The following is a 72,089-nucleotide window of genomic DNA, read 5'->3' as shown; positions in this document are numbered from 1 at the left end:
AATGAACATGAAAACATGAGATTTCTTCATAGTTGGAACACAAATCTCAAAGGAAAAAGTTCTATGTTGTCTTATTCCTTTAAAATCTCAATCCATCATTTTATAAGAATTTGGTTTTGTTATCTTTGAAATACATGCACTAGATATATCTATACCACATGAGGAAATCATCACTGAAATTTCTTAAGAATCTCTTTGTATTTATTTTGTTGTTAAAACTGTAACATTATCATATTAGAAAATCTTTCTTAAGCCTAACAAAGTGCTTTCCTGTCAATCAACTGGTGTGCCTTTTTTTCTGGTATTTATTTCAGTGTATGTATCCATGTGTCTATGTCTCTAACCATGTCTTAACAAGATATGTATCACTCCATTTATACAATTTGTATATTGTTTTTCTCCACCATTTACTTTTTTAGTATAATAACTATTGAATGTCCTTAAACATAATTTATATATATGATTTTGATTTCATAATAATGATCTTTTTGACAGTAATAAAATCAGTCAATTTTTGGACATTTATAATATTGTTGTATGCAACTCTGATATGATAAAATAAGCATGTACAGAACATTTACTAGGAGAAAAAAATATTAAGTATTTTACATATATTTTATTAACTAAGTGGAGCAGTGTATGATATAAATGTTATAATTTCTGTTTTTAAAGATCAAAAAGTTTTCAGGAATAAATATGAGACAAGGAAATAACAGAAACGAAGTTTTTGTACATAGGGAGGGATGGAGGGGTTGAGGGGAGAGCAGGGGAATGGGAAAAAAATAAGAACCAAGATATATCATATAAAGGTACAAATTCCCATTGATGAATGTCATCATATTGTATACCTAAAATGTACCACTAAAAATGAAAAAAAGGATTGTAAAAAATCAAAAAGCTTTCAAAAAACAAAGAAATTACTTGGGCTGAGGATTTAGCTCAGTGGTTTCGCCACCTGCTGCGCAAGCTCAAGGACCCGAGTTCGATCCCCGGTACCAAAACAAAAAAGAAAGAAATTACTCAAGATCAAACTATTGTGAAATCAGAGATTGAGATTTCAAAATTAAAATTCATGTTCTTAACCATTGGTATAAAATCCCCACGTGGATATTTCCTTTTTATTGTACTTTAACTTTTTGTCTGCTTTTTAATTGATATGCTACTCTTTTGTGTTTTCATTTACTAAGAACACAAAATATTGGATACTTCTTTTTACATGGATTTGCTATACTAATTTCATGTGATACTAAATCCACAGTTCATTGGCTACCTTTCCAATTTGTTAATATTTTGATTATTTTCATAACTACAGTGTAATAACAGCAAAGCTATAATGTCCTCTTGCTCGTCTCTCAAAATACATTTTGGGTACTTAGATGAATTTAAGGCTCATTTTGTTAAACTTCAAATACTTCAGTTTGAGAATTAGATTGGCCCTTGTCATTAATTTGAGTTACTTAACTTCCATTTCTTGAGTAAGCAAACCTATGTCAGCTGTGCTACTCTGTACCAAGCATTGACCTGTGAGCTAGCTCTCCAGAAATAATATTGCAGAAAAAAATTCCCAGCAACTATACCTCTTAACATTCTTGCTGGAAGATATCAAAAATAGACTAGTAAATAACTAAAATCTGTACTTTGTCAGGAGGTAAAAAAAATGATATTTAAAAATAATGACAGATTTCACTTCTCTGCTCTAATGATTATATTCCTTTGTAGTGTCTTTTTCCATTTCCTAGATTATACATTCTAAAAAAAGAGATTGCTATACTATTGTCCAAGGACCAAAGGCTGTCTTTGACACATATTTGTTTCTTCAGGTTTTGTTGGAGCAAAGCACACATGAAATTTGCCATCATAACTATTTTAGGTGTACAGTGCTGTGGCATTAAATACATTCACATTGTAACAAAGCATCTTCATTGTATATCACTAGAACTTTTTCCACTTCCCAAATGGAAACTCCGAGTTAAATAGTTGTAACAGAGAGCACTTGGCTGAAAAGCCTGAAATATTTACTATTTGCCTCTACAGAAAAAAAATTTGCCTACACCTGCTGGGGAATATTATCTGCAACTAATTTCAGCATGCACTGGCATTACCTGCAGGATTCAAAATACTTATTTCTGCTACCTTCTACCTCCTGTAGTTCATGATTCGATAGGAATCAGAGGAACTCAAGAATGTGGACTTACCGTGTTTTTCAGAGGAAGCCAATGCTCCCAGTTCATGGACCTGACCTTGAGAAGCTCTGTTGTGGAATTCTAAGAGAATATTGATAAATAGTGCTGGTGGATGTCCTTATCTTGTTGTCGGGCTTATAGGAGATGTCTGTAGTTGAACCAATAAAGAATTTGGTTCTTGATTGAAGATATTATAAACTGTGAAGGAAGCGTTCTAGGGCTGAGGAAGTAGCTCAGTGGTAGAGCACTTGCCTGGCATGTGTACAAGGCTCTTGGTTCAATTCTCAGTACTGCAAAACTAATTCTGTTTTACTCACCTTTTTGCTTTGTTTTGTTTTGAATAAATCCAGAAAAGACATTTAATTTTATCAATAATTTTTAAACATCTACAAATTAATTTCTGGAATAAAACTCATCTTTGTATGATATATCACCTTTTACATACACACACTTGTGAGTGTGTGTTCGTGTGTGTGTGTGTGTGTGTGTGTGAATTGAGATGACCATAACATTCCACAAGGTTTGAACAAGCTTGAAACAGATTTCTTCTTGATTATAGGTTTCTGATTTCTCTGTTCTGAGAGCATTTACTTTGGAAAACTTGTGGTTGTAACATTTTTCCTGCCTCTTTGATAATTTACCTTTTTCCTAACTTCTTGCCAGTTTGACAGTCCAGGAATATCTTTCTCAAAGACCTAGGAACCATCCATTTGAAATGTAACCATCGAAAACAACAATGCCCCTGTCTCCCAGTCTCTAAGGGAGGATAGGGATCTAACTTTGACGAGTACCAATTAACAAATGTAGGTAGCCTAATTACAGTCAGGAGCACTTTTCCCTCACACGCTTTTCAACCTCTAGTACATTTTGACAAGCTTGTAGGGATGTGCAAAATTCTCTAGCTTTTCCTTTCGCTGGAGGAAGTTCAATCTCTCTCAATGTAACAGCCTTTGTCTTCCTTGACTGTTTAACTTTACTCAGTGCAATTTTTCTTTGATAATGCAGAAACATACATACATATATATATATATATATGTATGTATGTATATATGCATATAGAGAGAGAAAGAGAAAAAGGATTTTTTAAAAAGTTGAATAAAAAAATGGAAATAGAGCTTTTGCAAATCATGTGGGGAAGAAGAGCTTGTAGGAGGAGGGAGAGAGGAGAAGGCAAGCAGGACCATTGTCTGACTGGTGTATTCTTCACTCAACCCAAAAAGAATTACAAAGCAAAGGGTTAAGAGAGAAATGAGCAAAAGAATTATTGCAGATCAAAAGCAGAAAGCTCCCAGTGGGAGCAGACCCCAGCTGGTTACCTTGGGACCCTCTGGCTATGAGATTTTATATACAAAACTGAGTACATCTCATACCACTCTGAGATGTGGCCAAGTTGAGGACAGCCTATGGGGTTGCAAGCAGGAAAGTTTGACTCAGAAGTGGGCCTATAGGAATTCAGCAAATGATGATTGAACAGTTATATATGATGCTTCTTTGTGGAACTTCATTGATGTTTTGGTTTTACCAAGAACACAGAGTAAATGTGCTAAACCCATGGGCAGAAGTCCTCATACCACAAAGGAAACTCATTCATTCTTGAATGCTAGACCATGTCCGTTAGCTTCAAATGGGACACATAATATAGACTTCCTTAATGAGAGTTTCCTTCAAATGTATTTAGACTACTTAAAGACATTTGTTTCTTTTTCTTTTTTAATTAGGACATAATTGTAGTGTGTAATGATTATATTTATCATGGGGCGTTTGGGCATGTACATATCACTTTGTAATTCTTATTTTGTTGTTCCCTTCTTGAAACAGGAAAATGATGGACAAGCTGGAGAGATGAACCAGGAGCCCTCTGTACATACACAGTTAGGCTTAGGTTTTGTTGCTTAAGATTTAGGTATCGTTTCCCCGGAAAGAGGCACAGAAGGCTAACATAAAGTGAGGCCCCAGGATGGGGACACAATGGTCATGTGTCACATGTTAAACTGGGGCAATTCTCCTGTCCAGGAATGTGATAAAAAGAGGGTGATGGAAAACCAGTACCACCAAGCCTATATTTATACCCCTCTGAGGAATGCCTTTGTTATGCTTGTGCTGTTAATTTTAGAAAAGCCATAATGGTGTTTACAAAAATACACTTGCTAAATACCCTGAACTTGAACTTCCAGAATGGTGACCTGAAGAAATGCTTTCCTCCTTACTAAGTTAATTACCTCATAAAATGTACAGAACTAGTAAAATGTGATTACAACACTCCATCCATATCATGTTGACCTGAGTGGCTGTTGGGATGAAGCAACCATGATATGATGTTTTCTTTTTTTTTTTGATATGATGTTTTCTTGTATTATAGAAATTGATCTAAAACTAGCTAACCTCAAAGACAACCGCTTGTCTGCTAATTAAACAAAACTGTTTTGCATGAAAATTCATTATCTCAAAAATATTATTTCATATAAGGATTCTTATTCTTTGTACACTTATACATACATTGTAACAGCTTTTAAACTTAAAACCTTCCATTACTGGGTCCCTATTTTTATATATTAAACAAAAATGGATTGGTAAACAGAGTCACCTTTTTAGCTTCTTGGCGCTTTTGATGCAATGACCATTTTAAATTGCATTGACTTTTGTATTATGACATAGCATCTGTACTTTTGTACATTTGATATATTATCAAAAAGATATGATTCATTTTACTTATACAAATGCATATAACATTATATTTTCAACTTTTTAAAAACTTATAACTCCCAATTGTTTGGAACACAGATGTTAACTGGTACAACTAAATACAAGAAAACCATACATAATGGACTTTTAGCTAGACACTTGTACTCACTAAAGAATCTGAGTAAATGGTGGTCTCTTTGTTGAAATGCAGATATTAAAAGCATTTACTGGGTCCAAATAAAGATTTTTCTTGGCAACATAATTATGAGGAGATGCAGAGGATGTTAGGAAAAAGAATGTTTTTACTATGTGAATTGATGCTTTTTAATTCTACCTAAAAGCATTTAGCACCACTTGGAGTGGAGAAGCACCCAAATAATTGGAATCCAGTAAGGATGATAAGAAGAGAGGAAAAGAGGTTTGACTGGCACCTTTCTCTGCCAGAAAAGGGGAAAAATAAGGCCACCAACCCATACTTGAATTAAGTACAGGGTCACTAGAAAAGCAATAGCAACTTAGAGCTGGGGCGAGGTGACTATGGTATATGAAAAATGACCCTTAAGAGAATTAAAAGAACATGTCCAAGAGTGGCACGTTTTACTCTTATTTGAAATAGCCACTTGTAGATTTGGAGAGAGCAAGGAAATAAGAATTGGCGTAATACTTTCTACCACAGAGAAAATTTAGTCAGATAATTAACCTGAGTTTCTTCATGTGGAAGCAGGAAGATAATGATATTGAAAAGGAACCACAAGGGACGTATTTGTTTCCATCTAGCCAGTGTGTATCTTCTCTTTTATAATAAGAATAGCTCAGAGGGTTTTTTGGGGGTACTGCTGGTCAACACTCAATCTTTGCAGATGAGGCAGGGAATAGGAATGAGGCCAGGAAGTTATGAATTTTGTGAAGCCCCGGGTGCCGCAGGTGGCAAGCTCAAGACCCAGGGAGTGAATGTTTAAGCTCTAGTCTGAGTTCAAAGGTCTGATAACCAGGATGGACTATGGTTCAGGTTGAAGTCAAAAGCCAGTTGGCCTGAAACCCAGGAAGGGTTTATGTTTCAATCTGAATCTGAAGCCTAGAAAAAAAAATCAAATCTTAGCTCTGATATGTAGGCACTAAGAGTTCCCTCTTACTTAGCCTTCTGGTTTGATTCAAATTTTAGTTGATTGCACAAGGCCCACTGTCATTAGGGAGGACAATCTGGTTTATTCAGAATGCTGATTCAAATGTCAGTCTCATCTGGAGTCATTCTCATACATACACCCAGAGTAACATCTAAGTGCCTGGACACCTCATGGCTTAGTCAGGGTCACACATAAACCATTACAAAGCATTTTCACTGCAGCCTCAGGGAGACAAATTACTTTGGGTAATTCAGGCTGCATGCAAGACAACAAGACAAAAATTTGTCTGCAACTTACTGGTTCTGTAAGTGGGAAAAAATAGAGAACTCACATTTCAATCAAGTGAGTCTTTTCTAAGTATTGAAAAGCTCTTGTGTCTTTTCATCTCTTAATTATTTAAAGTTTATCCATCCTATTTTATTGAACTGGGTAAATGAGCTAAATCTTTATAAATTTGTCCCACATGAAAAAAAATACATGTCTAAGGATTTTATTAGTCACTATTGTATAATTTTTAAGACTTATTTTTAGCCACTTCTCTATTTAAAAAATATCAATTAAATATCAGCCATGTTATTCATAAATTCATATTTCTGAATACAAAATGGCACTTAAAAATATTTGAAACTATTGAAAACAAGACCAACATGCATGTATTATTTATTGTCCAAGACCACTAAGGTTAAAGAGGGGGAAGAATTCATTCTTAATTCATCCCACCTGAAGCCATTTTAAATCCTCTTCTCCATCTTGACCACTGCCCATACCCACCATGGTGATATTTCCTCCTCACAAGCCTTTGTCTTCCTCATTCCTATGCCTCAACCACACAGAAGGTCATCACTCTCCTCTGTTGTCCCTCTGCTTTTGACATGGTTTGTGGAAAAAGCATGTGCCCCACCTCTGTGTTTGTGAATGAGATGTCGCCCCACTGCTTTCTTGTTTCTTTATGAATGGGCACATGATCCAACACTGGCCAGCAGAGTGAGGAATACCTTCTGCAAAATGTTTTCCTGCTCTTTGAAATTACACAGAAATGTGCCATCTCTCTCCTATTTGGTAGGTATTGTCTTATCTTGATGCTTCTGGAACATGTACTGTCTCAGTCCCATGCTAAAACCAATGCCAAATCACACAGCATGGCAGAACAAGAGTCCTTGGGAAGCAGCACTGGATCCCTGAAGCACGTGCTTGGAGTCCACCCTGATTTTAGGCTCCTTGTGAGAATTGTCAAGCTCCACGAAGCATCTGAAAGTGTAAGAAGAGTGTCCTCTTCTTCCAAGCCAATGAGTTAGCCTACCACATTTTTACAGAGACAAAGGATTCCCTGGTAAGTTGCAAAGTATGCTTTAATTTGTCATGCAACAGTGAAAGTGTTATGGCTTGCATTTAAATGCTTCCCGAAAGCCTCATATGCACTTGTAAGTGGGGCTTTTTGGAGCTGGCTGGATCCAGGGTGTGTGACACTAGGATTAAGGGTATGTGCTACTAAATTAGTCCAATGATTGGAATTAGCATAATTCTGGGTGTGGCTGAATGGATTTACCTAAAACAGAAGCCCCAAGCTGGGTGTAGGTGGCAGGACTCAAAATGTTGCTTACTGCTTCACTGCTTCCTGCCTACTCTTCCATGAACTGTTTCTCCTCTGGGATGCCCCTCTGCCATGCCACCCTGCCTTGGAGCCAGCTACTATGGACTGAAACCTCTATGAACTGTGAGCTGAAATAAACCTTCCCCCCTTTAACTTTGAGCATCAGAATTTTGTCTCTGCAATGAGAAAAGAAACCAAGACAAGGAGATTTTTATCTTTGTTGTTCTATATATCAAATAAGCTGGATCTTCACTTGAGAGGGAGACACTGTTTCTATTTTACAAGGCCATTTTCTCCTATATATTGCTGAAAAGATAGACTAGAAGACAGGCAGGAAGTGCCTCTGCTCCCAAGATGGAGAAACACAAATGATCCACCAATGACTGTTTCCCCACTGAAATACAATTTTAAAAATCCCACTGTTTTTAGGCTTATGTGGGTTGATGTTTTCTGTCACTGGTCACTATATAGAGGGAGGCCACATGAATCACCATCATGGGAGAGAGTATACATAGGAGTGTCTGCTTCAGATCCATTGAATCAAGTGAATGAGGCCTTGTTCCTTACGCCTTCAAGATGGGTATTTTCTCATCCTATGAAGTTATTCATAAGTGGATCTTACCTCTTAACCTTACATTTTCTAGTGGTTGAAGTGCTGTATTTCTCTTCTCAAACCAAATTTTGGGGTAATATATGAGAAGAGAATGAAGAAAGATGTTGAAAGGAAGCTTGATTTCCTTCATTCCTCCAAGGGGTCTTTTTAATCTTCAGCTAGAGGGGTAGAGATAGAAATGAAAGGATTGGAGGACAGCATGGTAAATTCTGTGTTTTCAACTGAATTACTGAAATGAATGTTTGTCTTTTAATGTGTTTAAATCAATAGTGATTGTGTATATAGATGAAGTTGCTCTTTCAAACTGAGTTTTAGAGCTGAGCTTCTTATATTTCTCTAGGAAATTAACCAGGGCTTTCAAGAGTCTAATTCCTGTGTAAAAGGTAAGTTGTTACAAAGGTTGTCAAGTGATTATAGCTATGAATCAATGTCAAATGATTATGCTGGGAAAATATTTTATGGAAATTAAAGATGCATTATTTAAAATAATTCTGCTTTTCCTTGGTTAAGAAGAAAGGACCTTGCAAGTTTTGTTACTGAGAATGGGTAATAAATAAAAAAAGTTGTTAAATATGATGAACACATTAATTTTTAATAAAGCTCACATGTAAGTTTGATGAAAATAATGTGAGTATTTGAATAACAAAGTGCTAGACATATATGCGTGATGTTTTACATTTCCTTCTCTAGAAAGGAAAAGAGCTTGTGCTCAGCTAGGTAAAAAATTGAAATAGTTTCTCTGGTGTGAGAAACTGAAAGTGTAAATAAGGATCAAAATGTATAATAAATAATGTGAAATAGGAAGAAAAGGTCCAAAGGGGAAGGGGAAGGGGAAGGGGGATGGTAGGGAAAAGGAAAGAAGGGAAAGAAATAAATATGAGAAAAGGAAAAAATGGAAACAAAGTCTTTGTAGATAGGGAGGGATGGAGGGGTTGAAAGGAGGGCAGGGGAATGGGAAAAAAAAAGAACCAAGATACATCATGTAAAGGTACAAATTCCCAATGATGAATGTCAGCATATTGTATACCTAAAATGTACCAATAAAATTAATGAATGAAAAAAATTGAAATGGAGAAAATAAGTAATATCCAGGCTATTGTTCTCAAGTTGCTCCCACATTTGCCAGCTATTTCCTAGTCAAAATCAAAAGGGGAAAGAACAATCCTTTTGACTTGTTAATATCATTTCACTCAATTAACACTTTTTAAAAATCATCACATTCTTTTCTTCTTTGCCACAAGTGAAATCCTATTCTTGTGGAATTTATGTTCCATAGATCATCATTTAACCACTAAATTGTAAATCAAATTTAGTCTTTGGATGTAATCACTTAAAAGAAAAGTGAGACCACTGACTCCATATGTGAAACATGGTAGCAATAATTGAAAGGTAACACATTGACGCCTGCTTTCTTTCTCTACCTCTTTGACTACCTGACATTCAAAAACAATTGAGAATATATACATGAAATCATCTGATAAGTTGCTTATTTGTATCTGAAATTTATAATCGTTACTTGACTCCCAGATTCATGCAAAGGCAAACTTTTGAAATCTTGATCTTTGCCCTAGTTGTGAGTAAATTACTCTCCTCAGCATTGGCCCAGCTGTGATCGTCTTTGTTTAAATCTCTTGCCGAGGATGGTGAAAAAAAATGAATAAATCTGGGTAGATATGCAAAATCTAGCAGAGAGTTTAGGCTGAGAATTTTATAAAGGTATTATTCTGCTACTGGGGAAGATCAAGAAGCAGTGTCCAATGGCGTAGCCAGACAAGAAAACTGAAGAACATGCTCTGGTTTCTGGAGATGTTGTTTTCCTTGGCCTTAGGGGTACATTGTAGATGCCTTTTGGGAGTATTTTATATTTTGTCATTTTCCTCAAAAATCTGATTTTAAAAAAAGCTACTAGCAGAGGTTATCAGTTGGATTTAGGGCAAGAGGCCAGGGTCTCAGCTCTATGAGAATATAGTTCTGTAGAAACCTATTTGCCTGCATGAAACCATTTAATTTATCTAAAACAGAAATAGAAAATATCAGAAATGAAAGAGCTATGCTAAGACATGAGTGTCTAGATCATCCAGCATCAGGAATCAGAGCCAGGAGGCCCCCAGCATTGCAAGTAGACAGAGCTGTATGGAATCAAATCTCAGCCCTGTCCACACTGATAGACTGACAACTACATAAACAGATGGTCCATTTCTTCTTTTACTCGCTGGCTGAGGGTCTTGGTGAAGTTATATTAAATTAGAGGCTGGACAAAAAAAAAAAGGGAAAAATTTTGCCAGCAAAGAAGCTCTGAAGTGGGAGTTTTACACTGGATAAAAACCAGCAGAATAACAATTGACTGCCAAAACTCTTTGATTGTATAACATTTGCCATAGTCACCTAGAAAAAATTGTCTAGCCTACATAGAAGATAAAACAAACTCCATGTCAGTGCCTGAAGTCTCTCCTGGGATTACATTTGCTTCATGTTCAAAGGTCAAGCTAAGTCAAATGACTAAATCCAAGGTCATTGGAGTAGGGAAGTGAATACTCCATCTCAAAGGAAAAGCAAGAACTGAATATTTATTGAACAATGATCCCATCCAAAACTGGTAGAGCTCATCCAGAACCAATGAAAACACTTAATTCTTAAATATTCTTATTTTGTTTGTGATGTGTGATATTTATTTGTATTTAACTCAGACCTGCTTTGTGTATCTTATGCCATACTCCTTTGCTTGGCAGTTTGATGTTTCTCTACTTTCAGCCGTTTGGGGTGGATTTTACTGCACCTTACAGATGAACTGATGTGTAGTCTTATCTTACTTATGAGGAACATAGCTGTCCATGGGTGTTCTGGGAAAAGGGTAGTGAAAATACTGCTAGGACTTTAACTCTAACCCTGCTGATGAGTGACATAGTAAAGTGTGTGTGTGTGTGTGTGTGTGTGTGTGTGTGTGTGTGTGTGGTATTGGGAGTTGAACCTTACACTGAGCTATAACCCCAGGCCTTTTTATTTATTTATTTTTATTATTTTTGAAACAGGACATTGCTAAGTTGCTAAGCTGCCCAGGCTGAACACAAAGTTGTGAGTTTCCTGCCTCAACCTCCCAGAGTGCTGAGATTACAAGTGTGAAACACCATGCATGCTTATTTTCTTTCCAATTAAAAAAAAAGAATGAATAAATTAGGGAATACATCATTTGAACCATGAATTTCCTCTGACCAGGCTTATCTAGGACACAACACTTTTCATCATCAGAATAAAAAGGCTACACCCATCTGAAAAAAAGATAAATCAGTATTTCAAATCTTTTGAAGATTGTCAAAGTTTTAAAACTGTATTGCACAAATGTTGGTAGTGACTTAAAAATATTTTTTCAAATGTTTTCTCTAAAATGATAAAAAAGATCATAAAAACATACTCTTCATTTGATCACAACATGCATATTCTTCCTTTGTCTTTTATTTATAAATATCTCTGTACTTATAAGTAAAAGACTTTGCCTGTTGAAAAGATGTGGTGACAACTGTCTGCCAACTACACTTGCACTACAAAGAAGAGGCCATGAGTGCTTTCCCACACAAGTTTAAGGAAGCATTCAGCAAAGGCAGTTATCTAAAACCTCTAATGAAGAGATAGATCACTGATAAGTAAAGCTCAAATGATGGGTGCCCTTGCAGGGCCCATCCTAAAAGTTATCAGGATGCTAATTGAGAAGGATCAGTCATTCAGTTTCCTCTTACCCAAGGGTGTTGGCTGCTGAGCAGAAATCTAAAACAGAGATTCAAAATCAATATTTTATTGGGACTAGAACACTAAAATCTTTTGCTATCCAGTCACAAACTAAAGCACAAATGTTTTGGAAATGGTTTGACTGTTATCTGTTTAACAGAAGAATAAATCTTTAAAATGATGGACTCTGGCTCCTCTATATTTGTATCCCAATCCTGTTTCTGTCACTAACAAAAGGCTGTAAAGCTTTACAATTCATTTTCCTGTCTGTGAGGCTGGGACTGCTAATATCTACTCTTCAGAGTTGTTTGAGAGTAGAGCAGATGCATATAAAATATTTCATATAGGTCTTGGCACATTAGAAATGCTCAATCTATTATAAGCATTATTGGTATGTGAACATTTCCCCATTAATTTGGTAATAAATCTCTCTCTCCAAACTCTGATCCATTAGCACTACAATTGTAAGATCAGGCACGTGGGAATTTTGATGGGCAAGGCTTGTGAAAACGCATCATTAAGCATTTTTATGGTATGTTTGAATTGTAACAGAGCCAATTCTACCCCTGAGCAGAGACAACCTTGTTCTCCCCTTGAAGAAGATTTTGCCATACACATTTATTTCTGCTCCACCCTGTCTGCTGGGCTCTGCTTCTTTGACAGAATTTGTAACTGAAGTCGCATAGGCTTCTGTTCAGAACACTGAATAGGAGCTGCTTAGGTTGCAAGCTCATTGTTATACCTAAAGTTTCTGACAGCTACTTGAAATAGCATTTTGTAAGGCATGGTCATGGGAACAGCTGCATCAGAAGAATACCCCTTACATCTACCTGTGATCTCTCTCAGCTTCCCAACAAAGAGAAATAGGAAGCAAAGTTAGCATGTGCATATTCTTTTTAATAAAACTGGATTCATGTGAAGTATAAGAGAGAAGTGTCATCATATGTAGTGAGGCACAATGCAAAGCCCTTCACTGGCTACAACAGTAACTCTTGAACACTACTATTCCCAAGGAATAAGAACACTCTCTTACCCCCAATATTTGTTGTCTATTTTGCTTTTCTTTAACTAACAGGCACTTATAAAAGTTTTATAATGTTATGTTTATGTTGAAATTCCAAGCATTTTCCAAAAGCCTTGAGATCTAGATCAGTCAACTTTCTCATCACTAAGACACAGTATCTTATACTCACAACTTAAAGGAGGAGGGGTTTACTTTGGTTCACATTTGGGGAGGATTCAGTTCATGGTCAGCTGGCTCCCAGGCAAGAATATCATGGCAAAGGAAAGCTGTTCACTCCATGGTAGCCAGGAAACAGAAAGAGAGAGAGAGAGAGAGAGAGAGAGAGAGAGAGAGAGAGAGAGAGAGAGAGAGAGAGAGAGAGAATGAGCCCGAGACAAAAATATACCCTTCCTCAGTAACCTACCTCCAATGTGGCCCCTTCTAACAGCACAGTCAGCTATGATATCATCAGTGGATTACTCTACCAATTAGAGTAGAGTCCCCATGATTCAATCAAATCCAAAAAGCCTCATTTCTGAACTTATGAGATTCTGGCAGTGGAGGGGACATTTTGGATATAAATTTTTAAAAGATAAATTTATTAAGAATCATTTTTCCAGTATTGTCTTAGTTACTTTTCTCATTACTGAGACAAAATATACAACACCCAGTTAGAGGAGGGAAGGTTTATTTTGGCTCACAGTTTTTAGAGGTTTCAGTCCATAGTCAGCTGGCTCCAAAAAAGGGGTCACGGCAGAGGGGCAACACAGAAGAGAAATAGTTCATGGCAAAGCAGGGAAGGCAGCAAAGCAGTGAAGTAACAGCAAGCAGCAGCAGAAGCAGTAGCAGCCCCAAGCAGCCAGACAGAAACATCTCCCTTTTAACCCTTCCAGACTACCTGCCTTTTAGATGTTGCCATCCACAGCCAGGGTGGGCCTTCCTATTATCCATACTCAGAACAATGCTTAACCAATCAGTGGCCTAATTTAGTAATCACACACTCTTAACCCCAGCATCATCTACTTAATCCCAACATCACATACCCTAGAACAAACCACTTCCACAAAGCCCCATTATGGCCACATGAGGCTTTAGGGAGACATCTAGATACAAGCCACAATGCGTATCATTGTCACCCTTTGGGGAAACACTATTGCACAGGGTGTGTTCCTAAAAAGATGCCAGTAGTATAGCCCCTACCTTCTTCCTCAGCTCCATGTCTCTATATACTCCCTTCTTCCTGCCTCCCTAACTTTTGTGCTGCCCTTTCCTCAGACAGCCTAACATCTTTTGCAAATATGTTCAATTGTGTCCTTACTTCTTTGGATAGAGTTGTCAATTTATGAACAGTCAACATAATGGTTACATGATTCCTCTTTATCATCTAGGGTTCTCCTCAAGCTTTAGATACTCTATGAAGCTTTTTATGATCTTTCCATATAGTTTTGTGCCCCCATGATGTGCCCTAGAAAAAATCATATGACACATATTTGTGGACTTTATTGCCCTCATTTGGCCCTGTAGCTTTCTGAGATCATACTCTGTACTCTCAGCCCCAGGCTTAACAGTGAGAACAAAGCTAATGCTAATGGAAGATTCTATAAATTATTGAATCACTTAGTGAATGAAATTAACAAAATCATATAGAATACAAATACATTTCTCCTACTTTATTCATTGGAGAGAGTAGTTGAGGATATGGGCTTTGGAGAAACTGATCAAAATACCTGCCTTTCCATGCTAGACCTAAATTTTAGACAAGTGATACATTTAAAGATCTCATTTTCCCAACTTTAAGACTTGATTAAATTTCTGTACTCATGAAAATATTGTATAGATAACACAAGCTCACCCTTAGAAATGGTTTGGGGACATGGCTCCCAAACTTTGCTGGGATGTCCCCTCATGCTGTGGCAAACTCAGGAGGGAAATTTTGAGTTGTTAAGGAAAATATACATCATACAAGGTCCGAATCACCCCGCTGCAGACAGGCAGGTCTGCCCACGCCCTACCGAGGTCCCAAGTCCCACAGAAGACGCCAAATCACCCTACAGAAGATGCCGAATCACCCCGCTGCAGACAGGCAGCCACCTGGTTCCACACTACAAAGACGCAGAGGACACCAGACCACCAGACCAAGGTACTGAGTCCCACTGCTCCCGGCCCAGAGGTAGGGGCTTCTGAGCCTCCATCCTACTGCTCCTGGTCCAGAGGAAGGGGCTTCCCAGCCACCATCCCTCCGGCTGCTCCCAGCCCACAGGAAAGGGCTTTTGGGCCACCACCCCTACCTCTGCTCCCGGCCCCTGTCCCACCTCTCCCAGCTCAGAGGAGGTAATCCGTGCAGGCGCAAACAGTCCCCCACCCCAGTCGAAATGAGAAAACATCATACAAGCTCGTTTCTTTACAGTCTCAACATGAGAATGTACTACATTGCTTTAGATGCTGTCACACTTTTGTAAAGCTGGGGTTTGGCAAAAGTGGTAATAAAAACTACACATTATGTGCAAAAATCCATGAGAAACAGGAAGTAAGGTGAGCAGTGCTCCAGCTGGTTTGAAATTTTAAGAAATTGTTATGCCTAGTATTTGCACACAATACGTTAGTTATTGAGACTATTTCCCAATGAAACAAACAATTTCCCAATATTCATGTGTCAGTTTTCAAATTGCTACTAAGCTGTTAACATATAAGTAGTTACTTGGGTATTTCTTTTGTCCATGAGATACGTGAAAATGTTACTACAATTACAAGAGCTCCATAAACTGTGAAAGTTGGAGAACATCTGCCTAGGGTGGTGGCTGTTGCGATAATCCCATGAATATTAGCTATTTTGTAAGGACAATTTATAATGAGGCATTAATTTGAGTTGTGTGCTTTTTGTACTTATTCCTCTTATCTCATTCACTTCCCAAATGTGTATCACTGTATCTGTTGTTTTTTACTACAAGAAAATTTTATGTGATAGAACAAGAAGCATTATGCAGAAGACTTCATAGACTTCTGACCCAGAAGACCTAAGGTCACATCAATTATTCCAGAGAATTGGGAAGAGAGGTGAGCTTTGCGGTAAAAGAAGGGGAGCAGTTTACCCAAAGGTGTTTTAAGATTCCTCAAACAGTAATTTGCAGCCTTCACTGCCTTCTGGCTGTGCGCCAAAAAAGTTGGTACAATAGCCATTTTTCTAAACCTATTGAAAACCCAGGAGTGTTTCTTAGGTTAAATGAAGCTCAAGAACTCATGGCCCACAGAGCAGATATAAGTGACTGAGGGTATCCCTGAAAAGGTCATGTCCTCTGCCTACATGTACACTCCACTCATTTCATACAGAGATCTCTGCAAATCTTTAATAAACAATAAATACCATTTACTGAGTTCAACTTTTACCCCAAATATTTGGATAATTTATTCACAAGTATTGTCTCATTAAACACAAACCAAACTATAGGTTAGAGTACCATTATTATGTGTTGCAGTTCATGAGCCTGTCATGGTGCAAAAGATGAGCGATTACTCATTGTCAATGTCCAATTCAAACTACAAGAAGGCCCAGAGGTAGTGCCCTTAACTGAAACCCTTCAGTGTGAGAGAGTCTCCTAAAGATGGTCCTGAACTGAAACTTCTGTGGCTTTTTACTGATAGAACCAGGAAACAAGGATAAAGGAAAAAAGAAGGACATCTGTGCAGGAGTTCATGTTGGAGACAAGGGAAGAACTAGGTAAGGTCAGGGTGGTCTATTATATGACTGACATTAGGGCCAGTCTAAGTAATAAATGGGAATATGGGGAGGACGGAGGCAATGTGCTTTGACTTGTGGCCCTGTAGGATAAATTTTATCTCTAACCATGCATTGTGGGAGGTTTTGGGTGTGTGGCTCCCCCAATTCCCAGTCTCTTCATATCCATCTCATGCATACCTCTGCCCAAAGTCCCCACAATTATGCTCATTTTATAAACAAGAAACTGTAGCTGAGCTAATATAGGTAACTTGCCTTAGGTCATGCAGCTAGTTAGTGCCACACAGCACATCTGTGATAGAAAAATATGGTGAATGTTTAAACTTTTTTTAAAAAAAGTATTACAGTAAAAGACCCATTGCCATTAGTTTTCCTCAAAATACTCCTTGCTTTGAGTGCACTTATTCCATCCTTCTTGCTCTACTTTTATGTATTTTGTTGCTCTATAGCATCTGCTTTGATGTCCTGAACTGATTCAAAATGTTGAACTTTCATGGTCATTTTGAATTTGGGCAAGAGCCAGAAGTCACATGATGTCAGATCCATGAATAATGTTTTTATGAGCCTGCCTTTGCTTCTGATGGCTCTCGGAAGTGCCATTCACTGTATTTTTTATCCTATTTTGTAAAGACACAAAAGAAGACTTTCAGAGCTGCTTCAGAAAGTGGAAAGAATGATGGACTAAGTGTGTTTCAAATAAGAGGGAATATTTTGAAGGGAATTAGTGGCAATATGTCTTTTCCTGTAGTAAAGTTTTAAAATTTCATCATTCATAGTATATTTTGGTCACATCTCATATACATTTTAAGCCCAGGGTTACAATTAATATTGGTAGAGAATATTCTCACAGCAAATTCAAATGAATTTAAACTTAAATGGCAAAAGTATTTCCTGCATTTCTCTGGGATGTTTTCCCTTTGGATAAGATACCACCACAGAAACCAGATGAATACCTGTCTTGTCAGTGGGCAGCCAGCAGCATGAGGCATCCCTGCAGGAAAATGAGAACTCCCTTTGCCCCTGAGTTCCATCTGAAGCCCCAGAAAGAATGTCATTGTCCTAGTTTTGTCATATACTTAAGCCTGAAACAACCTCAGTGTTACCAGAGAAGAGAAATACACCCATTAATTAGATCTGTATCACTGCTCATTTCTGAAACAGTTTGAATTCAGTCCTACTTAACCCACATAGATTGACAGTGAGGAAAGAGAACTTCTCAAAGAGTACTTGTCTAAATGATATTAATTATAAAAGAGAGAAGGAATGCTGACAGGTGAAGCATAACAATCACTCAGTAGAAAGTACCTACGGTTTTGTTTTTTTACCAAGAGAAAACCTTAAGATATTACACTCATGTTAGAGGTTAATAGAGTACAATTACATTTCTGGAATCATCTGGATTTGGCACAAGTGCTGCTATGGATTTGTCATTGTTTCTGACACTTTAGGATGTGCATACCTTTTTATTTTTATAAGATGAGAAAAGGAGCTAAGAATTTGTCAAACAAAACATCCTTAACTGGCATTCAGGCTCTGCCCAGGGGAGCAAAACCACACCATCGTCTTCAGTTCCACCCAATTACCAGGAGAGCAAGTCCTTAGGCAACAGGTGGGTGTTTATCTGCTTGAGGTCTGGGTGCTCTTTGGGTGGGCTGCTTTGATCCTCTCATAGCAACTGCTCTGCAGGGAAACTAACTCCACCATGATTCAGTTGCCATGCAACTGCATGGTATTTCTCCATAGTGCTGCCTTTCCTATGATTACAGAGTGAGGAGCTTTTATAGTCATAATAATACCTTATACTGGTGCCAGGCCTTTTACATAAGAAGATCCCAATAGGGAGAATAGAGTTGCTCTTTATGTAAGTCTTTCACCAAGCACTAAAAATACCCATGCTTCTAATTTTGCTATGTAGCAGCCATCCTCTCCTAGTTAAAATATACAATGGATATTTTAGCAGGAGGTGATGTGAAGGATTACTCATCAGCTTTAAAATGTGAGAGATATTTAGGTAGACATGATAGAAACATCAGCATTGGAAATATTTTGGGTGCCATATCAGGGATGGTCCCATTCTGATAAGTATGTTGAGGATGTCTCTGATATGAATACCTGAAGGTTTGATTGTTTCTGCTTTTTGTACAGAATGAGGCAGGCAGTTGAAAAAGGAATGAATTAGCCTCTAATGAGTACTGGGCTGTCCCAGGTCGTAAATAGGTACTGAGGAAGAGGCAGCCAGTGCCATTTCAATGGAGTATAATTTAGCATTTGTTGCAGAAAATTATTCTGCTTTTCTAATGTCCTACTTTTTACTGAGTGAGTAGGTACTCAACTGGCAGGAAGCAGCACATTATTATAAATCCCTTAATCATAAGTTTTCAGAAATTCAGATGTTATTATTACAAAAGTAATATTCTGTCTGAAAGTAAATAAGTTGTTGGATTCTCTGACAAACACATTCATTAACCTTTTAAATGAAACTGCCATAGTACAATGGAAAAAGTCAAAACAAAACTAGTTTGGTCTTAATTTTAATTAGCCAGCTAAATATATTTTTAAAAAGAATTTGGAAATAAAATCCTAATTTGTAGTAACAATTTATAATGTTTAAAATGATGTCTTATAAAATCTCTTCTTGTCTTTTGGGAACCATTCCTTTGTTCCTTCTTTCTTCTCAAGTTTTATAGATCTGTTAATACTCGAATTACTGTATTCTTATCAGATTCTCATTGTTGAGTCTTGGCTGTCCCTGAACATTTGCAGCATTCTTGTTCTTGTTTCTTTTAATAGAGTTCTTAAAATTTATATGCACAAGTCTTCCCTGGTTAAGGCAACTTTTTGAGTCTTTCTTTTAGCTCAGTTTGGCTATGAGTCTAAATTCTGACTGGTAAGATTTCAGCAGTATGATTCATGTGTCCTTTGGGTTATACTTTCTCCCTTCTCTCCTGAAACTTCGCAAATGGACAATTTCTGTCTATGATGAGGACAATGAGCTATGCCCCTTAAGAGTTTTTGATAGTCATGTATATTGCCATATGAAGAAACCCAGTCTTTATTTAAAGAAGAGCAAGTCAAGATGCAGGAAAGGGAAGGAGGGGGAGGTGAAAAAGAAATGGGAGGGAGAGGGAGAGGGAGAGAGAGAGAGAGGTTCTTCTTTTGACATCAAGCTCTGAATCAAGGACTAGGTGCCTTTGTGGCTTTGAGGTTCATCCATACCCAGCTCTATTGCATTGCTTTTCAGACCCTCTGTGATAAAGGAGTCTACTGTAGCATTTTTCCCATAATTCCTCTTTTCTTTTTGAGTTAACTTGAATCTGGTTTCTATCATCAGCAAGAATTCTGAATCATAAACTAAATACAGCAGAAATAGGCTTCATATTTCTATGGAGTTGCCCCTTGGCCCCATGCCACAGTGAAATCTTCTCAGACTTTCAATGTGACATGAAATGAAAACGAGTGAGGAGAATTTACTGAACATCAAAAAGCAAATTATTTCATTGTTCTCTGTGTTTACCTCTACAGGAAGACATAAATAGCCTTAGGCTATATTTTATATACATATTCTGAAGAACAAAACATTCCAATGAATCAAGTATTTCATGTGGTTGTTTAAATTATTAGTTGCATACAGTTTTTACTTATAAACTTCAGTAGTAGGACCTGAGCATAAAGAGAATGCTGTTACTTTTCAAGGGCTTAAGATATAACCTATGAAAATGTACATACATTTCTTAGAGTAAAAATATGTTCATATGTCACTAATTAAAATGGTTGGAAAACAGGTTGAAGATATCATAATTAGCTATAAGTAACTTTTAGATGATATCATATATATTTCTTTTGAAAGTGTAAGTGCTTAAGATTATTCAGCATTTCACAGATATCCTGAAATTAAAATAGGCTATGTGCATTTAATGTGCTGCTTTTTGTTTTGGCCTTATAGTAGTAAACTGACATTTGTACGTTTTCTCATAAAATGGATGAAAATTGATAATTATAGATAATGCTGAATATTTATATGAGTGTTCATTCAAAATAAACCTGGCACTAAAAGCAATTATAACCACACTAAACATTTATTCTCCATCTACTAATGACATAGTTATACTACTTTCTCCATGCTAGTTCTATACTAAAATAAAAGTTTGAATACCTATGACAAACTAATTTTTTAAAGCCCATCAATATTCTCATCAATATTTAAACTGGGAACATTTGCAATTATAAAGTGCATTGACTTTGAGCACTTATGTGTGTTGATCTATCATCTATCTCCATATTTAGATTTTTCCATATTGCACTTAAAAGTTTACTGAACTTGAATTGTTTCAAAGGTGAACATTGATATTTTTCTAGTTTTGTGACTCTGGTTTTGAATCAGGTCATAGGGAGTTGAAAATAGTTCAAGACACTTTGTCAACAAACAGGAATTCAGGAGAAGCAGAGTTACCTGAAATTTATTTCACATCAAATTAATTATGTACACTTTGCAGTGAACTGTACACTATATATGTACCTACTGCTACATGCCTACTCCTAGAAATACACCTGAGTGCAAAACATTACTTCCTAGATGAAGAGCTCGAAGTTTGGTTGCACATCCTCCAGCTCTAGCCATCTCCAGCTGTCTCCTGGGGAAAAAGCACCAAACAGAGCTAGAACACTAGGTTCTGTCCACAGATTTGTCACTGGAGGTCTTCACAAGTCACAGCTTTTTCTGGCCTCTTTTCTTTATTTGTAAAGTTATTTTAAAATCAATTTTATATATCTGCTTTATGTTTGTGATTTAATGTCATGTGGTTTTATTGTAATAGTAATCTAATAATTGTGATGAGGTGGTGTTTTGTTTGTTTAGATAAGGTAATTTATAGCTCTTATTTTATTATCATGAATAGAAGCACAGGTTTATTAAAATGACTTGTCCAAACATTGCATATCAGTGAAAGTTTAACAGAAGTCTGCAGGTGAAAATAAGCTATAATCTAAATTGTAAAATGAATGGAATGAGAAGCTGCTCTCTTTCTGTTACTCAGTTTGCACTCAGTTCAAAACCTTTTCACTAGATGCCCAGGTACAACTCATTCACAAAAATTGGTTTGAATTCATGTTTATTTTGTTCCTCTACCATTTAAGGTATTTAAAGTTGTTCTTGTTAGTCATGGTTTGAAATGTACTAGTTAGGAGAAGGAGGAAAAGAAGAGGAGGAGGAGGAGGGGGAAAGGTGGGAAGAGGAGGAAGAGGAGGAGGAGGAGGAAGAAGACAAGAGGGAAGGAAGGGAGAGAGGGGGGAGGGAGGGAGGAAAAGGTCTGTTTTCTCTATTGTATACGTACTTCAGCATGTGGTGTTTATTGACCATCTACCTGTTGTAGTTCCTAGACTAGGCAGTCACCAGATATGTAAGTCTTGAGACATTTTTCCACTTCCAAAATCAGTTTTTTACATGTCCTTATTTCCAATGATTTTGTGTGATTGTCCTGATTCTTTGTACTTCCTTCTGTTTTCACTGGTGGTCTCTGAAACTCTGAGTCAAATGCTACCTAAGCTTGGAAAGCAGTTGACTGGCTTTCCTCCTTGGCATTTTTCTAAAGCTGATATATTTCATTCCCAAGTAGTAGCTTCTCTCTATATTTTGATTGCTTGAAATTCTGTTGCATACTCACTTATCTTAGGCACAAGAGGAAGAAAAAAAGTAAAATATGAAAACATTGTCAAAAATAGTTTTTATTACTACCAGTTAATAATCTGGGTTACCCGTATGTGATTTCTATCATTTGATCAATACTGCGGGGTAGGTACTTACATAGCATTGACCAGAATAATTAAGGGATGATAAAGACAAATTTTGTTTTGACTGCCAGAGATCTATTTATAAGTAGAACAATAATTAAAATAATTGATAATTTAAAAGGTGGAACTCACTTCTATATGAACCCAAATTATTTGGAATGGGTTTTGAACAACCCTGTGGCAAAGACATGGCTTAAGTGAGGAAAAAAAAGAAAATTCCAAAAACTATTGTGGTCTCCATTGGGTAATGATTTGTGGAAGGGCCTTGTCCTAGGGCTCACAAGTCACCCACGTAAAACAGCCCTGGGGCTGCCTGCCCACATGAGTCCACAACACCCTGCATGGTCCCCTTTACAATAGTCTAAAATACCTTCAATCGCAACACAATGTGATCATTGGTTAGAAATAAAGCTGAACCACTGAGAAGTGAAATTATTTTTTAAGATTGCACAACTAATGACCCAGGGCTGAGTGGTAAAATCCACGTGAATCCAGCTTTAGTGCCAATTGGGCAGAACGAAAGTGACAGGGAGGGGAGGCATTCAGGAAGAAGGTTGGAGGGAGCACAATTAAATCAAAACTCTAAGAACTCTTTCAAATTTAAATCATAACCAAGCTAGGATCAGAACATTCGGACATACTTGAATTTTTAAAATTTTTATTGATTGTGGATTTGAGAGCCTGTTGATACCACATACCTTACTTAAGCGATCAACTTCCCCTGGTCTTCATCTACCTTAACCCTCTCTCAAATGACTCCATTTTGATTCATTAAATAAGCTAAGGAAATAGGCTATGAGCAGACTAGATTGTAACCTCCAGCTTTCATTGGTTTCTTCCACTATTCTTTCTAATTACTGATGGCTATTTTCAAATACTCCTTAACTCTGTGTGAGCTTAAATAAGACAATAATGTCCTCGTTCAGGCAAGAAAGGCTCCAGCACTTGAGGCAATGGCAGCTAACAGAGGGAGGAAGACCTGCCTCAGGATCAAGCAGAGCAGTCGCTGAAAACCAACCTGCCCCCACCTGAAGGTCATAATCATCTGAACACTTTTCAAATATTTTCATTAGAAAGGTTGTGTTTCCACCTGCAACTGGCTCTCTTTTTATAATTTCTCCCAAGCCCTATATGACCAATATACTCAAACCTACTTGTGAATTTTTATCCCTTTATTGCAGCTACTGCCAACTCAGTAATGCACCGGCAACATTTCCATTCCACAAATCCTCCTGACCCACTCTCCTCATTTTTAAAAAAATAAATGGAAAACCATAGATTCTAAAGGGAATTTTGTGAAGACACAATTTCATATTTCTCCCAAAATTCACATATAAAATTGTCATAAAAATAGTATTCTCTTACTGGAAAAAAATGAAACAACACATTAGAAAAATGGCACCACCCAGATATAAATGAAACTATGCTATTTTTCTGTGCTAAATTTTTCCTCTGCATGTGATAGTTATATGACTTTAGATAATTCACTTTAACTCTGGTGGCTTCAATGTTCTAATTTGCAAAATTAAAACAATTAGAGTGCCTAGCTCATGCAACTGGTGTGGCAACTAAATGTTGAAGTTTATATAAATAGAACATGTGGTAAACATTGTTTATGTGATTATGTGCTTCCTGTTTTTACTATTATGAATATTATGTATATGCATAATCACTGCATGTGTGTGTGTGTGTGTGTGTGTGTGTGTGTGTGTGTGTAAAGTTGATAATATCAAATGGTGGTAAGTACTTGCAAAGAAATCTGGCTGGTTGATGTGATTAGGAGTGAGTGAGCTGGTTTTATTTTTCAGACTGAGGTATCAGGAAGAAAGTTTGGAAGGAGGGTAGGGGCCAGGCATGAGATCTGGACCATTCAGACATTTAGAACTCAAACAGAGGAGAGAGTCAGCAAAGGAGACCAAGGAAAGGTCTTTGAAATAGGAGGAACAGTTCAGAATATAAAGTCATGAAAGATGAGATAAAGCAGCATTCCAAGTGGATGATGAAGGAAGAGGAATGGCTACTGGGTTGAGTGACATGAACCAATTAGCGACTTGGAAAAGCCATATTTAGTGTGGGTAACTCCTCAGATAGTACTCCCTGTTACTATTATTACATTGATTATGAAGATCAGCTAGCATTTACTGCTACTTCTTGACTGCTAGGCACAGATTTTTTTTTAACATGGATTTTACATAGAATGATTAATTTAATTTTCACAATAAATTTATGAGTTTGCATAAATTTTTATTGTCATTTTTCAAATCACTAAACTGAGGCGAGGAGAGGAGATACATTTTACCTGTTGTCATCCAGTTAGCAAAAAGGTAAGCACCTCACAAGCCTGGCAGCTCCTTCTCAGAGCAAACACTCTTTGCCCTCCTTCCAGCATCCACATCCACATAAAGGAATGTAGATCTGAATGATAATTTTAATAGCTGCAGAACAGGTTTTCAATCCCCTACTTTAGGATGAGTAGGAAGCCCTTCAGGGTTTTTCTACTGTAAAACATGAAGAGTGTCAAACAGAGTTTTGCACATTTAGTGTGGCCCTAAAGTAGAATTGATATTTCAAAGACTGAGCATTTTTAAAAAATTGAAATTCTATTAGATTCCTGCACATTTAGTTGAATACATTTACACAACTATCCAGTTCCTCTCATGTATGACAGCAGGGCCTATTAGGAGAAGCTAAAATGCATCAGTGATTTTACTTGTGCTTTATTATTGCTAAAGTTAAACATCTTTTCCTGTATTTATTTGCATTTCAATTTGTGATTTCATGAATGACCCATTCCTGTTGTTTATCCTTGCTCAATAATCTGGTGAATACTTTTTGCTTTCTTATGAGATTCTTTTTCTTTTCTCTTTCAGTAATGTAGGAAAATGTAATTGCTTAGCTCTCACTTGTATTACAATGCAAGTATTTCTACTGTTTGGAATTAAATGCTAACTATATCATCTTTTCAATTTAGATATCTTGCATTTTATGTGTTCAATTTCTTGGTTTTCACTTAATTACTTCTCCATGTGATGCTATCTTTACATAGACCATTTCTCCTTCAAGATCATAATTTTCTTTCAGAAAATTAAACTGGTGATTTTACACATAAATGTCCAAAAAGTCTAGCCAGAGATTCATTATTCAATAAGGTAGCCATTGTTCACAAGTGGATTTCTATTTAAATTCATTAAAATAAAACAAAATTCAAAATTTAGTTCCTCAGTTGAACTACCCAGAATGAAAGTGCTGAATAGCCATGTATAACTAGTGGCTATTAATTTCCATCTTATGGATACACACTCTTTCCATTATCATAGGAAAAATTTTTGAACAGTGCTTCTCAAATATTGATAAGCACTCTGACCACCCAGGTATATTTTAAATAGTACATCCTGACTTAGATGATGTTAGAGGCTACACATTTGTGTCCTTCCAAAATTCCTATGTTGAAACCCCAATCCCCAGTGTGATGATGGTATTTGGGGAAGGACTATTTAGGAAGTAATTAGGCCATGAAGATGGAACCCTCATAACGGGATTAGTCTCTTTAGGAGAAGGAAAATGAGAGATTATCCTTGCTCTCTCTCATCGCTGTCATCTAAAGAACCATGAACTAACACTAAACCTGACCATTTAGCATCCTGATCTTGGGTCTTCATCCTTCATACTGTGAGAAATAAATTTCTGTGCTTTAAGTCACTCAGTGATATCTTGCTACAGCAGCTCAAACTAAGACAGTCTGCAAAGGGCCCTGAACTTCTGCATATTGAAAACCCCCTGGATAAAAGTCTTTATGTGCATACATATATATGCATTTTTCTGTATATTTAATTTCACTACTTATTGATTTGTGTATTTATCTTGTGCTAAATACACATATATGCTTTTCTTGGACTTTTTGACCTTTTCTATTGATTTACAGTTATGTTCTGTGTTATAGTGCAGTGAAATCAATGTAGCTTTGCAGGATATCTTAATATTTAGTTAAGAGCCTATGTGCCAACAGCTCTTTAAATTCCATCAATGTCAATTTTGTTTAGATTGGAGTTATATTAGCTATAGTGAACTTAATAAAGAATAATTATTTGTAAAATTGAGTCTTTGTATTTCAGAAAAAGGAATTCCTCTGCCCAAAATCTTTTATTTCTGTTATCAACTAAATGTTTGCATTCCCCCAAAGCTCATATGCTGAACCCCAGTCCCCAAAAGTGAGAGTATTTGTGGGTGGGGCCTTGGACAGGTAATTAGTTTTATATGAGGTCAATGAACTGAGGCCTCTGTTGATTGGATTGATTGGATTCGTATTTTTATAGGAAGCAGGAGACAAACCAGATCTGCCTCTCTCTGCCTGTCACTCTCTCTCTCTCTCTGCTCTGTGTCTCTGTCTCTGTCCCTCTCTGTCTCTTTCTCTTCCTTTTCCCTCCTCCCTCTCTCAGCCATAATCAGAAAGCACACCCTGAAAGCCAGAAAGAGTGCCCTCAACAGGAACCAAATCTATCAGCACTTTAATCTTGGACTTCTCAGAATCCAGAATAGGGTAAGCTACTGGGTTTGTGGTCTTTTGTTACAGACCTCTGAGCTGAGACATTATCTCAAAAAACTTTCATTTTTTTTCCCTAAATAAGATCCTTGTGTTGTACTTTCAGGTGATCTTCTTATAGAATTTTTGTCATTTATAGTCAGTTTCAAACTGGTTACTTTGGATTTTTCAGGTAGAAAAGCTATGGAATACCTTTGAAAAGATTTTCCTCCACAAGTGTTTGGGTTTGAGATGGACTATTTCTATTTTTAAATCTTTATTATTAAACAAGTATTTAATTTTAAAGAAGTATTTTATGTTTATAATGTAGGTACTTTGAATTTTCTACTCATGCAGGACATTCCATGCATTGAGACCAGAAATAACACATTAATTCAACAAACCCCTAGCATTGAGTAGATGCAATCCCTATGCTGGGGTCCTGGGAATGGAAAGGAAGGGATTCCATTTCTAAAGAATCTCACATGCACACATAGAAAATATAATATGCAGGTTTAGTATGAACAAAGCCTCATGATTTTATTTTTAGTGAGTCATTGGATATTTTATAATATAGAGAACCAAAAACCCGCTTTTGATGGTGTTACATTAGAACAGGATACCAGAATCTGAAAGATCTAGTATTTAGAACTTGATTAGATATCCCCATTCAAAGAAAAGATAGAATTAGTTATAGTAATGGTGTCTGATTCAATAGACATGTAGATCCCTTTTTAGTAATATGTGTGCTACTTTTCAAAGATAAATATACTTACACTATTTTTGAAATATTCACTGTCAAACATATGTTGAACAAAACAAATAAGGGAGGTCTGGGTTTGATCATAAGTTTCTTGAAATGAGAATATTCCATTTCTTGCTAGTATCTTCCCTTGACACTATAAATGTAGCTTTGTGTACATTATTAGGCTCTAAATCTTACTTTTGCATCACTGAGAATTCTGGATCCTAGAACATCCATATTGCATCCTCTGCTCCATGATTTCTAGGTCATATGTGTCACTTCCACTGACATCTATGTTGTTATAGGCAAAACTCATGAAGAACATATGATTCTCCTTCTCCCAAGTCTTTCATTTTATGCTGCTACCAGAATGCTTGGAAATCCTGGCTGTATTGGAAGAAGATTAACTTTTTGCTAGTGGAATTAGTTCATTGTAAGAGAAAGGTCACCTCCCTAAGTGAAATATGGAATGAATAATGGAAAGTTTATAAATCATAGAAAAACCCAGAAAGGTTTTGTTATAAGTATAAGAATGTAGAGAGTACTCTCCTGATGAATTCTAATAAATTCTTTAAAACTAGTAACTGGTCTTCTTTATGTTAATTCTTATGTTTCCCATTTCAATCACTTTTATACAAAAATAACTCCCTACCATGTGGCCAAATTTTAAAATAAGAAACATTTTCAATGCTCTGGATCTCTTTCTGTATTTGAGTTCACTGAAGGAACCTATTTGTTCCCTGAAACATGCACTCCCTGCATCTGAATGACAGAAAAAGACACACTTCACCCTGATTTAAGAACTTTAAAAGATATATCAATCAACAGAGATATCTATGTATTTTATGACAATATACAAGAAATAAACCACCATATATCTCTTATTTGAGTACTTGGGATCTCTGCATTCCTCTATTCTTACTATAAGGATTCTCAATTTCAGTTTTTTCCAATGCATTTCACTCTGAGCACTACTGAAATGAGTAGAAGAGACTTTTGTATTTGGTTCTAAGATTATTTGGAAGAGTTCACAATGCCTTTTGTTTCACTCAAAAAGATCTAAAGAAATAATTCTGGACAGCAATCCCAAAGGTGCCATAAACTCTTGTACAGTAATACATCTCCAGGGAAGAAATTGTCCAATTAGCAGACACTGAAGTCTAGAATGAAGAGAGTGTTGGATTGAGAAGATAAGGTTGGTGTGATGTAATGGTTCCCAATACCTATTCTCTTATATGAAGTGGAAAAAAGAAAACAGGAAAATAAAGGAGGAAAGGAAGAAAGGGATGGATGGAGGGAGGCAGGAAGGGAGGAAGGAGGAAAGAAAGAAAGATGGGCATGCAATATCATATAGTTTCTTAAAGTTGTAAATATTCAATTTAAAGCACTGTTATTATAAATGTATTCTCTATTCTTTGGAATAAGATCCTCTTTATTTTTGGAATTTTCAGGTTAAAGTGGCAGGTTCTTCATCTCTATGTCAGCCTTTGAATGACCTTGGTGCACAAGTCAAAGAGATAGAGAACCATGAGGGTGACCAGTGATGATGGGGCTTGCAGAGGACTCAGTGAAATTGGTCCTAATCCTAATGAGCCAATGGGCATGAGGCTAGAAGCAAGTCATTTCATTTATCTGTGCATTGTTTTTTCATTTGTAAAAGCAGGCTTCATACATTTTTATTCAAGCTCTCTGTAGTTCACAATACTGCTTCCCAAACCTGGTAAAATTATCAGTCATGATAAAGTATTTCCACATCATAAAAATGTCTTTATGTAATTTCCCTATTAAAAATCTTTGTCACCTTTGGCTGTGTGCAGAAGAAACTTTTATGAGAATACTTCAGGACTAAATATAATGATACATTAGTAAACCTCTTGATCACAGTGTGGTGGCTGTGGTAGATTGTAAGTGGCACTTGAGGAAGTTTCCTGCAAGGTGCTCAGGTTTTCGGACCTCCTTAATTCAGACAAAGAGAGAGCAAAACAAAGACCAGGACAGAGACAGATGAAAGACAGAGGTGGAGAAGGGAGGAAAGAAAGAAATAGAGAGAGAAGGTGATGTGGCCTTTTGTCTTTCCCAGTTATAGTCCCTTTACTTCTTTTCCTATCTAATTTTCCAGAGAACTTAATTTATAATGTTAAAAAGCAGTTCTCTTCCACTCCAAGGGAAGAGTTTCAAAGACCAGCGAGTAAGGGATAAGCTTTAAGAACACTATTTACAGCATATGAAATCAGAAGTCTTATAGTAATATAATGTGTTGATTTAATCTTCCCATGGGGGGAAAAAAACAAAATTTACAAAATCATAGCGTAGTCTCAGGTGGCATTTAAGAATAAAGAAGGTGAACTTAAATTTATTATTATTTCATGATCAAGAGATACATGAAAAATTGTTTTACATATAGAACACATTTCTCTAAGAAATTATTTATGAATCTAGGTGTTTACCTATTGGGAAAATCAGTCTGCAAGTGAAGGTCATTTATAATAAAGGTTATTGGCAAAAAAAGTGATGGAAAAATTCTAGAGATTACTACTGAAAAATAAACACATTTTCATTCTCAGAATTGATATTTTACCCCAAATAAAGCAGAAGCCTATTGTTTATTGTTACTTTTCCAATATTAGAAAATGAAAATATTTTTTAAATTTACATTTTATTATTTAATCATAGGCTAAAAAGTTAAGACTTGATGAACATATATATATATATATATACACACGTCTGTTGTACTCATACATACATATATTTTTCTGTATGTTCAAACACATCTATACACATACATGAGTTGTGACATGTAACATAAATTACATGTATATATTCAGTAAGATACTGAAGAGAGTTTGTAGGAAAAATAAAAAAGCGAAAGAGTAAATAACTTTAGCAGTGAGTCTCTAGGAGGTAATGACACATGTAGGGTAATTATTTCACGTATTATTTTTGCTACAAAATATGCATTGAGACTTTCGTTCCCCGTACATGTGCTGTGCCTGCTCCTTCCAAAGGGGCCAGTTTTGTTCTCATGCCATGGGAGCAGGTGGCATAAGCTGCTTTGATGAGGTTAAAAGGCTCCTCCCCTCTTTCCCGGAGCAGCAGCCCAAAGTACGTCAGCAGTAATTGTGTGCGTGGCTGGGCTGTGCAGGGAGGGAGGAGACAGAATTGATATCAAATAAGGGTATCAAACTGAGATCCGGATGTTCCTTTTAAGTTGTTGCTCATTTTCAGTGGTCTCACCAGGGGTGAAGAGCTTATAACCTAAGCATCTTCTGCAGCAAGAATAGGCATTCTTTATGGATTCGTATTTTTCTACTCCAAAGACTAAACTGGTGCTATAGCGGATATCAGTGAAGGGGTTTCTTCACCCTCTTCTCATTTTTATTTACTCATCAGACTTCAGCTCAGTTGGATAAAAGAGAGAGGTTCTGTTGCCTACATGTGAGGTCTTTAATGAGGATGAGAGCCCCCAGGGAGTCCAAATCCAAAGTAGAACGGTGCTGCTTTCCGGTTTCTTGCCATTTCTTCAGTTGCTTCTCCCTTTTCCAATTGGCCTAGGGAGCGGGAACTATCCAAGGTACTAGGATGCCGGCAGCTTTGCCATTCAATGCAGACGGATTGCAGGAGCAGAAGAGAGATTACTGCTTATTTCAGAAGGTAGGTTCTTTGTTTCAGAATCCCTGATTAATCAGCAGCAGCATCAACAGACTAAGGCAGCTGGAGAGGAGAGGGAGAAGCAGAAAGGGAGGGAGTCAGGGGCAGGGAGGGAGTGGAGCGCGAGAGAGAATGAGAGAGAGAGAGAGAGAGGGAGGGAGAGAGAGCGCGCGCGCTGGTTGTCACGGGGGAGGGATGATGCCACAGGCTAGGCTGCTCTAAACCTCCTGTACAGAAGTGGCAAGGAAAAAAGACAGCTTTTTGGACGAAAGAAGACATTTAGAGAGGACGTGAATGATTTTTTTCATTTATTTTTGTCTCCACAGAATATAATCAAATGAGGTACCCTAGCCAGCCTGGTGATTGCTTCGGGTCTTGTAATCAGCTGTGTGGCAAAGTGGGTAAAATCACCCAGTTTCTTCCCTGCTGGACCTGGAAGGAGAAGGGCTGTGTGTTCATCCCCACCCACTAGCTATGCCCTCTTTTCTCCGAATGTCGATTTAAGGACGCAAGCACCTGTCTTCTTCCAGTGCATCTTTCTAGCAAACTTTAAAGGTCATTTATCTGGTAGGAAGAACAACGAGAATCCTCTGATTACTAGTGATGCAGAATCTGGGATTCGACACTTTTCCCATCTTCATACAATGCACTTTAACTGAAGAGAAACTAAGCTGAACTACAAGTCTATTTCTTATGGTGCTGGATTACTCCTACAGAACTGCCCTGAGACCAACGTGAGCAAGCAAGGGCTCTGGCAGATACAAGTCAGCTTCTGATTATTGCACTTAGCTCTCCCTGGGGACTTGCGTTTGGGTACGTATCTCATTTTTCAGATTCTCTAAGCATGCTAATTGAATCCAGCACTACAGAGATCAAGAGATCTGGTTATAAAATGGAATGGATGTTATGGTTAGAGATACTTAATGCTGAAGTTGGCATGTTTTATTAAGTGGAGCAGAAATAAAGCCACAGTGAAGGCATCCAGAGCTTCAGTGAGCCTCTGGCTATTTTTACTCCCTTGCCCACTGAATTCCATTACCATGGAAATGGTTAAACTAGATTTTCATTAGTAAAATAAGCCATGTTGAATTATTAACAGCATTGAAAATATTTCTGAGGATATTAATTGGCATTCAAGTTGGGCATGCTAGCTATTTATCTACTATTCCATACCATAAATATTTTACTACAGTCACTTAATACATTTGTGTCAGCAAGTGAGAGCCCAATTTTGGATTCTCAGAAAAAAAAATAAAGACATAGTACCACAAACAATGTCAAACTGCCAGACATACACCAAGGCTGACGCTGCTTCTTCCTAAATAATCAGATATAAACTTCTTTAACAAACATAATTTAATATTGATCAATATTTAGAAGGTTTCCTTAGTCTCATCATAAAAAATATTTTCTACAGAACTTTAGGTGGACTTATTTTTACTTGGGACATGTATCTATTTTGTTGGAGTGTCTCCATTCTGATTTTTTTCAATGATATGGAAATATTAAAAGATAAATGTAGGTGTTTCATGTTTGGATGAACTGCTATGTTCAGTAATGTTGTATATTCAGATTGGGAAATCTTAAAGTTGTTTATGTATCCTAGAAATGTATTTTTTCTAAATATAGTTAGCAAATGAGAATAACCAACTGAGGATGTCACAGGGTATAATTTTAGTCATTTTAACATCCAACAATTTATAATCAAGTACTGTGGAATACTGAATATAGAGCAAGAATGAAAATTAACTCTGTTTCTAATTTTACACATTTTAAACACTGCTTGCATATTTTTTATATATTGCCAAGTGCTAACTGCACAAATTAAGAGGGAAATGTGGGGCATAGATGCAGAAATTATTTTGTTTGTCTATGGAAAGTGCAACATATGCTATCCAATTCAGCAAAGACAGGAACTCTGGGAAAAACATTAGCAATTTAAAGAATTAGTGAAAACAGACCTGATAAAAATGTTACAACTTCAGAAAGGACTAAAATGAAGTCTGGAAAGTTTAGAAACAGATGTGCAAAAATTCCAGGAAAAGGAGCCTTGGCTATTGTTTGAAATAAATAAATCAGTCATAGACTCTCAGTTCAATTAGATGGTTGTATTGTAGCTCCAGTCAGCAATTTACTAAACTGACTGTATGTGCTTTTCAAATACTGCCTTGTAAGCGTCTGGAACCAACTGCTCCATGGCTCCAAAAAGTACCCTCATCACTAGCACTTTGTAGAGCCTCTTGTGTTAGTGGAGATGTGCATTCTCTTAAAACACTGCCAAGAGGCATGTGGCAATCTGGAAGTGGAGGATTTTTGATTTTTTATGCTACTACATAGAAATGATATATGCCCATTATGCCAATTTGTGTGTGTGTGTGTGTGTGTGAGAGAGAGAGAGAGGGAGAGAGAGAGAGAGAGAGAGGAGAAAAACTCCCAGCAAAGTAATCTTCTTTCTGAGAAAAAAAAGCAATCAGTGTCTTTGTAGTCCCTTCAGCAGGCTTTCTTGGTTGTAACTTCAACATTTCCCATTTTGGGCCAAACAGCTGCATTTTGATGACAGGGAGGATAAGAAAATGAGCACGATCATTTGTGAGGTGGGGGATAAAATTTTAAGCATAATCAAAGTGGAATGATAAGACAAATGTTTGACAGATTGTAAGATTTTATAAGAAAAACAATTTTGCTATGGTTTATATGGGTTACAGATTATAACCAGGCTATCCAGTTTGGAGATTTAGTCCCACTGTGTTAAGTCATCAAAATTTAGATGTTAGTTGGCATGATATTTACATATGTGTATGAAGTTTGATTACATAAATAGTTACATTTCATACACAATGTGTTTTTGAATTGGTCAAATCCATGCAAGAATGCAAAAGGTTGATTTATTTTCCCGCTGACCAATAACAAATAATAGTCAAAATTGCCCTGGGAAACTCTTATTGGATCAACACTACCTGGCAAAATTACCTTAGGGAAGATGTGCTGATTGGAGTGGGAGGAAAGATTAAATTTTAATAACACAAATTCTAACATATTCTTTCAGCATTACAACAAGTGCTGTTTGAAAACCTCAGAAATATATAAAGGATAGATACCAGAGATTTTTGGCATCTGCAAATAGAATAAAAATATGCATATGAAGTAAAAGTAAAATGTTTGTGTAATCTCTTGCATGTATTAAATTCTTCCTGTTCATCACAATTACCATTGTAATAATGCCCCCAAATAAATTTTACCTTATTCTTCTCATAAGGTTATCTGACAGGTTAACTATGGACTAAAATTTAGGAAGCTTCCTATGGAATTTCAGTCTTATAAAGTGCTTCTCTCCCAAATTGGAGCTTTTTATTCTTCTTCCACTCAGTATAGGTGGGAAATATCCAGGTAAATGGAGTTGTAACAAGTTCACATCATGGAAAACCTAAGTTGCAGGAGAACAGCTTCATTTAAGACATTCTGGATGAGCACTGAGAAGATAAAAATAACTAGCACCCCTAAGACTGGAGGACTTGTTCATTCACAAGATCCTAATACATATAGAACTCTGCTCTTGGTAAATGAAAGTACAAGCTCCATTGTAATCTCTACCTGATAAGTTACTGTATACATCCATCTGAGCCAGGCTTTTCAGAACTGGCGTGGTTGATATCAAAGTGCACGGAATTACCAGTGGAGGAATTGGTTCTGAATTATAAGCAAAAGGGAGTAAAGTGATTAAACATAAATGAGAGGAAGTTGGCATGCTGCATATTTATCTGAGTCTCTTTGTACATCTTTTCTTCAACAACAGCCTACAACTAATCAGAAGTCTTTTGTGTCATAGGGAACTCAATCTAGAAAAAGGTGGATACCACAGTAAATATCCTTTGTAAATTGAGTCTACATATAATTGGTAGCTTAATTGACGAAGAATATATTCCACATAAATGCATGATTTAATTAAATTGATTTCCAGAGATAGATAGATCCCTTTTTTTCTTTACTTTAACATTGAGTACTCTGGAATGTCATAGCTTCTTGTGTTCCTTGAATAGAAACAGCAATTACAGAAAAAAATGAATTTTTATATTTTATATTCCTTAAATTCCATTTGGACATAATTAGTTTATATTCCCCATGTGCACATAAATGACAGTCTTATATCTGTAGAAGCAATTTTAAAGAAAAGTAATGCTACTGTAAGCCCTAGGTTCAGCATTGGTAAGAACAGTGATGGCTTTGCACAGAAGAAAATAATTAAGTGGTTAACTCAGTGAAAGTTAAATCTTTTGGATAGGAAGGTAAGAAGCCTATGAGCATAGACTAGTGTATTCTAGCTCAATTGACTGAAATTTCAAATTTGGGGAAGTGTAACAATATTATACAAAGTAATCTTTGAGAAGGGTGTGGTCAACAGGATACAGTATAAGCAACAAAGTGAAAGAAGAGGATGAATAAAGCTAAAAAAAATAGTCATCATTTGTATTTAAGCCAATCTCTGTAAATTTTATATGATCATTCACCATTCTGCAATTCTGTACACAGTAAATTAAATATTAAACAAAAGGAGTTTCTTGTGAATGCAGAATACAGATGTGGAGAAAAGATGTAAAGTGAAGACATGAAGTGATGTGTAGATTGTGTAGGGATTCTGACTCGGTCATTTAGGTGGTTCCCAGAAAGATTTCCTAACTGAACCACAAACATTGGTCATAAATTCCAAGAAATACATATATGATATTGTATTATTTGGATTAGTACTGAACATTTGAAGGAAACATTTCTGTCTTTTAGTTTTTAGCCATTATTCCAGGATGGTAGGTAGGCAAGGCTAAAACCTCTAGTTTGTTTTGAGCCAATCTGGCTGCAGATATTTAGTGATTCAATCAAAAGGGCTTCCCATATTTCACTCACTCTGGTGTCATTATCTTACACCCTAATTAGTTAGAGATGTAGTAAAGTACATTCTTACTTACTGATACATCTAAATGTGCAGTTTTGAGGAGCAGACCTCATTTGGCTCTTAACAAATATGGTCTCCTAAAATGCCAACTGAGTGCTGAAGTTGAGCTTTTGTAAAACACCTGCATACAGATGCCTTGCAAGGGAGAGGAATTAACTAGATTTAATATCCAACATTCAAACCATGTCTAAGTCCTTGATGATGTAGAACATATTATATTCAACACCTATCTTAGCTGTAAATATGTATTTCTGAAAGATTCATGGTCTCACTTGTTGGTTCTCACTACATCAAATGCTAGCACTTGTAACAAGGTAGATAACACGAGGTTCACTCCTCTTTTGTGAGGCTATGAATCTAATCACTTTGAGTCAACTAAGAGGTCCAGTTACCTGAGAAATCCTTTTAGCTTGGAAGGGCAGAGTCCGAGAGTTTGTGAGATGGGATAAGATTCATGGTCCATAGGTCCTACTTGCCTTATTTTCTAGATGTAGACAATACAGACAAAGGGTAAGGAGTAGGTCAAGAAGCATTTGATTGGTGGGGAAATGTGCTAATTGCTATTTTGGCCATTGGTATGTCTGTGATCTAGAACGTTGATCTACTCAAATATCCTGGCCGTCTGTGTTTCAAAGTACAATTATGTTGACCAAGGAGTTGTCTTCTTACTAAATATGATCTTGTGCACAATTAGAAATTAGGCAAAATATCAGATAGGGATGTTATCTACTGATAATTATGATTATGTTAATGAACACTTGTACATGCATTTTGTGACTAAATCCTTAGAACGTAAGTCTGTTCCAATCATCATTTTTTCAATGTGGAAAACAGACCTTACTGATGTTACTTAGTTCACACCTCATAGACTCAGAAGTTCCTTAGTTTGGGTATTTGGGCCATACTGCAAAACTTTTCATCCTTGTCCATTCAGGCTGACTCACAGCCTCCCCTACGTCACAAACTAGCTTCTACATATGGAGGAGCAAGCAGAAAAAAATGTGATGGTTAAACATTGGCTGGACTCTAGTTAATGTTTTGTTGGTTTGTTTCTTAACATAGCATGTCACTATGTATCCCAGGCTGCCCTTGAATTGGCAATCCTCTTGCCTCAGCCTCCTGAGTGCCAGGATTATAGCTATGTGCCACTATGCATGCTGCTTAGTCCAGCCTTCAATGTTGCATACAATTGTTGCAAAGTGTTCCTTGTTTACCTTTAAAAATGGTGAAAATAAAACATGTTTGACCAATTAATGAAGTTCACCTGAATCAGTGCCCTAATCATGCATAATACAATTAATTATTGTTCACTTGTACTGCAGTGTGGACATACAGAAGTTCATAATTCTGCCTTCATTAGTATCTGATTTAAAATAGTTGCTCAATAAATACTTGAAAAAATGAGTGTTCATAGAATTAATTACTTCTGTAGAATCAAACAACATGAGCATTTACAGAAAAATTAATCCTGCTCTCAAACTGTGAAATTTTACTAGATCTCATGTTTGATTTTTATTTCAAAAATGTTTATTTCTATTTAAAAATTATATGATTATCTTTAGTATAAATATTTTGTATTAATGTTGTTTAATATTTTTGGAGAACAAAAATAATTTAAAAACCAGAACAATTGAAAAACCACATATAAAGGTTACTAATGTTCACAGGTTAATCTTGTTAATGTGTTGGATATATAAACTGTATAAAATTATTGGTACCATTTGGATTGGGGGAAAACTTCAGGGGAAAAATGAAAATCTTTGGATGATAATGCCTCATGCAACTGGGGAATATGTAATTTTTCTAGAGGGCAGGTGGGGGTGATCATCACCAGCCTGAGGCATTATCTCAGGTGCCCTTATAACACTGGCTTGGGTTGCTTAACTTCAGTAAAATTGATTACTATAGGGCCAGGGATTTAGCTCAGTGGTTTCACTGCCTGCTGCATAAGCACAAGGACCCGAGTTTGACCTCCGGTACCAAAAAAAAAAAAAAAAAGAATGCTGTAAAGTTTTGCTGATCCGGTTTTATCCAGGCACCTCTAACGCTGAAGTCCCAGGTAGAAGTGAATTCCTGATAATGGTAAGGTTTTATCTGTTCATAAATTGCAATTATTTGCAACAGTAATTTCATCTTTCTGTGTGTGAACACCACTTAAGCATCTAATCTGATGGACTGATATTAAAATACAATTCAATCACGTTAGATATTTGGAACAAAAACATCATTTCATCTCTAACCCACTAGGGCTTAAAAATGAAGAAAACATAATACAAATTTAGCGTAACAAAAATTTTAAATCAGCAAATGACTCTATACAGGCTCCATTTGTATGTATTCCTTTGACTGGGAAGAAATTCTTAAATTCAAAAATGAATTGCCTGGCAGCTGAAAGGCTGATAATCTTTGATGAGAAGTAAAATTTCCATAGCTACAATCTAGGTTATGAAATATGATTAAAGTTTTAAAAAGAAATAGATGTTGATTTATAATAGAAAAGCATGAAAGTCTAGAACTTTTACATTAAACAGACTCATATTTTCAAAATACATTTATAAGACTTATGAAGAAAGTAAAAGATGTAAGGTAGTTTATAACTTCAACTGGACAACTCTTTCCCCTTGGTAATTGGTTTTGCTTTTTAAATCTGATTCAGTTGTACCAATTTTTTAAATCCTTATTAATCTAAAAGAAAAAATTATTTTTATATAATTAATGTAACTGTTTTTATTTCATTATTTTATTAAAGCACAATTTTGCTAAACATTTGCTGCAATTATTTTGAAACCTTTTTGAGACATGAAGATTTTCATAGCCTGTTTTTCCATCCATCCACCCATCCATATACATTCATTTAATATTTCTATTGCTGCCAATCTTTCTCTAGTAGTTTTATTATGATATTTGCTAACTTTAAATGCATATTTTGTTGATCTCTATTCTAAATCCTTTCATCCACACTTATTTCAACCATCACAACAACAGAATTTTATTACTAATGTTATTTAATAGATGACAATAATATCTACTAGTTGAAGGGCCCATGTTTTCAATTTTGTTTTGTTTTGATTTCTCAGTAATCTTCTCTGTGGCTTATGTTTTTATACCTTTATGCAGTGATAATATAACAAGTTATCACTACTTGAATTACCAGACTGGTCTGGATTAATCCGGTCCTAGTGATCTGCAAAATTTGACTTAGAGAACATTATAGAATGAAACTATTATAGAGGACCGTTATATAATATAAGAGAGTCAAAAGGAATTGTGTCATATAAAAATTACATTAGAAATATAATGTCTTTATCTTTGGATCATTGCTGCTGTGTTTTGTAAAAATTGTTCAGATGTATACATTTTAATTTAAAATTTTGCAGAAAACACACGTATTTTCCCAATGAATCTTTTTATTTGAAATTGCACAGAAATGTTTTTATGATAATGAGAAATGAATGAAACTTCGATCTGATATATCTTACTGTTGTAAGAACACAGTTTTGAGAAGCAAAATCATGACTAGTTATGTAAACCAAATGTTTATCTTCACATGCGATATTTATACTTTCCCATCCTTTTGCAGTATACAACCTATGGTTTTCATCCTGTTTATGTTGCTTCTTTGAGGGTGTATCTGATGGTCAGGTAGCACTCATTTAATATTTCTTCAAATATCACAGGGCTTATAATTTCTAATGAAACTCTTTTCTCAAATGAATTTTACCATAAGCAATGGAGATCTGAATTGACAAAATGTTAGCAATCATAACCAGCACCTTGCTTTTATCCCTACTTGGTTAAAGATACAATGTGCTCTCACCTTGTAGGAAGTGTTCCTTTCACATGATACCCTCCAAGATGATGAGTGCAAACCCCGAGGGAGACCCTTTGGACAACTTTCTCCAGTACATCGAGGATATGGGGATGAAGGCGTACGATGGCCTGGTTATTCAGAACGCGTCCGACATTGCCAGAGAGAACGATCGTTTGAGAAATGAAACAAACTTGGCCTATCTGAAGGAGAAGAATGAAAAGCGCCGAAGGCAAGAAGAAGCAATAAAACGGTAGGTAGAAATCAACCCGCTCTGAGATGGTGGCACCCGAGGCAATGTGCGAGTGCTACTGAGGCTGTGGTGTCACCTGACCAAGGAGGGTCTCAGCGGAGTTGGCTAGGCATGACGCGACGCGACACAGGGGAGGATCGCAACTATAGGGAAACCTGTCCATCCTGCTGACGGAATCTTGGCCTTAGTTAACAAAAGTTATTTACTGTGTGTGCGCGTGTGGAAGTACACATGGGATGGGGAAAGAAATAAATTCCTTCTGAATAAGAGCTGGTGTTTAACAACCTCTTGATAAAAGGACAAGGGAACACATAAATGCCTTTACAGTCTAAATTTGATGAAAAGTCCCACATTTAATGGCCTTTGTTTATAGCCTTTACCTTATAATAGAGTTCATCTTCTTCCTAGAATGGGACCAGGCCTCATCAATAATTACAGATCTGTGAGCCTCTGAAGGCAGGTGGAGTCATCTGTGTATGTACTCTGTGCAGAATTTTAAGGCTACTACATCTTGAATGCCAAGTGCCCTACCTTTGTTCAAGTGAAATTACCTTTAGGACGTGAAAGCTACCAGCTGCAAGCTAATGAGGCCAAACTGCAGCCTTCCAAATTGCGGTTACGCTGTGCAGGGCACTGACACCATCTATGGATTTTTTTAAAAGAATGTTACAGTGTTTTCCGTGTGCCTGAGGGTTTGTTTTTGGATGGTGGTGTTGTTGGGGTTTTTTTCAGTGATACAGGGAGACCCATGCTCTGTTTGATGGAGTCCTGCTTCTCCATTGGAGTCTATTCAGCAAAATCCCCAAATATAAGAAATAATTCATCTCAATTAGCAGGGTAAAGGAATGATAACAGTTAAGATATTCTGATAGGTCATGGTAGATTTCTCATCTAATCTTGTATTAATACTTTCTGCTAACTCTGTGAATACTGTGATTTAAGGAAAATGAAATATTCTCTTAAGAACTAGTCATGTTTAAAAAGAAGCTAAAAATGTTGCACTAATCCAGCCATTCAGTAGAAAATAATACACTCTCTTAGAACTCTTTTCTGTAAATAAAAAAAATAGACTCCTGTGTACATGTGAACATTTTACTTTAGTTTTGCAACTGAGTTTTTAAAAATTCAAAACAAAAAGGATAGCTAACATGATTTCTAAGTAACTTCAGTTCTATAATCTAAAGTCTCCTAATATAGGGATTAAATCTCAATAATTTGTTGCTTTTATAAGTAGGTAAATAAAATTATTTACTGAATCTTTCTCATAGGTATTAGAAGATATGAAAATTATACATATCTCCACTACTAGCTTTTGTGTTTCATTAACAACATTCAACAAGTTTCCACCTAAAGATCCATGGATACTGACAAAAATGGCTAAATTTAGGTGGTTTATTGTCAAATATTCAAAAGGATATAACCAACAATTTGAAGGAAGTCTAAAATGCAAGGAGCATTGTAGCAGGAGACACAGCAGAGCCAGCACTACAAAATAAAAGAGGTCTAGAAAATCCAGTTACGTGAACTAGATTTTGGTGAGTTGGTTCCTAGTATTACTAAGGTCATATTTTCCTGAATTATTGTATGTACTATAAAAATAAAAATAATTCAAGTCGCACATTGAATTGAAAAAGCCATGAATGATCTGTGGACACTTATTTCTACATCTATCCCTCAGCAGAAGATAAAAATTTAGCCAGTTTGAGGATAGAACGAAATCCTGGAGTAAATCACCCTCTTCTTTTGTTCTAACTGTGGGAGCTCATAGTGGTTTGTAGTAGGACAGCAGCAGTAAACCTGGCGTAAAGTAATCAAGTTACGGACTTTGTGATTCATGAGATATAGGAGTTGAGTAAGAGGAAAAGAACCAGAGTGGTTCTCAAGTTTGTTCTGCTGGGTTTTGTTGTTGTTTGTTTGTTTATTTTTGCTTCAACTAGCAGAAGGTTTCCCTTTAATGAAATTGTAAAGACTAAAATAGGATCAAATCTAAGGTTGATGGTGGGTGACAGTGGTTAAGCTTCGGTGTCAATTTTGTTAAGGGCTTAAATACTGAAATAGAGATTATCAAGTGGCAGTGAGATAAAAAAAAAAATAAACCTGACACAGTAGAAATCAAACCTGGAAGTCTTAACATGAGAGTCACAGTCCATAGGTTTCACATTTGAGAGCCTAGGTAGAGACAACTGTGATTTAAATCGAGATGGAGATAGTCAGGGAACCCAGAAATATTCTTTGGGTAACTATCGGGTTCATACAATAGGAGCAACAGAGGTATCCAGTAAATATGATTAGTAAGATTGGAAGAGCCACAGAAAAAATGGGCTACCTCAAAGTGATGAGTCCAAAGTGTTAGAAGGGTTTTGCTGATAGGTCAAGTATGTGGAAGCCTGGGAATTGACCGCATTAGTGTTGTTAAGAACAATTGGTTTGGAGAGTTGAGAATAAAACTCATAAGAAAATGGGAAGAAAAGAACGGAAGCAAAATATAGAGAGCTATTTTGAGGGTTTCTGAGGTTAAAAGTAAAATAAAAATACGGCCAGTGGTTGGAGAAGCACGTACAATTTATGGTGATTTTAAAACCATTTTCATCCCAATAAGGAGAATATTAGCATAATTTATATGTTGGTATGAATAATGACACCAGAAAGGAAAAATATTAATGACTGAGGGCAGGGAAACAAATTTACTGTGAGAACTTGTTTGAGTAGGTGGGAAGAGAGGGACTTTGGATGGAGCCCAGACTGCTAAGCCATTACAGAAGAAAAGATGCTGCAAAGGTGTGTGTGTGCATGAATGGCAAATGAGAAAAGGAAGGGTAGAAACCATCCCAGCCCTCAAACCTGGTTGTTTAAACCCAGTAGCCTAGATGGCGATCAGGAGACAAACTATGGAAGTAAAATGTGTAGCAAAACAAGACAGTTTGAGAAAAACTAGTAGGAATGGAAAGAGAAGGCAGAATTACTGAACAGTCCTGTTTTCCGTGTTCCTCCAAACTCCTCAGAAGCTAAAGTGGTAGACTGGAATGAACAACAGGATTCGAATCAGAGCCTCAGTCCATGCTGTCTTTAGAAAATAGTATGCTAGGAAGATAACACAAGGTGCAAGTCAGTGCGCCACTGAGCATGTCACAGCAGGGTCACTTGCAGCAATGAGCCTTACTGGCTGGGAACCACTCACATTCAGGCTTCCACTTAGAGACAGCAAGGTAGAAAGTCAGCAGGTGATAGTAAACTTGACCAACTGCTGTATGGGAGATAGTCGTAGGGTACACCTCAAACCTGAATGTGGTCAGTCACACACTTCATTATTGTGCCAAGAATTGTTACATGTGCTAAGAATGCAAAGATGTGATATGTTTCTTGCTATCTACAACTCAGCCCTTTCCCACTCAACTTCTCCCAGATATTTTTCTCAAATTCCAGTTTAAAGGTGTAAATATATTTGAAAGAATCAGAATGCTAGTACAGCTTCTTAAATTGTTGAAAATTCTCAGCGCTCTCTCTCTCTCTCTCTCTCTCTCTGTCTGTCTCTGTCTGTCTCTCTCTCTCAGCAAATCTATGTACATCATGGGGACATAGACTTCTCTGGATATTGTTGGGAGAAGGGATTGGGGAAAGAAATGTGAAAGAAACCAGACAAGTGGAAACTGGATGGGAAGAGGAGACCCAGCCCTCTCACATTGCCCTATGACAGGACTGGCCATATTTGTATCACAAAGTAATACAGCTCAGCATTATTGTTGCCCAAATTCACTTTTATTTTGCTCATATGATGACCAATATCCTGGAGTTTTGACAGTTTTACAATGATGATAATCTCTTATACCCTCCTCACTTTTGGAACTGCTTCAACTGTTTAAATGAGAATAAGTGTTTTAAATATTTTCCCCATTAAGTTTATTGGTACATTTTAGGCATAAAATACAGTTACATTCATCATTGGGATCTTGTACCATTACATGAGTATCTTGGTTCTTATATTTTTCCCCTTCCCCTGCCCTCCCTTCTCCCTTTCTGCCCTTCCCTATTTGCAAAGACTTTGTTTCCATTTTTTTCCTTTTCTCATATTTTTTCTTTTCTCTTCTTTCCTTTCCCCTACCCTGCTCACTTCCTCTGCTCCTTTAGCCCTTTACTTCCTATTACACAATATCAATTATACATTTTTAAAATTACAATATCAAGATCTAGGAGACATTACCACAGATTTTACAGAATTTAAAAGGATATAGAAAGCATATTACAAAAATCTTTTTTTGAAATAAATCTGACAACTTCTAAGAAGTACCTTGGAAGACAAATTAATGACACTAACTCTGGAGGAAATATAAAATTTGAATAGCAACTATTAAAGAAAGTATATTACTAGCTTGAAAACCTACCTATATGACAACAGGCTCATATACATTTTAACCAATAAATTATATCAAACATTTAAAGCAGAAAAAAGAAGGAACACCTCTCCCCTCAATTTAGGAACTCAACATTGTGCTAATCCTAAAACTGGATAAAGATAATAGAAGAAAAAAGTATGAACATAGAAATTTGTTTAACAAAACAAACTATCAGAAGTCAGATCTGGCAGGATGTAGAAAGTGGTTTTATTATAGGGATGCCAGTGTTGGTTGAGCATTGGAAGATCCACCCCCAAAAGTCATCATTTTAACAGAGGAAAGGAAAAAGCCATATGATCCTGTCACTAGTTGGAGAAAAGTATTGGACTAAATTCTACAGCTGTTCATGGTAAAAGCTGCCAGGAGACTAGAAGTAGAACGGAAACTTCCCAACAGATTAAAGACATGTACTCCATACTTCCAGCAAAAATGCCTTATATGAATGGAGAAGATGCAATGCTTTCTCCCTAAGGTGGGGAACAAGGTCAGATATGCATACTCTTCATCTGTCCATTAAACTTTGAAACATAGGCCTAAACCAAAATAGTCTGGCAATAAAATGACACAATTAGGATAGGATTGGCAAGGTAGAAGCAAAATCTTTATATGTAGATGAAATGATCATCTACAGAGAAAATACTAAGACATCTCTAGGAGCCCTTAGAACTTGTATTTGAATTTAGCAGGATTAGAAAACACAAGGTATATATAAAAATTCAGGTCTATTTACACTTACTATAAATGAAGAATTGGATATTGAAATTTAAAAGTTATGTAGGAGTACAAAGGACCTAGAAAAGTAAAAAGAAACAAAAACAGTGTTGGAAGACATTTAATACCTAATTTTGAGACTTCCTCTAAAGCTACAGTAATCAAGGCAGTGTTGGTGTAAGGAAAGACATATAGATCATTTGAATAAAACAGAAAATCTAGAAATAGAACCACACATATATGGTCGACTGAGTTTTGAAAGATTATTTAACATTAACATTTCAAAGAATATAAACTCAATTCAAGAGCTGAGGAAAAGATAGTGTTTTCTGCAAATGGCACTAGAACACCTGGTATCCGTACATAAAAAATTAACCTCAACCCTTTATTTCCATACATAAAAAATAATTTGAAAGGATCTATGAACCTAAATATGAAAGACTAAAACTATAGAACTTTAAGAAGAAATTATAAGGGAAAATGTTTATGAATTTAGGGTAGTCAAGAACTTCCTAGGATACAAAAAACATGATGTATAAAAGAAAAAAATTGATAAATGAGATTCCATCAAAATTTAGAACTTTAAACATCATTAAAATGAAAGTAGTCCTTAAACTGACCATATTTACAATGCATATATCCTATGACCAGAATATGTAAAGAACTCTTACAGCTCATTAATAGACAGCCCAATTAAAAAATAGACACAAGAAGATGATAAATAGCCACTACAGTACAAGGAAGGGTGTGCAACACTAGAATCAGAAAAATACTAATCAGTACAATAACAATATTGAATTATACACTCATTAGGGAGATGAAGTTGAAAGTTTTAAAAGCCTTGTCATGACTTTTTATTTTTGTTGGATTCTCCTCCTATGCATTTAATTTGTCACACCCAATGGATTCATTCTGCTGGGCTTCCTGGGGTTGTGATCCTCAGTGTCTGTTGCTAGGATATTCTCTAAAATTTTTTGGAGTGTTGGTTTGGTATTCATGAAGTTCCTAAGGTTCTCTTTATCACAAGAGTATCTTATTTCTCCATCAATTTTGAAAGATAGTTTTTTTTATTAAATTCTTTTATTGGTACATTGTAGGTATACAACACAATTACATTTCTCATTGGGAATTGTACCTTTACATAATGCATCTTGGTTCTTATTTTTTCCCCATTCCTAGCCCTCCCTTCAACCCCTCCACCCTTCCCTATTTACAAAGACTTTATTTCCATTTTTTCCATTTCTCATCATTTTTCCTTTCCCTTCTTTCCTTTCCCCTGCCCCTCCCACTACCCCTACCCCTTTGGACCTTTTCTTCCTATTTTGCATTATCGATTATTCATTCTAATCATTGGTACATTTTAGGTATACAATAATGACATTCATCATTGGAAATTTGCACCTTTACATAGTCTCTCTTGGTTCTTATTTTTCACCCTTGCCCAGCCCTCCCTTCCACCCCTCCAGTCCTCCCTATTTACAAAGATTTTGTTCCTATTTTTCCATTTTCTCATATTAATCCCATTCCCTTCTGTCCTTTCCCCTAGCCCTCCCACTTCCTTCCCCTTTGCCCCTTTTCTTCCTATTTCACATTACCTATTATACATTTAGTCCTTATTTACACTTTCAGTTTCTCACACCAGAGAAACTATTTGGTATTTACACATGTGTGTCCTATTTATTTCACTTAAGAGTATCACCTCAATGTGCATCCACTTAGCTATAAATGTCTCTAATTTCTCATTTTTTATGGCTGAGTAGTACTCCCTTTTATAAATAAAACCACATTTTCTTTATCCAGTCTCCACTTGATGGACATTTGGGCTGTTTCCAAGTTTTAGCTATTACAAACTGTGCTGCTATGAACATGGGTGCACATATATCACTGTGGTATGATTCTTTTAATTCTTTGGGGGAGATCCCCAGCAGTGGAATAGCGGGGTCAAATGGGACTTCCAGTCCTAGTTCTTTGAGGTATCTCCATACTGATTTCCACAGTGCTTGCACCAGTCTACACTCCCACCAGCAGTGGAGCAGGGTTCCTCTTTCCCCACAGCCCTGCCAGCATTTGTTATTAGTTGATTTCATGATAGCAGCCATTCTTTCTGGAGTGAAGTGGAATCTCAGCATTGTTTTCGTTTGCATCTCTCAAATGACCAGTGATGTTGAACATTTTTTCATGTATTTATTTGCTATTTCTACTTCTTTGTCTGAGAAATGTCTGTTCATTTCAGATGCCCATTTTTGGATTGGGTCTTTAAATTTGGGAGGTCTGATCTTTTTAAGTTCTTTATAGATTTGAGAAAGTAGACCTTTGTCTGAGGTAGAGCAGGTGAAGACTTTTTCCCACATTGTGGGTTGTCTCTTCACACTGCTGGTGGTTTCTCTTGATGTGCAGAAGCCTTTTAATAAGAAGAGATCCCACTTGTTGATTGTTTGTGCTAGCTCATGGGCAACTGAAGTTTTGTTCATAAAATCTTTTCCTACACCGATGTCTTCAAGGGTTCTACCTAACCTCTGTTCCAACTGGTTCACAGTTTCTATTTTAATATTTAGATCTTTAATCCATTTTGATTTTAGTTTGGTGGATGGTGAGAGATATAGGTCTAGTTTTAATCTTTGGCAAGTTGAAGCCCAATTTTTCCAGCACCATTTATTAAAGAGGTTATCTTTCCTCCAGTGAGGGTGTTTGGCTCCTTTATCGAAGATGAGATAGCTGAGTGTGTCTGGCATTGTTTCTGCATCTTCTAATCTGTTCCACTGGTCCTCAGGTCTGTTTCTTTGCTACTACCATGCTGTTTTTATCACAGTAGCTTTGTAGTATAGTTGCAGGTTGGGGATTGTGATACCCCCTGCCATGTCTCTGTTACCTAGAATTGCTTTTGCTATTCTGGGTCTCTTCTTGTTCCAAATGAATTTTTGGATTGTTTTCTCAAGGTCCATGAAGTATGCTGCTGGGATCTCAATTGGAATTGCATTAAATCTATATAGCAGTTTTGGAAATATGGCCATTTTCACTATATTCATCCTTCCTACTCAGGAGCAGGGGATTTCTGTCCATTTTCTGATATCATCTTCAATCTCTTTTCAGAGTGTTGAAAGATAGTTTTGCAGGGTACATCAATCTGGGTTGGAGGCTGTTTTCCTTTAGGGCTTGAAATACATCACTCCAAGCTCTTCTTACTTTGAGGGTTTGCACTGAGAAGTCTGCTGTGATTCTGATGGGCTTTCCTTTACATGTGATTTGTTTCTTTTCTCTCACTCTTTGTAGAATTTTGTTCCTCTGTTGGGTTTCTGGAATCCTAACTATTATATGCCTATGTGTAGATTTTTTTGATCAAGGCTAGTTTGAGTCCTATATGCCTCACTTATCTGTTTGTCAAATTCTTTCCCCTGCTTGGGAAGTTTTCTGCCATCACTTCTGTGAACAGTTTTTTTTATGTCATCTGCACTCTCTCCTGTTTCTTCATTGACTGCAATCAGTCTTATGTTATTCTTTTTTTGTATTGTCTAGCAGCTGGTGGATTGCTTTCTTGTGGTCCCTTACAATTTTAAAGCAATTTTTCTTTTCCTGGTCACAAATTGCAATCTTATCTTCTGTATCTGAAATTCTGTCCTCACATGCACTCATTCTGTTGTATAGACTTTCAATGGAGTTTTTAATGTCCTGGAAATCTATTTTTATCTGTTTTATGGATTCCATTTGTTTCCTATGTTGGGATTCCATCATGTTCCTCAGATTCTCTATTTTTTAATCTGTGTCCTCTCTCGATTTATTAATCATGTCTTGCACTATGGGCACAATCTTTGCTGTTATCTGAGAAACTATTTCTGATTTCATTTTTTCCAGATCCTCTTTCATTGCCAGTTCAGGGAATCCAGGTGGTTGAGCATCAGATTGTTCCATCTTGTTTCCCTTTGGGGTTGCTGTAGGTGATGTGGAAGTCTGTTTTTGAGGCTTGTTTATGTGTATTCTCATTTCTACAGGGTGTGTGTGGGGGTTGCTGCTGGCACCTGGGCGGCTCACCTCATTTGCCCTAGGAGAGAGTGGTGGAATGGCAGCAGGAAGCCCCTTCCTGGGTGCTGGGATTGGCTCACCTCCTCTGCCCTAGGAGCAAGCAGTGGAATCTGTTTTAAATATTTTAAGAAAACTCATAGCAAGACTTTAATCACACAGGTATTTTTAGGTTCCAGGAAGGCCAGCAAACACAGAATACTCATATGTAAATTTAACGCATATTTTAATTTTTTTTGATTTGTAAAATCCTTTATTTCAGAACAGCACTCAATGTACCTGTGAACACCTCGACGATACCTTAAGCTCCTCAAAGCTGTGTTAACTAATATTTTTAACCATATGATTTATGTCAAGTAAAGAGAATTCAATGTGGCAATAATGAACATAGTCTAATTAACTAAAATTAGGTAATGTTTCTACTAAAAGCCTTCTTCGATATATGCTATGATTTAATATGTAGAATGTAAATGCCAAAACTCTAAACATGAAGCATGTTTGACCTTGAAAAGGCATTGATGGTAATTCTCTGTGAAATGTGCCAGTTGCAATTTCAGAAATGTGCAGACTTCCAAGGATTGCTTAAAAAATGGAAATAGGATTTCATTTGATTGACCTTCTGAATCACATATGTGCTGAATGCCTTTTATGCAGAAGCTGGGAAGCTTAAAACCCTGAGCTCTGAGAAAAAGATCACTTTCCCAGGGGTCTAAGATACTTAGGCTTTCTGAGTCCAGTTCCTTATTTTAAAATGGACTTGAACCCCTTGTCACTGTTAACTTTCTTGTTCCTTCATTTCCATTTCTCACATGAAAGTTTCCTGGAAGGGATGACTGAGTGAAAAATACTAAGTAAATAAAAAGTGATGTTGCTAGCACTTTTCTGAACAGCTCCACATAACATTTGGTGAGAAAGAAAGATTTAAAGAAGAAAAATTAATGGAGAATGAAAAAAATTATTTCATTGGCCCATTTTTTATCTTAGTGCAATACATTTAGATATTAATAAAAAAGATACAAAACAGTCTTCTTCTATGAAAAAAGAAAGCACAATTTCATAACAAACTAATTAGAGAATGACAGTGGTTGATAAACTGTGTATTATGATTTTAAAAGAATGTCCAAAATGTTACTTAGAGAAAATCATTATCAATAAAAGACTCTCTCTCACAAAGATAAAATAAATCTTTTATAGGGTAAAACTTTTCCAGTGATGAGTGTCATTATATTGTATACCTAAAATGTACCAATAAAATTAATTTTTTAAAAAAGCTTATATAAAAATCAGACATGTAACACCTATAGCTTCCAACCAGTGAGTTTATGTACATGTGTGTAGGGGAAATGTAAGAAAAAAATGTAATCATAGATGGAACCACTGACATGGCTCGGGGTCCAGCCAATAACAAGAAGGCAACTGACCAATGACATCAGTCTGATCACAAACAACCTGTAAGACAGTGCCTACCTGTACCTGTGAATCTAGGTCTCCATTGGAGATTCGCTATTTACAGACAACACCTTTTCAGGTCATTAAGTAAAACATATTCCCCAAAGGGGGTTGATTGGGCAATTGAAAGATCATCCAATGCACCAAAAGTACCATTAGATCCTAGGTCCACTAGGTCCTAAGTACCATTAGGTCCTTCACCCAAATGTTTTTCTCTGAATTGTAGAATGTGTTACCTCACCACCTGATGTTGTTATTAGACATAGTATTTTGGGATACAGAGGAAATATCCCCTAAATTAAAAGCAACAAGAAAAAACTGTTACTAGTATATATCTTCTCAACCATAATTTCTACTATAGGAAGGGGCAGGACTTTTTTTCTAATGAAACAAATTCTACATTAGTAAAATTTCCCCAAATATTGTGAGCCTGGAAAGCAGTTCTCAATTTGAGCAAAGTGGTTCTGACACAAAGGACTACTTAGGCTGATTAGCAATGTCTCTATTCCCTGTGGATGCCCTCAAGGGATCTATATGAGGTTATATTTCCTTTTTAAAAGTGACAGTCAGAAATGGAATTAGATTACTTACAGCTGCCTTTAAAAATACATGCAATTGCATATTAATATGTATACTTGAAAGTATTTTTATTTAGGGGTCCCAGAATTTCTATTATGTAAAGAGAATGTAAGACCACAAACATTCACCTTTTGGGCTATGGAGGAAAACAACATAAAAATTAAAATCATTGCTTTTCCTATAGTAACACATTGTTACCACAAAAGCAAAGTTGGGTATTGGAAAATATTTAAATGATTTCTTTAGCAAAAAGCACAATTGCACTGAGTGCTCTTATTCAATAAATGTTAATAGTTCCATAAATCCTCCTTAGATATATATGGCTTCTGGAATTATACCCACAATTTGTAGCAGAAGAGCATATGGGAAATAGGGAACATTTACGAAATATATTTAGTGAATGACAGACCACTCAGTGAAGCATGAATAGCTTCTTTGGTCTCAAAAAGCTAATCTGACTGGGTCTGTTTTCCTGGAAGCCATGTAGAAAAATGAAACACCCTATTTGTATATCAGAAGCAGAGTTGAAGCTCCATTGCAAGGGTGAAGACTGTTAAATGGACAAAGATTTAGAAACACAACGGTCAACTATTAGGATACTCTAGAGTTAGCCTCAGAGTATGTAGAAATATTTTCTAGGAAGTGTAGAAAAACTCTAAAGCTAGCCATAGTGCCTATGCTTGGAAAAGCACAGGAAAAAGCCCTGTGCATTACTATCTAGAAGCAAACTCAAAGCTGCAGCACATCAGGGTCTGGTTGCCATGAATGCACTGATCTGATCAGATGTGAATTTCTGACCTAATTTTGCTGCAGGACTTGGTGCTCATGCAGAGAAAACAAGGTTAATGTGTTGATAAGGGGTGAGATTAAACAGCAGACAGTATCTTAATAACCCTCTCTAATTTCAGCTTCCTCTTGTGTTTGTGGTTAATTTGAATCACTTTTCTATTAATCATTTCAGAGGACCACAAGCTGCTTTGCTTGTTTTTATGTTAAAATAGAGCATCCGGATTATCTTTCTCAAAGCCCAACAAGATATACACAATGGGAGCAATTTTGGTTGTAATATCACATGCACGAGGAGGTTTTTAATTCATAGAAACATGTCAGAGAGAAAATTCAGTCACTTACCTTGGCCATCCCTCATTGTCTCCTCTTTATTGAGCCAAAAGTGACATCTACAAGGCTGATTCTAAATGAATTAATTTATTAACCATATTCTATGGATTTTTTCTGTGCTACTAATGAAAGTTAGCATTTTTGAACATATATCTAAAGGCGCCTTATGCAAATCAAGTGGTGTGTCTTGCTGGCCTATTGTTTTCAGTAAGGGTCTCCAACTGTTCTAAGATGAATTAATACAAACTTCAGAATCCATCCATCTCCAATTTACGATTTGCTTATATTGGAAACAGCGAGGATGGCTGTTCTCGCATTCAGTCACCCGTCGGGACAGATTACAGCCTCGTGCTGGAGCCTGGAAGGCTCTTGTTAGAGTGACCCTCCTCCAAGCTCCCCTGACCTACCTTTTCCAGAGCCATTCTCACCCTTGGTTGTTTCTACTTTAATTATATCCTGGACCTAGCACTGCCTTTGCATTTGAAGAAGCTCAGTGCCTGTTCTATATCTGAAATAAACAGACAGATATTGGCAGAGGAGGGGCTTTCCAGAACAGAGCTACATATGGGCCAACCAGACAGCACAAGGACTGGGCTCTCCCAGTACGAAGGACATCATCAAGGAGAAGAGGGGACCTTCTGAATGCCTAGCCCTGTGACAGCTCAATGATCAAAAAGAAGCTCATTGGAAAATTGAAGGTAATCTTTTTTCTTCGAGGTAGCATTAAATATATAGAGATGATTGTAGATTCTTTAACAGTCATCTTCTATATAGAGATGTTTCATACATTGTTTAGGTTATTGCAAGCTATTCTCAATCTCTTAACTAAAATCTTCCTTTAAAAAATGCTTTACAAACAGATAAGGGAAATAAATGATTACGAAGGAAGGCAATGAGTCAGTGGAGTTTTTTAACACTTCAAAATGCAATATCTCCTGGAGAACAGGTCCAAGGTAACAGACAGAACTGTGGAGTGCATCCTGAGCATGCTAATAACACCCTTCCCTGGCTCTTGTCCCATCTTAAGGTAGCCTGAAGAAAAATCTTCGTTATAAATGTATGGGTTACTTGGAAATTTATTTTAATCATGAATTAATAGAGACAAATCAAGCCCTCCCCAAATGAATCTCTGATTAAAGCACATGCTTCCAGTTAAATATTCTTCTTGGTGACACTCATATATGGAAATACCCAACAGAATATTCATGGCCATGCTAGAATGTAAATATAACTAGCCTTCCAGGAAGTGGAGGAAAGAAGGTCACTTTAAAAAAGAAAAACAAAACAACAACAAAAAAAGCACTTTCAATAATTTGCAGAAGAAAGATTTTTTTTAAAAATAAAAGATCAGCATTTAAAAATCCATTATTTTAATTAGTAATTGCATTTCAGTGTCTGATTTGGGGTTAAGTATACTACTCAGCACATTCTGATTGTTGAACAAGAGATAAAGTGTTTCCTTACTGAATAAAGAGACTTGCCAAGAAGACTTAATTTTCAATCAGGCTGATATTTATATTGCTATGTGTCTATTTCATTTTTGTTTGTTTTTTCACTATGCATTTATTGATCATCTACTGTATGTGAGACAATGCTGTCGGTGCCTAGGATAAAGCAGTGACAAAATGGCAAATATTGTTGTGCTCACAGGAGTCCGACCTAGTGATCTAGTGATGGGGTTGGGGACAGAAGGTGGGGAGACAGACCAATAAAGAGACATAACTACAGAGGAAGTCAGCATATGATGTCTTCTATGAAGAAAAAAGAACTAGGGAAGCGGGGCCAGGGGCATGGAGAGAGTTCGATTTCAAGTGGGTCACCAAGGAAATCTTCACAGGAGACATCACATTTGAGTGAAGAGTTGAAGAGAGGGAGGGAAGAAGATGTGCAGCTGTCTGCAACATGGAGTTTCTAGGAGGAAGATGGCTCCGGACCAGAGGTCATAGGTGGAGGACTGTCCAGGGCATCAGTGTGACTGGAGCACAGCACAGCCAGTGGGGTGGAGAAGTTTAGGAGCTGGGGTCAGCAGTGGCAGCCAATATGGAGGAATATGGAGCTTTCTGACAGGACCCTGGCTTTAAATCAGGTGACAGTGGGATGAGTCAGGAAACTACCGATGTGTCCTGAGAGGAAGAGCAACCAAATCAGACTCGTGGGATTTGAAGGTGGATCATCCTGGCTGCCGTATGGAGGAGCAGAGGCAGGGACAGGCACACCAGAGGAGACCAGGAACGACAGACTGGGGCCTGAGGAGCAGGCCAGGACTGGAAGTGGAGACATGCAGGAGAACTGGAGACACATTTTCTAGGCAGCACGGAAGTGGGAGGGTCAGAGATTGAGCGTGGGGTGTGACATCAAGGTGAAAGAAAGGTGTTTTCATTACCTCGGGGGTGGAGCACAGCAAAAGCATATTTGGTGAGAAAAGCTTGGGGCATATTAGGTTTGAGATGTTTATGAGGCACCCAATGATTTCATGACATTTGTTAAAATATCCCAGTTCAATTTTGGCAATTTGTAGGTAAAAGAATGAAACATTTTAGAGCAATTTTAAATAATTTTATAAAACTCTAAAAGTTATGTGCATCAATACATACCCACATGATTGAGTTTGAGGAATTTTTATTGTAATGAGAACATTGAATGTAGACTGTCTATCCCCTTATTAATTTTTAAACGTACAAAACTGTATTGGTAACTATAGCTGAAGTGCTATACAGTACATCTCTAGAATTTATTCATTTTGTACTATTGAAATTATATCCATTCAATAGCAAATGGTGGATAAGCATCTAGATTAACCAGAGCAAATGAGCAATAGCCTGGAGGTCTTTGCTTTGGTAGTTAGTAGAGCCAGTGATCTTGATCCTAAGAGCTACATGATGCACATATTCAGAAGTTTTGCAGCTTTATGGCAGAACAATTCTAGTCTTGCGAGATAAAAGGCAGATACAGGTCTCCACAAACTTGGCATGTTCAAAATGGAAAAGTACACTGATAATAAATGGACTTTGTATTAGTATTGACAATCTTTACCTGTGACCTTCCGACTCTGACTGAGACATAATTAATTAGCTTGTTAATTGAGGCACATAAGACACTTTTCTGTTCTGAAGTATTTTGATAGATCTGTAGGTTACTACACCACCGTAAGAATAAACTTTGGAGTGTTGCAGTGGACATGGATGGAGGGAATCATAGTTTAGTGTTGGGGAACTTCTTGTGGATAAATATAAGATTTGTTTCTTCACTTGCTAGTTTTAGTGAGATCCATACAAAAGTCTTTAACTCTTAAGTTGCTTCCTCATTTTTTAAACAGATAAACCAACGTTCAGTTTGTTGTCATTAAAAGAAAGAATAGATATAATATGCAACATGTAGGGCATTAAGTGGAGGTGCCAACATACAGCTCTTTGAGTTGGTAGCTATTACTGATAGCAGCATTATTATTATTATTTACAGTATAATTCATTATTAAACTTCCAGATATTTCCAGGGCTTTTCATCCTAGCACATGAGCTGCTAAATTGTTATATTTTAATGAAAATGTTTCTTTTCTGTAAAACTGCTTATAACACTTAGGTAATAGCTAGAGATATAAACAATAAATCATAAAGATGAAATGACTATCTCATATCTAAAAGAGCTAAAATCTCAAGTGACTTTTTTCAATGTTGTGCAGTTTGATTTCTGTTCTGGATCACAATGCATTTTTAGCACCACCCTGCAAGTGCTATGACAAGGTTTCAGCTTCCTTTGGGTTTGAGGACACGGAGGAGGCTGGCTTGGTGATAGTCTCTACCTCCTTTTGCCTGGGAGAAAGAACTCTTCGTATGTCATTCTCCTTGATTAACTGTAACTTTCACATATCCAGCTCTTTTGAAAATTGAGCCAGACTTTCATGGAGAAACTTGGGCTTTTAGGAATCTTCCTGGGGGAATTTTTAAGCTGTGAGATTTTTTTTGTGATTTCACATATAATTTATAAAACTATTTAGATGTCTTTTTAAAATGAACAATTGAAATAATATTTGCTTTGGAGATAAGTAAAACACAGGATTAGAAAGCAATTGTCAAACATGTCCTTTTCTAGGTCATTATTAAGAGAACACTGTTGATTTTAGCAACTTGCATTATATTTGGTTTAGGGAAGAGATGACATTTTGTGGTTTATAAAAAGTGAACAGTAATAGAGAAATTTATAAGAAAGACAGCATGGAAATGTTTAGAGATAAGAGCTCATGCCAATTCTACTTTCTGGAGAAGAGAGATGACTTCCTTTTTATTTTCTTCTCATGCCAAATTTGAAATTATACAGCAGGAATACTTGTTCAGAGTAAGGCTAGAAGCTAAAACAATTCATCCTTATGTTTCTTTAAGTATTTGAGAAGAAGTTCTTAATCAATGTAAATTATTCTGTCCTGTCTAGTCGCTCTGGATGATAAAGTAAAGAATTAAGACATGTAGTTTATGCTGTTTCTTTAGAATTTTGCTTAACCTTGTTTGAAGTCCTAAAACCTCAGCAATTCTCAACTTCTAGCAGATCACCAAAAATAGCATAATTTATTTAGAAAGAAATCCAGTGAGGCTTTATAACTCTTGGTAGCACAAACACATTCATTTTCAGATAGTTCTTTCAAATGTTGAATACTGTTTTGGGTTGTTTCTTCTCTCTTCTTTCCCATGTAGTTTTACTGTTTTTCTTCTTAATTATTTCATATGATTTTAATTCATTTTTGGGGTTTCCATGTTCTATACACCATTTCAATTCCAAGCTCTAATTATTTTATTTTGTGTTTGTTCTGTTCAGTTAGCCCACAATTATTTAAAAAGTCTAGGTATTTTCAATAAAAATAGAGAGGAACACATTTTCAAAACATGGTATATAGTTCAACAGATTAAATGGGATAAAGAGAGATGGGGAAGAGAGAGAGAAAATGAGTGCCCAGTAAAAGCCTTTTTAGCAAATCATACTGAATCTCATTAATAAAGAATACGTCCACTAGAGCCGTACAATCAATCTGCCGTGTACATTAGTGATGTCGCGTCCAATTCAGGTGGATAAATTGTTCTCTAAGTGTTAGTGGGCTGCCACTCAAACACCAATACTAATAATACATTCCATGCTGGATTTCCCTTGATTCATGACTATTGCTTTTCACAGAATTAGACTGGACTAACCAGGTGCAGGAGAAGAGTCATGTCTGACTCAATCAACACTGCCAACAACAGAAGTTAAAAAAAAAAGATAGATAACTGGAGAGAGAAGCAATGGAAAGCTATCCCATCAACAGATCTACCAAACATAAACTGGCAGAGGGTAGTCCAACTAAATGCCATTGCCAAAAGTGTCAGCTAAAACTACAGCCAGAAAAGTGGAGTCACTAGAGAACTAAAAAATTTTGATGAATCACTGCAGAGTAGGGACAGATATTCTCCACAGGGCAACACTGGGTATGAGACAAGGAAAATAAAAGAGAAGAGGAAACAAAGTATTCATATACTTCCATGAATATTTTAATTATAGAATCTGAGTCTGTTTTCTAACCATGAAAGATACTATTTTATGATGGGCACCATGACTAATATGCTTCCCAGTGACTAGATGCAGGAAGCACTCATTATTATGAACAGATATTTGTAAAGACTCAATCAATACACTATGGCTTTTTGAGACTCTGGTTTGAATTGACACCGCATGATTTTTCTAAAGCGGTCTATTGGTTTCACATATGACCTGAAAATAAAAGCACCTGCTTTTGAACCCAGAGTCAAAAGGAAAATATTCTTCTTACAAGATTAAAAGTCTCCAAGGAGATACTGTGCATGTAAGAGAGCATTTTGAAACGAGGTGGAAACACTAAGCCTTGCAGTTACATGATTGCATTAAAGAGGAAGAATGAAAGATTAGAATAGTATTGGGCTTTAGGAAGGAAGGCTGCTTGTGGATTTGCCATTAATGCAGTGACCCTATCTGTCCAAGTCTTTCCAATTCAATGTGTCTTAGAATTCTAAGAAGTCAGCTTAAAGGTATCAACACCACTCCTCGCATAAGTTGCTGTTAGGAAAGAACCTCTTTCATTCAACACAATTGGCAATCTTGGCTTAAGACAGACTGTGATTTGGTTAACCTGAAAACAGAAAGACCTCTATCACCCCAGAGCTGAATGAGAAGTTCAATTTGGGGTGAGAGCTCGTGCGAACTATTCTAAAAACGATAACCTGGAAACACAATGTAGGTTCCTCTGTGAACTTGGGAATGAACGAATGAATCCCCATCCTTCAGTTTGCAGCCAGATGCTCTCCTACACTAGTGGATGCATATTTATGTTTTAATAATGACCTTTAAGAATACATGCATGTTACATCACCTTCGTGAGGCACATAATACACTGATTTAGAGGTCGGGTTCATGATGATCAACCTGTTATCATACAATAACACTATCTCCTTGTACAAATAACAGCTTTTGTTAGCTGCTGAATAAGGATACAGTGTATTCTGGAAGAAAAAAAGAGTATGTAATCATGTATTGCAAACATGTACTAATAAAAATACATAATAAAACATTTTAAAAGTGTGTGTAATAGATCCATTTACTAGTTCCAACTCCTTGAATGGTCAGTTTAGTTAATAAAAACCTTACCTTCCCACTGCATTGATGATGACAAAGTTTTTACAATGATGAAAAGTATGCTCTTTGAAGAAATTTTCTAAGGTGTAGATTTGAAAACATTTGATTCATGTGCATAACACTGGTTTTGGGATACTTGATGAAATCCAATACCACATGTTTCAGATTAGGCCTGGGTCATTCAAAATCAGCATTTTATTCTGTTTTGTTTACGTTCGTGTCTGCATTTTGACAAAAAGTAGAGTATTCTTCACCTTTTGCAAATTCATTAAGATAGACTGAAAAGACTAAACAAAGAAAATATTATTTTGTATTGAAAATGTTAGCAGGGGCAAAGAAATGATTAAAATTAAAGTTTTTACCAAACAATTTTTCCTTTTCAGTATAAGCACTTTAATCAAATATTGCATTTGCACACTTTCTTTACATTTTCACCAGTCTCAGTTTATGTTGGTCAAGCACTGAGTATCATTTCTAGACAAAGCAAATAAACATATAAGTAATTCTGCACACCCTTTAGAAGTGCCGTAGGAAGTCCTCCACTTTACATGACTTAAAAATTGATATAAGCATTTACAGATTTTTAAACAATAGATTTTGAGAACTGGAGTCTAAAAGTTATGCAGGGCTATCATTTACCTAATTTTTCCACTTAAGCCTTTGCTGTACATATGCAATAAATACATTGAGAGACAAATCAATTACTCTTATTTAGTCTAGAGTATGAAGTCAAAAGTCAATCTAAGGGTCTAGAGTTCCGGCAAATTATAATCTTTCTCTCACTCTATCTTTTGCTTTCCTCATTTTATATTTATTCTAGTACCTTCTGGCAGCCTATTTTCTTAGACCTCATAAAGCCAAAGCATTAAGTGGAAATAAATTTGAAGGTGAAAAGGAAGAGGGGAGGTCAAGGAAATTTTACTCAGGTCACTAAAAAGCCAGACCTTGTTTCCTTTTTTCTCTAGTCTCTGAATGCATAAGTTTGCAAAATGCTGATAAGTGGTAATTATGAAAAGAAATCCTTGCAATTCTATGAAGTTAAAAAAAAATCCAGTCAATTTTCATTATACTAAAAGTTGTATATCTAAATTGGCCCTCCTTATTTATTATAGTAACATTGCTTTTCTAGAAGCAAGATGACTGGCAACCTCAAGTATAGAAATCGATTGTTTAGAGAGAGAGCTTTTGTAAAAGGAGGCAGAAACACGCTAGGCCCCTCCCTGACAAGTTCACGTCTATGGAATGACAGTGTCCCATGACACAGGGAGACTTAACTCTAACACATCTCCCGGATATCATCTGCCAGATGAGTTTGTTGCAAACTAATCAGCTTGGCATAGCAGAGTTTTTATTTATATTTTAGCATTTGTGAGTGGTGTGTGTGTGTGCGTGCACGTGCAGGGGTGTGTGTGTGTGTGTGATCCATTAATGTTTTGATGGATTACACACAGAGCTTTCTCACTAGGAATTCATCCCAGGAGTGAGGGCACTTTGGTTATTAAATTGAGGTCTCATGTTAGAGACCATTAAGCAAATTATTTAGTGCATTCTGCTTTAGAAGGCCAGGGCATGAGTACAGTATTTTATAACTGGTTAATTTCATGCTACAATTAAATTCTTGACACACTTGGAATAAGAAACAATGTGAAGGAGAAAATTAAAGAGGAGTTTCTATTGTCAAGTTTATGTTTAAAAATGGACTTTTGTAAGAGATCTATATAATACATTTAATATGCACATATTTTATCATATAATAGGACAGAAGCTACCTGTTGTGTAGAGAATAATCAAGGCAGAAATAAACATACTGGTTTTTAGATTTGCTTTCAAATTTCTTACAACCAGAGGGGGCTTTAGTAAAATAGGTTTCAGCAGACACATTAATGAAGATAATTTCAAAGATAATTTTTTTTTAAATAATGACATTATACTAATTTGATATCTGTTTAATATGAATGTCTAATTTTCAACTTGATGACTGGATTATAAGGAGGTGCAATTATGGTGGTGAGTTTGTGTGCATGTTTGAGAGACACGGTTGGGGGGAGACAGAGAGAGAGGAGAGAGGGACAGAGAGGTTTAATTGTAAACTCGGGTTAAATTCATTATGATGGGAATCACCCAAATAAAGAAAAAATACATAAACAGATATTTTGTTAAAAATAAATTCTTACTAATTGAAATCCAAAGAAAATTATAATGCCCTCTAGAGATTTTGTTACATGTTACTGTTTTTTCTTTTCTTTTTAAAATTTTCTTTCTTGTTTTTTTTTAATCCCATCCTATCCTGTCCTTCCTCCCTCCCTTTCTTCCTTCCTTTAAATCTACTTAGGTTATAACTTCATTATATATCAGTGTGCTCTACACCATCAGGCTTTCTTCCAAGCCAAATTTTGTCCCTAACTCCTGGTTTTGATTATGAACAAATCATTTACATTCTCTGGGTGGCTATTTTGTCCATGGTAAAGTGGTGGTGGTTATCACAGTGCCTAGAGCTTAAGATGGTGTAAGACACAAATGATTTCAATCATGTAAGATGCTTAATATTGACCTCAGAATAGGTGCCAGGTGACTGTTAGCTGGAACCCACTGAACTACACACACCCCAAGGACAGAGGCCTGACTCTGCCCTGTTCTCCATACTTGAGAGTAGTGGACGCTGAACAACTATATCTGATTGATTCATGGAATGATTAATTAATATTATGTGATCTTATTCAAGAGTGAATAGGAAGCTAAATGTAAATTTGATGAAATGCTTATTCAACCACCATTTTGTGAAAAGAAAGTCTTTGATATAAGAAATGCTATAAATCTCAAAATTATAAAATCATTCACGTGGCTTACATCAGCTTGCTCTTTGCAAGGCAAATGAAGAGATAATGTATTAGTGTGATCCTATGGTGTTATGGTTGGCAATTTTTAGCTTACTGTGAATGATTTTATCAGATCCATTGCTAATATGTCAGAAAATATTGTTTTAAGGGAATGACATAATCTGCAAAAAGATTGCGAAAGGAAAGGAATGACCACAAGCTGGTCATTTTACATTAATAATATGGGATGTTAGTTAGTTAGGCAGGAAAAGTAGGTTCCTCATGGAAATATAGCAAGTCATTGCTAAACTTACAAAGAGAAAGAAGACTCATTTCCTCTATGGCTGAATCTAAAGGCCTCATTCTGTTTAGATTTTTCTTGGACACAGAAATCGATTGGGCCATTAATTCTGGTATCTTTGACTATAAAGTGGAATGTTTAAGAACTTTCTGTAGACTTTTTTACAAGAAAAGCTTTCTCTTCTAAAAGTTTCTTAGACAACATCAAAATAGATGATAGGGACTCTCTAGACTGGCTGAGCATCCAACGTTACCAAGATTATCACCATCCAATGTTTAAACTTGGGAAATTATCCACAGAAGAATCATTTTTTTTAAAAGGTGACAGTGCTGCCAGGTGTTGTCATGAGCAGTTGGGGTTTCCAGGCTCTTATTGTCTCATAAAAGAATTGGTCAGAACATTTGGTAAATGTAAAAGTTTAGCATTTATTTTAGGGTGAAAAAAAGTAAAAGAAATGCAAAAGAATTGCATGTAGGACAGAACAAGAGGGCAGCAGCAGTGAGGTCAATAGCTGCCATCATTTATATCTTCTTTCTCACAGTAGATCCAGGCCATCCCATCTAAAACCCACTTGATCCAGTGCTAGAAGATTGGCATCAGATGCCAGGCTTGGGAGCTGCTGCCCTGCACCATGGGCAACAAGTCTCTGCCATTGGCAGGTCACCCCCAATGGTCCCAGCCATGTGTCCATGACCTGATCTCATCCCTCAATAGTGAAATCCAAATGAAGGTGTTCCATCAAACCATGTAATTGTGTCAAATTTATTTATCATCAGAGTATCTGAAGTTTTATCATGTATGAGAATTACAGTCAGTGACTACATTGGCACTCAGTGGGCACTGAATGGAGTGTCAGACTGAGAAGGAGGCCACTTCTCTCTAGCCATAGAGGCTCTCTTCATCCTCTTTTCGTGCTTGTGTACCTTACACCATTCACACCTGGACCTTGAACAGGTCCCGGTCCACCTTAGTTTAAGCAGCATAGCTCTGAAATCTTCTCTGGCCTTAAGCACAATTGCTTATCTTGTATTTGTTCTCACAGTGCTCTGTCCATAGCTACACAATTTAAGCTAACATTTAATTCATATTTTGTAATGATTTCCTTCCCATATATGAAATTAAAATTCACTCAAATATGTAATGACCAGACCTTTGCGCAAAATCACATTAAAACAAATGAGAGTCTAATGACCTGGAAAATTTGGAAAGTCATTCAGATCTTTGCTGGAGTCTCTGAAAGAATAGCTGAAGAAAACCCAAAACAGTGACTCTCCTTCCCACTTAAAACTCCTAATGCTTCTACCAGAGGCAACTTGAGCTCTCCTCTGTCTGTTCTGTCTGTGGTTGGGCTTTTTATTGTGTAACTTTTCTGGATTTGGTGGATCTGATGGAGATGCAAGAGGTGCTATTCTTTCCTCCCCCAGTTTTTGTGAAGTTCCTAAATTGAACAGGTTCCTGGCTGACCTAGAAAAGAAGCATTCTTCTTCCTTCAGAAGTGAGGAAGGGGTAAATTTATAATCATCATGTAATCAATCATTTATGATTTAAAATTTTTCATTTTTTTCTGTTCAGTGAGAGTTGATTATTACTTCCTTCACTGCTGGACTGCTAGTTCTATTTCAGTGTAGGAATCGAGGTGGAATCTAGAAAGATAATCTTAAACTTGGGTTCTGAAGCTCATTGGGCAGGTCTGTACCTTTGTGTACTCTTTCCACTTCCTTTATTTTCATGTTCAGGTATCCTCTAGCCCATGGGTCAGTGAACATGGTATTGTCAGATAGCTAACACAGATTTCTGTTGTCCAGACTCACCTCACCTCTCTGGGTATGAAATCGCCCTCAAGGATACAGACAGAGCATACAGAGAAGGGTCTCAATGAAACATTAACAAAAGCAGGTGATGGCCACTGGGTTATTGTTTCCCAAGTCCTCCTAGTCTATCCATTGCTTGCCAGTCTACCTACTGGCTTTGTTGACTTAATTGTTACCATCTAGACAAGTTCTTTGGAAGGAATTTTAGAGTATTTTGCCTCCCCCAAATTTGTAATTCTTAAGAAAATATCAAGAAATTGGGCTTTAAAACTGTATTCACTCTCGGTTCTCTCATTGGATTATTGATCCAGTTGCAAAATAAGACTTCAAGAATACATCAGGGGAATTTTTGAAGCCTAAGATAGATAGTTTTCAAGAGTTTGCATAATGTAAGTTGAAAAACGTAAGTAGTCATAACAAGATCACAATGGAAAATGACATTGAATTAGTGCTATTGTTTACCATGTCCTATAGGACATGTCTATTTAATTCAGATATCATCATGAGATAGAGTATGTCATATGTTCTATTTCAATCTAACTCTTGGTCACTTCAAGAAATTTGCCAAGATCATATGATTAATGAATGACAGAGTTGGGGCCGGACTCAGGGGTACCTGTCTCCAAAGGATACTTCTGAATAAGAAAAGAGAATGAGAGTGAGAAAGAAGGTATTTTTCCTGAGGGCAGGATTTAGGGGTGAATAATGGCCTACCTCTCAGTAGGTTATACTGGAATTAAATATGGCATATCACTAAACAATCCAGCAGTTCTAGATTCCAAGTTCAGAGTCCAAATACTAAGCTTGCATTTACATAGTGACATTATGAAGAGTTACACGGACTTTCTGAACACTTTAAAAACCCTTAAATTCTCCAAACCCAAAGATCTAGTCATTGGGGTAGCTCATCAGTGAAATTCATAATGTTGTCTTCACTTTTTCAAAAATTTCAGCATGTTATAATTTCTTATAACTCCATGCTATTTTTAGTGTTCATATTTTGAGAAACAAAGAACCATCATTTTCTTTTGAATTCAATAATATTCAAGAAGCTAAAACTTCCACTATAAGCCTTAACATAGCAAGAAAGGGGAAATAATCTGTGATTAACATACTATTAATTGTATGCTAGTAATCAATTGCTGATTTCAAGATAAACTATATTTGAGGAAAACTACATAACATATTTGAGTATAGAATCTAAGTTTAGCCCAAGCTTATATGCTGACTATGTAATGAAAGTTCAACCCAAGATTCCTATTGCAGTGATATATTTTAGTATTACTTTGAATTCTGGTGTATCTATGATAGAGCAGCATGTCAGAAAACAATCAGTTGTGTACCATATTTACCATGGTAACCCACCCCGGTGTCACATGGAATACATGATAGTCTGAAGCCAAGGAACTTCCCAGGCTCTTAAATGCTGGTGCACACACACACACACACACACACACACACACGCATGCACACACACAGAGACTCCTTCTGGTCCTGTGACTTTGTTTAGAATTAGCATCCTTTGCCAGGAGAATGTATCAGTATGAAGTAGTAAAGTCAGACATATTCTGACTTCTGCAATTCTCTTGCTTGCCTCAAAACTGTTCACTCATTGTTTCTGTCTCTATTTCAATTCTCTTCCTTCTTTCCTCCTTTTTTTCTGATAATTTCTCCAATCTTAGATGTAGATTGAATAGTTAAAAACTTGTTCACCATCTTAGATTTTATCAAAACAATCCTTTCTGTAGAAGTCTCCACAACAAGAAAAAGAGCACTTTGTACTGTTTAGAACCTTATTAAATTCCCTATCCATGTTTTTAACATAAATTGCACAGATTTCCAAAGACTGAGAAAAATCAGAACCATCCATAATATAAATCATTGAATTCTTTGTAAGTTTAGAATCCATTCTTATTAAGTGTAATTTATGATTTATGAGAAGATCCTTCTGCTAGTTGCTCCCTCATGAAGCTTACATTGTTGTCACTGACGAATTGTGATCATATCACTGACATCTATTGCACACTGACAATGTACATCCTGCTGCATATATGCTATACCACTACATCATGAATTAGTTACTACTATTTCCACTCTACAGCAAAAGACACTGAATCCCGGAATCTCGGTAATTAACACAACAGGATTTGAACTCAAGTGTTATGCCCTAACCATAATGCTGATTCTTTAATTAAAACTCCAAAGACAGATACAAATACAAATAGGAAAGTAAACAAAGCAAAACAAACAGCTTTTAAATTCTATGATGTGTGTCCATTCTATCTCTTGAAAATGGTGGCTCTCTAATTTTTGATAGCTTTTCAAATACCAGCCTGGTGCTGTAATCCAGTTGAAATAAACACATCACAATTACATTATCTCTATGCCCTGCTGCTATGGAAGAGTCATATCTCGCCAGCATATGGTAGACCCTTGACATCTTTCATACTCTGGGATACTATACCGGTTTATTTATTAAATTTTAATTTTTTAGTTCTTTTCTGGGACTTTTTTTCCTCTAGTTTAGTTTCAGGAGCCTAAAGGCACCAGATTTTACAAAACAAGCAACTTCCAAGATCCTATGTAGGGTAACTAATGATTCTGGTGATTTGTGGTAAAGCTTTGAACTTCAAGGGAGTCCATTTTCAATTTCCAGTGTCAGTCAATCAGACTCCAATGCCATTTCCCCAGTAATCACATTTATGTGCAAATGTTTTTAGTTAACAACCATTGAATAATTGCCTTTAAAATCTCCCTCTCCCCTCCCTCCCCTCCCCCTCCCTCTCCCTCTCCCACTCTCTTAAATGAGTTTGTTTGCCTGCAACGATTTTGAAAATGATCCAGAACAAAATGTCATTAGCGTGTTCTGGGAACTCATTTGCAAATGCATTTATGCATTAAGGAGCCCACTTCTAAGGCAAGCCATGTTGGATCTAGTAAGAAAATAGAAATTTTGAAGAGTCAAATATAGGAAATGTTGACCAAAATTTCCTATCAGTGAAGAAAGTCATACAATTTACATGAAATATGAGACAATAATGATATTTTCAGTACATATACTGTTCATGCATGTGCAGCCATATAATTCATAATAATGATGTTCGAAACTGTTGACTACAGAAGCTAATCAGTAATTTTATACATATATTTGCACTGTTTTATGTATATATTCATATTTTATAGAAATAAAATCAAGAATCAAATATATACATGTATGTGTAAACATTCACAATGATGTACATATAGTTGTGTATATATAGTAAAATATAGATATATATTGTGTGTGTGCGCATGTGCATGATCATCATGACAGCTGGAACCATATCTCAGTTAGCACTATACCCTCCAAAATAACATTTAATATGAGAATTTAATTGTTGTAGCAAAGGAGAAAATAAAAAGCTCTTTGTCATCCTTATTCCCAGCTCAAACATGAACAGTACAGGGCTGATATGGTACATCTACCATGTTTTGCCTCCAGATCCCCTTATATTGTGTTCTTCTAACTTCTCCCTAAAAACTCCATCTCGTGGTATAGGACAATGCTTCAATTCCTGCCTTATCTGAGTTTTAGACATCAGATAGGGAGAAGGAGACTTGGGCTCCTTTGTTTTGAAGCATGATCAAAATTTGTGCACTCCCCTTTCACTCAAATTAGTTGCTACAAGGGAAGTTGGAAAATGTGCTGTGTGGCTATGCAAGAAAATTGATATTAAATATTTGAAGTCTTGACCAGAGCCATTGTTAAGGGTAGAAATATATGCCAAATGCTGAAGGGATATAATCTTCTCAAGGCCCAGAAGCTTGGTAAAAAAAAAAAAAATTGTTGATTTTAAAATACTGGAAAAGAAAAATACTGTAAAATATAATTTAATAAATATAACACATCCATGATGAGTAATTATGTCAACTCCATTAGTAGTTTAATTCTGTACACATTGAAAAAGATATTTCTTTAGAAAACAATATTTACATGGTCTTCTTCTTTTTGCCAAAATCTTAGAACATGAACATTTGCTGAAAAAGTATATCCAATCATAAATTAACCATGAAATACATAGCCAAATATTTTCAAAGACAAATTAAAAATATTTTTCAATTTTACAGCAAAATATTATATTAAGTGGAATATGTTCCTATATTTTAGTTTGCTCTGCATGAGTAGAATAGAAAAGTTCCAATACTAAATAATTGAATGATTCTTCTTTGTTTTTAAATGGTCCTGAATAAATGATTTAAAAGTTGTTAATCAAACAGTTGATGTTTTAAAACACCAGATGTTTGGTAAAGCTTTATTTTGCAAAGCTCTGTGTTTATGGGACACAAAAGTGACTCTGAAAAGAATCATTGGAAATCGCGTATATCTCTATAATCATCATAGCATGGACCAGTGCATTTTCAGAGAAAGACCCGGTGTCCTCAAAGCTGCATGTGAATATCACCTATGCAGTGACCGGGGATCTGTTTGGGAAGATTGAAGAGAAGTAGAGAAGTGCTGCAGGTGCTGCCTCCAGAAGCCTTAGGGAGGAGAACGTCAGGATTAGGGGCACTGTGAGCAATGCTGCTTAAAGCCATGCAGCTCCCGGTCAGGATGCTGCACAGGCAGGGGACGGAAGGTGCGGAGGTTCTCAGGAAGAGCTGCCTCCCTGCCCTGTGCTATGTTAGCATCCTAGTGGGCTTGAAAGCTGCTTAAAAACCTCTGTCGGCCAAAAGCCAAAGTAGCTTTAGCTTTCCCACATATAAACTGAAGGGGTAAAGCTATTTCTTTCATGGGATTCCAGACAAACTTGAGTATTGGGGAAGCAAGAGGAAGCTGTTCTTAGAATTCAGGAGCATAATGAGAAAAGGACATTTTACAAAATGATGCTTTGGGGTTTTGTGATGGAAGAAGCAGTTCCTTCATTTTACAACTCATGTGTTCTACCAGTATTTGAGTGTTCACTCTATGCCTGCATTACCAGTGGACACAGGAATACATAGAGGTGCTGTATTATACCAGCTAATATTTTCCAATAACACATTTTCTGTGATCTGTCTCTCCTGAAGACTGTCCAGGGCGATATTTCTTCACAGGGAAATATATAGTGCCGGTGTTGTAGATGGTACATCCTATATGCACAGATCCACACTCACACATATGGAGAACTGATACAGGTATGATTACAAACTTGAGAGCCTTCAGATACTGCCAGACTCCTGTATCTGTGCCAGACACCAACACTGAATTGATTCTTCAATGGGCAAAGCATTGTTCTGCTCTCTGAGACAAGACTGAAACATGCCCTGGGATATGAAAAGTTATTTTAAGTCATGATATTACTCTTTCTGTATCATCATAATAGCTACCTATAGTTTCTGATTTCCTCATTAGCCTTTTATGAATATAATGCTTTGTTTTCCCGTGTTTGTGACATTTCTCTTCAGAATTTACATCCCAGAGAGTTGTCACTTCCCCTCAGATATCTTCAATAATCAAATAAGCATTGATATGTAAGTTTGTGTGCCTAATTTATTTCACTTAAAATCATGGTCTCCAGGTGCATCCATTTTCCTACAAATGACTCAAGTTTATCTTTCTTTATGGCAGATGAATGCTCCATGTGTGTAAATACCACATTTTCTTTATCCATTCATCTGTTTAACTCTTTTGGGAAGATATCTAGAAGGGGAATAGCTGGGTCAAATGAAATTGCTAGTTTCAGTCTCTGCTAATTTCCATGGTGCTTATATTAGTTTACATTGCCATCAAGGGTGTAGAAAGGCTCTTTTCATTTTTCCACAGTCTCTCTAGCATTTGTTGTTTGACTTCTTGATGACAGATATTCTTTCTGGGGTAAAGTGGGCCCTCAGTGTTGTTTTAATTTGCATTTCTCTAATGGTTGGGAGTGAAGAACATTTCATGTATTTATAGCCCGTTTGTACTTCTTCTGAGAAGTGTCCATTTTGCTTGCCCATTGTTTTATTGGGTCTTTTATTTGGGGGTGAGATGTAATTTTTTGAGTTCTTTATATATTCTAGATATCAGTCCTCTGACTGAGGAATTGTTGGCGAATAATTTGTAGTTGGATCATTCTCAAAGGGGAAGGGGATCGAGAAATGGAGGGAGGGGCAGAGAGAGATGGAGAATGAAAAGAAGGAATTGAGATGTGTTAAGTACATGCACTGACTCTACACAAGCATTGTAAACATTATGCACTGTACTGCAAATGTGCAGGAAAAAAGGATGGGGTTCAGGAGATGGACAGAGAGAGAAGGGAGGGAAAGGAAAAGGAATAAAAAAGGAATTAAAATGCGTTAGCTACAGGTACCAACTTCCCACAAGGAATGTAAACATTATGTTCTCCACATGTGTACTGATAAGCTCAAATTTAAAAGGATATAAAAATAATCATTGAAAGAAAACCAAGACAAGGGGTCACTAAGTGAAAGGAGTGTTTCATTTTAGAAATATTAAAGACAGTAAAGGATGAGGTAAGAAAAGGTGAACCAGGTAAAGAGAGTAAAACATGTTAAGCCTACTGAAATCAACCTTGTTTTCCTTATAAATGCAAATGTGGATGAACTGAAATAGAGATTCCTGATAGTCAAATGATGCACTCCACATCAGTTTATGTCTCCAAAAGAAGTAGTCCAAATGACGTTTAACTAGATTTAACTTTTAAAATTCAATTCAACTTGTGAAATATTGTTTTAAAATCTCTTCAAGCCTGTAGTTTTCTTTTAGCAGTATAAAATATATATCATTTATAATTATTTAAATACTTCTGCATTTTCTACACAACAGTATTTCTTTTTCTAATTAATATCCCTATAAAGTATCCACTTCTATATCCTAAAGGGATAACTTTACATTACAGCAATAATCCTTCTTGGCCTTATTTCTCAGTCACACTTATGCATATGGATTGAAACACAAGTGTACATAGATTTATCCAGTTAACCATATACTTATTGTAAGACCACGTGGAAGAGTGGTAATGAATGTAAACCCTCCAAAGAGCCAGAGCTAGATTTAATTTCTGGCTCCATCACATAACTTTTTTGAGTGTCAGTTTGCTTATTCATAAAACAGATATAGATACTCTCTCCTTCATAGGATAGTTGTAGGAAATGATGCATGAATACACCCAATCCTAAGTACTAGCAAATTTAAAGCATAATTATTTGTAGATTGCATTGTAGGCTTCTTACTGAACTTTCTGTCTGTAGACCTCCATCCTACATTTCATTGATTTAAAACCTGGCAGTCAGAGTGATCTGATTACTTCTCTTCTCTGAGGTTTTCTGTGCTATCTTTTTTCTTATAAAATGAAAACCAGACAATGCTTAGTTCACCATTCAAAATGTGTCAGTTTCCAGGGCTGCCACAGCAGAGCACCACAAATTGGTTGACTTAATCAATGTGAATGAGTTGTCTCATACTTCTGAAAGCTGGAAGAAGGAGATCAAGGTGTTGGAGGGGGGGCGGTGGTTCTGATTTCTGGTGTATCTTCACTTGGTGTTCTTCTTTTCCATGTCTCTGTCCAAATTTCTTTTTCTTTTTTTTTTTTTTTGTACCAGGACCAAACTCAGGATCTTGCACTTGCAAGGCAGGTGTGGTGCCACTGAGCTAAATCCCCAGCCCCAAAATTTATGTTTGTATATAAAGATCCCTGTCATACTGAGTTAGGGGACCAACCAATTCAAACATGACTCCTTTTAACTAATTCTATCCACAACGATCCTATTTCCAAATAAATCCATATTCATATTTTAAGGTATCAAGAATTAACAATTCAACACATGAATTTCATGGAGGGGGCATAATTCAACGCAATTTATATTCACTGAATATTGGAGCTAGAAACAGGAAATCTAGTACTGAATTCATAACACAATGACAACTTACAGTCTAGTCACAAATTCAACTCTCTA

General features: G+C 36.4%; 1 protein-coding gene across 1 annotated transcript; it reads left to right on the top strand.

The window, feature by feature from the left end:
- Positions 1–30,811: 30,811 nt before the first annotated feature.
- Positions 30,812–59,193, top strand: LOC101725127 (neuronal tyrosine-phosphorylated phosphoinositide-3-kinase adapter 2-like). Its single transcript, XM_087205973.1, has 4 exons — positions 30,812–31,351; positions 31,675–32,161; positions 40,118–40,354; positions 43,906–59,193. The coding sequence occupies exons 3-4, from the start codon at positions 40,134–40,136 to the stop codon at positions 43,931–43,933; spliced, it is 249 nt and encodes an 82-aa protein (XP_087062099.1). The 5' UTR covers positions 30,812–31,351; positions 31,675–32,161; positions 40,118–40,133; the 3' UTR covers positions 43,934–59,193.
- Positions 59,194–72,089: the final 12,896 nt, after the last annotated feature.

This window comes from Heterocephalus glaber, unplaced genomic scaffold (genome assembly GCF_053883595.1).
Source record: "Heterocephalus glaber isolate CG9 unplaced genomic scaffold, H.glaber_assembly_v1.0 deba00000621, whole genome shotgun sequence".
NCBI lineage: Eukaryota > Metazoa > Chordata > Mammalia > Rodentia > Bathyergidae > Heterocephalus > Heterocephalus glaber.
Note: the sequence above shows the minus strand (reverse complement) of the source record. Positions and strands in the feature narration are given on the sequence as shown.

What these genes read in the sequence shown, in the direction of transcription:
- LOC101725127 (XM_087205973.1), top strand. Translation starts at nt 40,134, where the DNA reads ATGATACCCTCCAAGATGATGAGTGCAAACCCCGAGGGAGACCCTTTG. An exon ending in CAAGAAGAAGCAATAAAACG is followed by an intron (nt 40,355 to 43,905) that starts GTAGGTAGAAAT and finishes TCTCTCTCTCAG; the next exon opens with CAAATCTATGTACATCATGG.